At 38.4% G+C, this 72,089-nt stretch overlaps 2 protein-coding genes and 2 long non-coding RNA genes across 4 annotated transcripts; 2 read left to right on the top strand and 2 right to left on the bottom strand.

Annotated features, from left to right (window-relative positions):
• Positions 1-19,541: 19,541 nt before the first annotated feature.
• On the bottom strand, positions 19,542-21,835 carry LOC104226471 (uncharacterized). Its single transcript, XM_009778485.2, has 4 exons — positions 21,644-21,835; positions 21,091-21,532; positions 19,985-20,115; positions 19,542-19,847 (listed from the first exon to the last, which is right to left on the bottom strand). The coding sequence occupies exons 2-4, from the start codon at positions 21,337-21,339 to the stop codon at positions 19,709-19,711; spliced, it is 519 nt and encodes a 172-aa protein (XP_009776787.1). The 5' UTR covers positions 21,340-21,532; positions 21,644-21,835; the 3' UTR covers positions 19,542-19,708.
• Positions 21,836-24,610: 2,775 nt separating this feature from the next.
• On the top strand, positions 24,611-26,605 carry LOC138886337 (uncharacterized). Its single transcript, XR_011405020.1, has 4 exons — positions 24,611-25,241; positions 25,331-25,515; positions 25,629-25,987; positions 26,066-26,605. It is a non-coding gene; the product is annotated as an uncharacterized lncRNA (long non-coding RNA).
• A 438-nt stretch (positions 26,606-27,043) lies between these two features.
• Positions 27,044-27,528, top strand: LOC138886336 (uncharacterized). Its single transcript, XR_011405019.1, has 3 exons — positions 27,044-27,163; positions 27,248-27,301; positions 27,370-27,528. It is a non-coding gene; the product is annotated as an uncharacterized lncRNA (long non-coding RNA).
• A 19,083-nt stretch (positions 27,529-46,611) lies between these two features.
• On the bottom strand, positions 46,612-48,124 carry LOC138885079 (uncharacterized). Its single transcript, XM_070165975.1, has 3 exons — positions 48,053-48,124; positions 47,903-47,953; positions 46,612-47,847 (listed from the first exon to the last, which is right to left on the bottom strand). The coding sequence occupies exons 1-3, from the start codon at positions 48,122-48,124 to the stop codon at positions 46,612-46,614; spliced, it is 1,359 nt and encodes a 452-aa protein (XP_070022076.1).
• Between the last annotated feature and the right edge of the window lie 23,965 nt (positions 48,125-72,089).

The following is a 72,089-nucleotide window of genomic DNA, read 5'->3' as shown; positions in this document are numbered from 1 at the left end:
GTAACTAAAAACTTTGTTGTGGTGCTAAAGCTTAAATCAGGACATACCAGTTTTAAAGAAACAAATAGAGAAAGCAATAGGTCTTTTAAATAGGCCACAGTGCAGACAATAAGAGAGAATACTATTGCGTGTAAGTGTAAGTTCAGAAAGACTATGAGTGATGGGTGTGTTAATGAAAGAGTCGTGTATTTATAGTGTGAAAAACATGCAGAAATAAGGTAAGAAAACAATTAAGGAATTGGATGTCAATTAAGAATCAATCAACACAAGACTTCCTTTAATTAAGGAATTCGGACTCAAAAAGTAAAACTATTTAAGGAAAGAAATCAAATAAACATCTTGTGCAAAGTAGGCAATTTGGGGTAAATACATAAGTTTATTTTAGGGGCAGAGCTTTGAAATACACGGTTGCATAAATAAGGTAAGAGAAATCAATTAGTAGCCAGTAAATCAAAGATCAGAGATTTTGTAATCACTGGTCCATGAATGAACCATGTCAGAAAAGTTGAGAAAAGTTTTTAACTTAAGTCGAGTAACAGGGCAGTCAACAAACAAGGAAAGAAATCAATCAAACTTATACAAAAGAAAGTCTGAAATTAATCAAAAATTGAAAGCCCTTTTAGAGGGAAGTTCAGCATATATAAAGAGCACACAAGTAAAAGGCATGTGAAAAGGGTTCAAGTAAAAGGTCTTATAGAGTTTAGCAAAAGTCAGAATCATATGAAGAAACAAAATTGAAACAATGATTTTGAAACTTAATGAAGCAGTAGATGAAACAACTCCAGGAACTCAAATAGGTCCAAAAGATTAGAGTTTTTGAAATCAGGCAAGTTCAGAGATGAAGCACAAGCAAATCACATAGCCAAAGGTCTCAAAACTCATATGAACCCCCAAATTCTAAGGTTTTTAGCATCAAACGAGTGCAGAGGTGAGAGGACAAGCAATCAAGGAAAAGATACTAATCGAAACAGGTTCAGAGGTCTCAGAAAGAAACTGAGACCCTCAGTATGCTCTTTCAGTAGTAGAAACTCATGAGAAGCATAGTAAAAGAACAACATGCGAGACACAATAAAAGAAACATAGTAGAAGAAGCTAATGAGAAACATAATAGAAGAAACTGATTAAGAACACAGTAGCAGGAACTTAAAAACACAATAGAGGAAACTGATAAGAACATGGTAGCAGAAACTTAATGATAACACAGTAGAAGAAATGTAGTAGAAGAAATACAAAGAACACAGTAGAAGAAACATAATAGAAGAAGCACACAAAAGAAAAAGAAAAATCAGAGAAACATCTAAAAACCCTAGATCGGAAAATAAAGGCTTTGAAAGCATAACTTTTGAAAGAAATATCATAAAATCGTTTAAAATCTTAGGGAAAACATGGATCTGGAACAGATCTACAGAGATCGGAAAAACCTCAAAAACTAAGGTTTCAGAGAAACCCAAACGGTGAGAAAGGCTTGGATCTAAGTAGGAGAAGTCGAGGCTAGGCTCGAAATAGACATGGATTGCCGGAGCAAGGCCGGAGATGGCCGTGAAACTTGAATCAACAAGGGTCTGAACCCAGCTCTTCGTGGTCAAGTCATGAAACTTCAGTAACTAAGCGTGAGGAGCCATAGAAGGCTGGTGGGTGGTGAAACTACCATGGATTCAGGCCAAGAGGTGGCCGTGAAAGATGGATGGAACTCATCTGAGATGAGGGGAAGGGGAAAAGTTCTAGAGAGAACTAGATATAGAGAGATAGAGAGAGAGTCGGTTGAGTGAAGAATGAGAGGGGTCTTGGGGGGTCGTTTGGTTTAATTTGGTAAGGGCGGATTTGGACCGTTGATCAAAAATGATCAACGGCCAGAATTTATTTCGGGTTGGGTCGGGTAGATTTAGGATTGGGCTTGTGTATTGGGTTGGTTTAATTTGGGTTGGGTATTGGGTTTAATCAGGCCAAATTAAAAGGCCAAATGTGGCTATAAGTTAAATAGCCCCTTTTTCCCATTTAATTTAAAAAACAAATAATAAACAAATTTTTGGAAACAAATTAAAAGCACTAAAATGACTTATAACATATAATTATCAATTTAAAAATACATAATCCCATTTTATAAACATGATACGGATTTAAACATAAAAATGGCTAATATTGCAATTATGCAATTTTATCCTTAAAAAATGCCAAATAAATTTGTAAAAATGTGTGAAAAAATATATTAGCTATATTTTAATATAAACATGAGAATCCAATAAATAAATCACTAAAATGATAATTTGGGGATAATTATTGGGTTTTTCTTGATAAAATAAGGCAGTAAATTGATTTGAAAATCTTTGAAAAATTAAGAAAAATAATGTAACCTTGGGATATACTTATATATGCATATACATGCTATTTTGAAAGGTGTTTTGCATATAAAAAATACAAAAAGAAATTGGGTATCAATAGCTGCCCCTCTTTACCCGGGAAGGATGAAAGAGTTGTCGGGTAAAGATATAATGGCCAATTTTTGACCGAACAAAATGGTTTGAAGAGGTTGGACGTGCTCTGGCTCCTGAGCTGCCTACATATTCCTGGTCTTACCGGAATCAGGTCTTATGTAGTTCAGGATCCATCGGCGGAGTATGCCGATGGAGACCTTTTCAAGAACGGGCGCAATATTCATGTCGGAATGAATGGTTAATGTCTAATAGGGTTGTGAAACTGGAGTGAGATCGCTCCTGCCGAGATAGTCGTTGCTCGCCGGTTTACCTACAAATAAGCAATACAAACATATATTGTGCGTAAATTTAAACATGATGCAAGTTCCCGTCGGACCATGAGTGTTGTCTTTGGGCGGTTAGGATGACGTCCTCAGACCATGATGTCCTGGGCCATGAAGCGTATAATAAAGGATTCACAGGCCATGAAATGATGCTCTCGGGCTATAAGAATGATACCTCCGAACTATGACGCCTTTGAATAATGATATGCAAAAGATTAAAGGAGATCCTCAGGACATGGCATGGCGTTCTCGGGCTATGAAAATGGTACCTCCGAACAATGACGCCTTTGGATAATTTGGCGGTCTTTCAGCCCATAAGATGCGGTATTTGGTGATCTTTCAGCCCATGCAATGCAGAAAGCAGCGATATTTTAGCCATGCAAGTGTAAAATAAAGCGGCCAAAATAAAGCGGCGATCTTTCAGCCATAAAAGTGTAAAATAAAGCGACGATCTTTCAGCCATGCAAGTGTAAAATAAAGAGGTGATCTTTCAGCCATGCAAGTGTAAAATAAAGCGGCGATCTTTCAGCCATACAAGTGCAGATGGAGGTAGAGCTTAACCTCAGAAAGCAGAATGGTAGCCTTACGCAATGCAGAAAATGCAAATGGAGACAGTGCTTAGTCTCGGAAGGCAGAATTCTAGCCTTATGAAATGCAGGAAATGCAGATGGAGACAGCGCTTAGTCTCGGAAGGCAGAATGGTAGCCTTATGCAATGTAGGAAATGCAGATGGAGATAGTACTTAGTCTCGGAAGGTAGAATGGTAGACTTATGCAATGCAGGAAATGCAGATGGAGACAGTGCTTAGTCTCAGAAGGCAGAATGGTAGCCTTATGCAATGTAGGAAATGCAGATGGAGATAGTGCTTAGTTTCGGAAGGCAGAATGGTAGCCTTGTGTAATGCAAAAATAAAAATAAATGGGCAAATGGTAATAGAGTTTCTTAGCTGATAGCAGGTTGCGACATTATGACTGCTGGGGACGTTGCGATATAGGGAATATCGCAGCGTGCGTGGATTGCAAATGCTAGTAAACGTGAACAATTCTGAGAGTTGTATTCCTGAACACTATTTATCTCGTGAATGTATATCATGTCGGATGCTTTTGCAATCCAAATTTCTGCATCCAAAGAAAAATCGTGAGTTTTGTAGAGGGGAGGTTAGTTCGTATCCCTGTTGGCTTTGCTTGACCTTCTCGACTCTAATTTGGTGATACTATACGTATCATTGGGGTAGTGTTGCTAAACAGAGCAATTTTGGTAACAAACATGCATGATTTAGTAAAAAATATAACATAAATACATAATCTAGAATAGTTTTCTTTAGATGAACCGACGACTGCGACGTGGTTCAAGACATTGCGACCTTTCTTGTTATAGAATTTTGAGGGTCCTCCTCAAAATTTTACCCCAGTTTACTGGGTTGATGCTTCTGACGGCTGCTTGCGATGACTAGCTAAAATTGCTTTGGAATTTTGAGGGTCCTCCTCAAAATTCTGCCCCAGTTTCCAATTATGTGGGGAAATGAAAATTTTATTGAATTGTGACCGAACCCATAGTGTTGCCTACGTATCCTCTCTTAAACAGGAATCAGGTCAGGCGTAGTTCAAATTACATCATATGAGGAAAGCATAAAGATTACACATAGTAACACTTGACTGCATCTGAATTGATCGGCTTCGGACAGACTTCTTCGTCCATTTCTGCGAGTATGAGGGCTCCTCCTGTCAGAACCCGGTGAACCATGTACGGACCCTACCAGTTGGAAGAGAATTTCCCCTTGGCTTCATCTTGATGCGAAAAATTTTTCTTTAATACTAGCTGCCTCGGTGTGAACTATCTCGGCTTGACTCTTTTGTTGAAGGCTCTGGACATTCTGTTTTGATAAAGTTGACCATGGCAAACTGCATTCATTCTCTTTCCATCGATAAGAGCCAGCTGCTCGTAACTACTCTTCACCCACTCTGCATTGTCGAGCCCAACTTCATGTATGATCCTTAGGGAGGGAATTTCTACCTCAGCGGGAATGATGGCCTCTGTACCGTAAACTAGCATATAGGGGGTTGCCTCGATTGATGTGCAAAACGTGGTGCGATATCCCAATAAAGCAAATGATAGCTTCTCGTGCTACTGCTTATGCTTCTCTATCATTTTCCTTAGTATCTTCTTGATATTCTTATTGGCGGCTTCTACGGCTCCATTCATCTGAGGTCTGTAGGCTATAGAATTCTTGTGTTTGATCTTGAAGGTTTTACACATGGCTTTCATCAGGTCATTGTTGAGATTGGAACCATTATCAGTGATGATTGACTTCGGAATCCCGAACCGACAAACGATACGGTCACGGACGAAGTCTGCCACGACTTTCTTAGTCACTGCTTTGTATGATGTTGCCTCGACCCATTTAGTGAAATAGTCGATTGCTACTAGGATAAACATGTGCCCGTTGGAGGCGGAAGGCTCTATTAGTCCAATAACATCCATTCCCCAGGCAGCAAACGGCCACGGTGAGCTTGTTGCAGTAAGCTTATTTGGGGGTACCTTGACCATGTCTGCATGTATCTGGCAGCGGTGGCATTTTCGGACATACTGGATGTAGTCTGTCTCCATAGTCATCCAAAAGTAACCAGCCCGGAGTATCTTCTTGGCTAGGACAAAACCATTCATATGTGGACCGCAGGTCCCAGCATGGATTTCTTCTAGTAGTTTAGATGCTTCCTTCGCGTCGACACACCTTAGTAATCCCAAATCTGGAGTCCTCCTATACAGGATTCCTCCGCTGTGAAAGAAATTGTGAGACAACCTTCGAAGTGTGTGCTTCTGAGTAGTGTTCGCAAGTTCTGGGTATTCTCCTTTTGCCAAATATTCCTTGATATCATGAAGCCAAGGCTTTTCATCGACTTCTTCTTCAACATGAGCACAGTAAGCTGGCTGATCATAGATCTTTACCGGAATGGGATCAATGAAGTTCTTGTCTGGATGCTGTATCATGGATGATAGGGTAGCCAATGCATTGGCAAACTCATTCTGGACTCTGGGAACATGCTGGAACTCTGTCTTTGTGAACCTCTTTCTCAACTCTTGTACATGATGCAGATAAGGGAGTATCTTGGAATTCTTGGTCGCTCATTCTTCTCGAACCTGATATATAAGCAAGTCTAAATCCCCAATTACTAGCAACTCTTGAATGTTTATGTCAATGGCCATCTTGAGCCCTAAGATGCAGGCTTCGTACTCGGTCATGTTGTTGGTGCAAGAAAACCTGAGTTTGGCAGACACCGGATAATGTTGGCCGGTTTCTAATACTAGGACTGCTCCTATGCTGACTCCTTTGAAATTTGCTGCTCCATCGAAAAACATTCTCCAACCTTCATAGGATTCTTCAATATCTTCTCCTATGAATGATACCTCTTCGTCAGGAAAATACGTTTTTAGGGGTTCGTATTCTTCGTCCACGGGATTCTCGGCAAGGTGATCTGCTAGTGCCTATCCTTTAATCACTTTCTGAGTTACGTAGACAATGTTAAATTCACTCAACAAGATTTGCCACTTGGCTAGCTTGCCGGTAGGCATGAGCTTCTGAAAGATGTACTTCAAAGGATCCATCCTTGATATGAGATATGTAGTGTAGGCACAGAAGTAGTTCCTCAACCTCTGAGCTACCCAAGTTAAAGCATAACAGGTGCGCTCTAACAGAGAATACCGGGCCTCGTACGGGGTAAAATTCTTACTGAGGTAATAGATGGAATGTTCCTTCCTCCCCGTTTCATCATGTTGCACCAGAACACAACCGAACGCTCCATCCAATACTGCGAGGTAGAGTAATAGAGGTCTACCTGGCTCGGGCAGGACCAAAACTGGTGGTTTTGACAGGTACTCCTTGATTCTGTTGAAGGCCTTTTGGCAGTCATCAGTCCATTTGGTAGCGGCATCCCTCTTCAACATCTTAAAGATTGGCTCACAGATAACTGTAGATTGTGCTATGAACCGGTTGATATAGTTAAGTCTCCCCAAGAAACTCATCACATACTTCTTGTTCTTTGGCGGTGGCAACTCTTGAATAGCTTTGACCTTTGATGGATCCAGTTCTATTCCTCGGCGAATTACAATGAACCCAAGTAGTTTTCCGGCAGGAACCCCAAATGTGCACTTCGCGGGATTCAGTTTTAGGTTGTACCTTCTCAGTCTATTGAGGAACTTCCTTAAATCTTCTATGTGATCAGTCGCTTTCTTGGACTTGATGATAACATCGTCTACATATACTTTGATCTCCTTGTGTATCATATAATGGAAATGGTGGTCATGGCCCTCATGTAGGTGGCCCCAGCATTCTTTAATCCCAACGGCATCATCTTGTAACAGTACATCCCCCACGGCGTAATGAAAATTGTTTTCTCAACATCTTTTTCATCCATCCAGATCTGATGATACCCCGCAAAACAATCTACAAATGACTGCAACTCATGCTTGGCGCAATTGTCGATCAGGATGTGTATGTTCGGCAAGGGTAAGTCATCTTTTGGACTGGCCCGGTTGAGATCCCGGTAGTCGACACAGACTCTGACCTTCCCGTCCTTCTTTGGTACCGGCACAATGTTGGCTAACCACATCGGATATTCTACTACCCTGAGAACCTTGGCTTTGACCTACTTAGTGACTTCTTCTTTGATTTTCAAACTCATATCAGGCTTGAACTTTCTGAGTTTTTGCTTTACCGGTGGACATGTCAGATCAGTTGGCAGTTTGTGTACCACAATAGATGTACTCAGACCAGTCATGTCATCATACGACCAGGCGAATATGTCCTCATATTCCCTTAGAAATTCTATGTACTCTTCCTTTTTTGACGGTGACAAATGAATGTTGATTCGTGTTTCTTTGACGTTCTCTGCATCTCTCAAGCTAACAATCTCAGTCTCGTCCAGGTTGGACTTAGGTCTGTTCTCAAAATTCTCGACTTCTTTAACAATCTCTTCGGGTATGTCATCTTCCTCTGAATCTATGTCTGTTTGTTGCGTTGTCTCGTTACATGTCACAATCATTGGTTTATCAAGATAAGTAATAGTAATGATGTATAAGTAAAGTAATGGGAGAAAATAATAAGAGTAAGATTTATAGGGAAAATCAAAATACTTTGATAAATTCCATAACTGTTTTGAACATTGAAGATCTTATTGCGAAATTTTAAAATGCGGAAGGAAAGTCAACTAGTAAAAATAAAGGATAGTACATGATGCCTGTTCAGCCTTGCTACCCCGAGGCTTTTCGGGTTCTGGTGGTTCTGATGGTCCAGTTATTGAGGCATGCTCCTCTGCTTACTGCTTGTATGGAAGGTCCTTCCTCCCTCTCCTCCTCTAGAACAACATAACAATCCATGTCATTGTTTCTAACAGGACTAAGAGGGGGAGTGGGTGGAGGGCCCCTGGATCTCGTGGAATAAGATAATGTTGCCAGAGTGCACGAACTAACCTTTGGGGAGAGGGGAATAATAAACAAAAGGTAAAAAACAAAAAGGTAACAAGTTAGTGAGGTTTATAAAAAGCATTGCAATATTTAAACACATAGTGCAAGAATGTAAATCGTGTCCTAATTTGGGGACCTCTTTGTGCCGAAGGTAGGCCTAGCGACAAATTGATTTGGAGAACTTAGAGTGCTAAATGCCTCATTTTATTGATAAAAAGTAGACGAACCCCAAAACGACACTAAATAACAGGAAATTAAAATGTCACTAGTGGCTGTTGGCCTTATTACATTTCTTAAAGCAAAAGAAAAACTCCTATCTATTTGGTCCCAGAAGGACCTTCCTCATGATGAATGCTCTCGTTGATCAAATCCTCCAGTTCGCGTAGGTTCACCAGTAAAAATGCCTTTACCAGGTGTTCTCCTTCGTTTCCCTCGGCGTTCTGGCAGTCGGTGACTCTCTTTCTCACTTTCCCTTCCAATTCCAGCAGACTGTACACCAGATATTCCAACTTTTCGCTAGCTTTGGCGGCCCTCTCTTTCCACTCGTTGATTTGGTCATTTGATGGAAGACTCCTCCACCAGTCTAGCAAGAGTGGGGGCATGCTAATCATACCAAAACTGGGGACCTCGTGCCTCATTTTCTGCAAAACAAAAGGGTTAGGCCCTTACCCCCACCAGACTCGACTATTTAATATCAACAATTAGCATAAACGCATTTAGTTCTCCAAATAAATGCACATAACATGATGATGTCCGTTTGGGTTTTAGGGAAACCCAATGGACTTTGGACAAGGCTATCTTAAAGGATCATTATACGGACAACATAACTGACCCGACTAGGTTTGACCATAATGCATGCATAATTAAACACAGTAAGGTTTTTATGGGGTTTTAGACAGGTACCCTTGAGCGGACAACTCAAGGGGGAAAGGCACGGAACCGTCGACTACACCATTGATCGACTGGTTTTATCGCAAATATGCCTTTTCCGTATTTAGAGGGTGATAATATCGAAAGAGCGCAACCACTCATTATAAGCGTTGTTATGGTATTTGTTTGGCACGAGTGGAATATGATGTTGAGCATGATTATGAAATAATTAAAGTAGGTTGTCATGTATTTGCACGTTAGGAAAGCAGTAAATACAACAGTTTTTCATAATTTAAAGCGGTAGAAAAGGAAAGTAATAAAGTAAAGAAAAAAAAAAGACAAGTCAGTTTTGTAATCGAAAAGAAAATTGAATGCTTGAAAGAAATAAACAGATAGTTGCGCATAAAGAAGCATAAATTCACAATAATAGTCTGAAATGGTAAAAGCCTAAAACTCCCCAGCGGAGTCGCCATGCTGTCGCGCCCCCTTTTTCTCGTAAAATCGGGTTTATGACACTTGGGAGGACAACTCGTTCCCATTTTGGGAATTTGGGTTTGAATTGAAGAGTCGCCTCATAATGATTAAGGTGCATTAGGACACCAAGAAGGTTTGATATGAGTAACCAGAGATTGGGTAAGGGCTTGAAATTATCCCAAGGGGAAGGTGTTAGGCACCCCTCAGGATCCACTAGTGTGGTTCCCGGCCAGACTATTATTCTGAATTAAGGTGCAAATAATATGTAGGCAAATAAAACTTCAAATAAGAGGGGATTTTCACATATTGATTACAAACAAAATTGGAAAGAATTAAAAGGAAGCTGATTTTCTTAAAAGAAATAGTTTGAAATCTATAGAAGAAACAAAGAAACAAAGGGAAAAAGGGGGGGCCTAGGTTTATTAATAATATGGATCACCCACACAATATCCGGTAATCACTCCTCAGTGAGGGGCTACACGAGACGTTATCGCGTGGTTATCATATTCATATCTACCATTTCCTACCCCGTTAAGGTATTAAAGCGCGGAATAGTCTCGTTTTCTTATTGCATACTATTACCCCTCCCAATCCTATCAGTCCCGGAGGCATTTAGGACTACTAATCCTAAGGGGGAGGGATATTAGGCTTATTTGTAGTTTCAAAGGCAAAATTCTAAGGCGACATACAAAAAATATGTATAGCAAGTTGGGGGGAAGCACATAACAAGTAAAAGGCTTAGATATACCTCCTTGAACAAAGAAAGCACATAATTAGCATGAATTTCACATACTGTTTATGGTTTGATTAAAAACTTAATAGTTGAGGCAGACTGATTTATTACATAATTCAGATAAGAAGCCCGAATCAGGCCTGCCAGCTGGTTGTGGTTAATAGCACAGATTCAGTTTATAACTTCGCCCGAAGGCTTGCCTAAGTGTTGGACAAGGATCCTATAGGCATGGTATCTACTGAATTCAGAAAACAATAATAATAAATTGAATACGTACTGGTTAAAAAGGTTGTCAGATTATTAAAGAAAGCAAGTTTTTTTTACGAAGGTCATGAGTTCTGCAAATGATGATCCTTGTTATTACTGGTTTAGCTCTAGACGTGAATGAAGCGATTCAGATTCGATTAATAATTCCTATAGACATGCTTTCTACGCGTAGTTGGTCAGAAGCCTTATAGACATGGTAAAAGTGCAGAAACCTTGTAGGTATGATATCTAGGTGCTAAAGACGGGTTTTAACCTCTAAACATGGTATCTAACTAGCAGAATTTGTTTTAAGATACGAACATAATATCTATATGCAGTTGATTGTTTAAGACCTATGAACATGATTTCTAGATAAAAATGGATATACAAAATTCAGAAGGACCTATAGGCATATTTTCTATATACATATGCAGAATTCAGAATGACTTATAGGCATTATTTCTATATGAGAGTTGCAGAATACCATGCAAAGGGCATGGTATCTACCCTTTGCATACATAGTTACCCGCCCTTTTCACTAGCCATCCCCAAGAGTTTATTACAAATTATTACAGCCCAGAATAAAGTAAAATACATCAGAAAAATGTAAATAAAAGTACAACCAAAGGAGATCCTGATTCAGACTTCAAAGGAGATCCTGATTCAGACTTCATGTTTGAAATATGAGGTAAACCAACTCCATAAGATCAAGATCCAAAGCCTTTCTCCCATTCGAGTGTGTCAAAGTTCCCTAAGAGCCTAAAAAAGGACTCCGGGCAATGCTCACACCTAAATTTATTATCATATTAGGACAAGTGCAATATGGAAGGGTCAGCCCTCAAGTGTCCAAGTTCAGAGGGAGCTCAAAGGGTCCCAAGGCAAGGCTCACAAGAGAGGGGCGGAACTTAAAGACTAAGAGAGTGTGCAAGTGCAGAAACAGAATTCTAAAAGGGGTAAAGGAGAGGGAAAGAACTACAAATAAGTACACATAAGGGGTTCAGGGGGAATAGGGAAATTGAAAGAGGCAAGGGCAGGTTGTGGGTATGCCCAACAATGGAGAATGCCAGCATACATATAAGCCTGTTAGAACACACTATTTAGAGGCTAGGATCCCAAGGGATAAAATTTAATTCATAGACAATAATTTGCATATTGTCATGCCTTAAACCATAGCTCAAACACATAGGGGGCAGGGTTTTGGGATTCAGAATAGAATAGGCAGAAAGAAATGAGCATGCTAAAGTAAGTGTTGAACTATACAGAAACAGTGAGTAGACATAGATACGAAAGCAGTAACTAAACACTTTGTTGTGGTGCTAAAGCTTAAATCAGTGATGGGTGTGCTAATGAAAGAGTCGTGTATTTATAGTGTGAAAAACAGGCAGAAATAAGGAAAGAAAATAATTAAGGAACTGGATGTCAATTAAGAATCAATCAACACAAGATTTCCTTTAATTAAGGAATTCAGACTCAAAAGGTAAAACTATTTAAGGAAAGAATTCAAATAAACATCTTGTGCAAAGTAGGCAATTAGGGGTAAATACATAGAAGTTTATTTTAGGGGCAGAGCTTTGAAATACACGGTTGCATAAATAAGGTAAGAGAAATCAATTAGTAGCCAGTAAATCAACGATCAGATATTTTGTAATCACTGGTCCATGAATGAACCAAGTTAGAAATGCTGAGAAAGGTTTTTAACTTAAGTCGAGTAACAGGGCAGTCAGCAAACAAGGAAAAAAATCAATCAAACTTATACAAAAGGAAGTCTGAAATTAATCAAAAATTGAAATCCCTTTTAGAGGGAAGTTCAGCACATATAAAGAGCACACAAGTATTAGGCATGCGAAAAGGGGTCAAGTAAAAGTTCTTATAGAGTTAAGCAAAAGTCGGAATCATATGAATAAACAAAATTGAAACAATGATTTTGAAACTTAATGAAGCAGTAAATGAAACAACTCTAGGAACTCAAATAGGTACAAAAGATTAGGGTTTTTGAAATCAGGCAAGTTCACAGATGAAGCACAAGCAAATCACATAACCAATGGTCTCAAAACTTAGATGAACCCCCAAATTCTAGGGTTTTTACCATCAATCGAGTGTAGAGGTGAGAGGACAAGCAATCAAGGAAAAGATACTAATCGAAATAGGTTCAGAGGTCTCAGAAAGAAACTGAGACCCTCAGCATGCTCTTTCAGTAGTAGAAACTTATGAGAAGCATAGTAAAAGAACAACATGCGAGACACAGTAAAAGAAACATAGTAGAAGAAGCTAATGAGAAACATAGTAGAAGAAACTAATTAAGAACACAGTAGCAGAAACTTAAAAAAACATAGTAGAGGAAACTGATAAGAAAATGGTAGTAGAAACTTAATGATAACACAGTAGAAGAAACGTAGTAGAAGAAACACAAAGAACACAGTAGAAGAAACATAGTAGAAGAAGCACACAAAAGAAAAAGAAAAATCAGAGAAACATCTAAAAATCCTAGATCGGAAAATAAAGGCTTTGAAAGCATAAATTTTGAAAGAAATATCATAAAATTGTTTAAAAGCTTAGGGAAAACATGGATCTAGAACAGATCTACAGAGATCAGAAAAACCTCAAAAGCTAGGGTTTCAGAGAAACTCAAACGGTGAGAAAGGCTTGGATCTAAGCAGGAGAAGTCGAGGCCAGGCTCGAAACAGACATGGATTGCCGGAGCAAGGCCGGAGATGGCCGTGAAACTTGAATCAACAAGGGTCTGGGCCCAACTCTTCGTGTTCAAGTCATGAAACTTCAGTAACCAAGCATGAAGAGCCATAGAAGGCTAGTGGGTGGTGAAACCACCATGGATTCAGGCCAGGAGGTGGCCGTAAAAGATGGATGGAACTCATCGGAGAGGAGGGGAAGGGGGAAGGTTCTAGAGAGAACTAGAGATAGAGAGAGAGTCGGTTGAGTGAAGAATGAGAGGGGTCTTGGAGGGTCGTTTGGTTTAATTGTTAAGGGCGGACTGGACCGTTGATCAAAAATGATCAACGGCCAGGATTTAAACTGGGTTGGGTCGGGTAGATTTAGGATTAGGCTTGGGTCTTGGGTTGGTTTAATTTGGGTTGGGAATTTGGTTTAATCAGACCAAATGTGGCTATAAGTTAAATAGCCCCTTTTCCCCTTTTATTTAAAAAAATAATAAACAAATTTCTGAAAACAAATTAAAAGCACTAAAATGACTTATAAAGTATATTTATCAATTTAAAAATACAAAATCCCATTTTATAAACATGAGATGGATTTAAACATAAAAATGGCTAATATTGCAATTATGCAATTTTATTCTTAAAAATGCCAAATAAATTTGTAAAAATGTGTGAAAAAATATATTATCTATATTTTAATATAAACATGAGAATCCAATAAATAAATCAGCAAAATGATAATTTGGGGATAATTATTGGGTTTTTATTGATAAAATAAGGCAGTAAATTGATTTGAAAATCTTTAAAAAATTAAGAAAATAATGTAACCTTGGGATATACTTATAAATGCATATACATGCTATTTTGAAAGGTGTTTTGCATATAAAAAATACAGGAAAAATTGGGTATCAACAAGGGGTTGTTGCAGAGTGTCAATATCTTCAGGGGAAACTGAGGTCGATACAGTCTGAGATAGATCAGAATCTTATCAGGGTCAAGGCGATGAGCGTGGAGTGGATAGGGAAATTGGACGAGTTGGAGAGAAAGGTTGTTGGGTTGGAGAACATCGAGAGTGCCTGGTCATCGGCTTCGGCTAGGGCGGCAGCTCTGGAGAACACTATCTGTGTCCTCTGATCTGAGCAGGAATCGGAGAGGGCGACGACCACGCTAAGGGAGGTGAGGCTCGAGGAACGTATTGGAGAGATTGACCGGGAGGCATCGACCTTAAGGGACCGGGTCGCTGCTCTTGAGGCCGAAAAGGAGCAATTATTGGCTCAAGTCGAATCTTCCTCCACTGTTGTTCCCCGTAATTTGCACGAGCTTTGGGTTCATGCTGAAGCCCAGTGGGACATATATAAGAGTTTGTGGAAGGCGGGCAATGTTACTGAGGCCGCATATAAAGGAGCACACGCGAAGGCACGAGAGGCTCATGTTAACTGTGGATATGACTCTGTGACGCCGAAAGCTGATAAGGGCGCGGATGATGAGGGAGGATTTCCTGGAGATGGTGGTGAAGAGGGTGGTAGTGATGGTGCCGAGTGAAAGAATTGTTGTCTTTGTCTCTCTCCTTTTTGATTGTTTTTTTTCTTGGACTCCGTTGGTTTTAGTCGTATGTAATCTACGGCTGTTTGCGTAGTAGCTTTGTATAAAGAGGAATTTTCCATTGTCATATGCCTCCTGTACTTCTTTTCTTGTTTTCTCTTCATAACTTTGGTGCAAAGAAGTAGATTTCCGCGTGGTGAGTTCCCGACTCTTAGGGAATTTAATGTCACACGGGTTGAGTAGAACCTTGATGACGGCTTTGGATGATGGGACGGTGCTTTCGAACTTGTGTCGAGGTGCTGTCCCATCATAGTGCGAATGGTATCAAACTTTTTTTCTAATAGAGACCTTAGCCGTAGGGATGTTACTTTCGAGCTTATATCGAAGTATTATCCCGTCGTGAGTCCCAGTTTTCTTTCCCTCTCTCTTCCTTTTTTTTTGGATGGCCCCTGGCCTCTAGGATCTTCGAACCTTTTCTTCGGCAATGTCCTTTGACCTTAAGGGTGTTATTTCGAACATTCGTCGAAATATTAACCCGTCGTTGTTCGATCGAGGTTATACTCTTCTTTTTGGTGAAGGCCTTTGGCCTTAAGGGTGTTATTTCGAACTTTCGTCGAAATATTAACCCGTCGTTGTTCGATCGAAGTCGAACTCTTCCTTTTGGCAAAGGCTCTTGGCCTTAAGGGTGTTATTTCGAACTTTCGTCGAAATATTAACCTGTCGTTGTTCGATCGAGGTCGAACTCTTCTTTTTGGCGAAGGCCTTTGGCCTTAAGGGTGTTATTTCGAACTTTTGCCAAAATATTAACATGTCGTTGTTCGATCAAGGTCGAACTCTTCTTTTTGGCGAAGGCCTTTGGCCTTAAGGGTGTTATTTTTAACTTTCGTCGAAATATTAACCCGTCGTTGTTCGATTGAGGTCGAACTCTTATTTTTGGCGAAGTCCTTTGGCCTTAAGGGTGCTATTTCGAACTTTCATCGAAATATTAACCTGCCGTTGTTCGATCGAGGTCGAACTCTTCTTTTTGGCGAAGGCCTTTGGCCTTAAAGGCGTTATTTTAAACTTTCGTCGAAATATTAACCTTTCATTGTTCAATCAAGGTCAAACTCTTCTTTTTGGCGAAGGCCTTTGGCTTTAAGGGTGTTATTTCGAACTTTCGTCGAAATATTAACCCGTCGTTGTTCGATCGAGGTCAAACTCTTCTTTTTGGCGAAGGCCTTCGGCCTTAAGGGTGTTATTTAGAACTTTTGTCGAAATATTAACCCGTTGTTGTTCGATCGAGGTCGAACTCTTCTTTTTGGCGAAGGCCTTTGGCCTTAAGGGTATTATTTCAAACTTTCATCAAAATATTAACCCGTCGTTAGTCCCGATTTTTTAAAGAGTTGGGTATCTTCTAGGGGAGTCCCAGTTCGCCTGATTTTATTTGCATCGGGGCGTGTGATGTCGGAGAGCAAAAAACGTTGTTGTTTTGCTCACATTCATTTCACGCACATATTGGAGTTTCCCTGTCTCACATTTTCGCTTTCCGGTCTGGAGATGTCAATGGTGGGTAGGACGATGGATTACACTTTGACCTCAGGGATTTCCCCTCGCCGGCCCGGTCTTTAAGTCCCCGGGAAGGCTCTCTTGGGACACCTTCTTGGTGAGGGAGAGGGTGTATCACTTAAGGGGTGTCATTTCCCAGAAGTTGGGTTTGTCTGGTGGACGATATTTCGGTTGTTTTGTAATAATTTCCCATTCTTCAGTTGGGATGTTTCCTTGCTCGCTCGCCGCGCGGTGCATGCGTTCTTGTTTGAGCAAACAACAGAAGGTATGCCAGGATGATATTCTCCTTATCCCGATCCGAAGAGTTGGTGAATGAAGGTGGATCTGTGGTGTTGCTCGCTTTGCATGGCATTTCAATGGTTGATAGGGGTGATGTTTTCTGAATTTGATAACCGTATTCAGCTCTTTTTCCCTCCATTTTTTGTGCTTTTGTCCTGTGCAAGCTAGGCTCATTTTGGCTGGTTCATGGGATGTCCGGCGTGCGTGGGAGGATGTTGGTCTGCTTGTGTATAGCATCATGATCTAGGTTGGCGTGTGAGGTTCACTTACCGTTCTTTTCGGTGGGTGATCATGTTTCTGATTTTTGATCTGGAGAAGACTAAGAAGTTTTCACTAAGAAATCTCCACAGATAGCGCCAAATTGTTTGACCAAAATATATCGAAACCTTTTTTATTAAATCAATTAATGAAGATAAAGAGGTAAATCTTAGTCAAACATAATAAACTTCAGATCCATAAACAAGTCAGAAAATAATGCATAAGATGAAATAGAGGCGATCAATCTTATTGAGGTTTTTCATTTCTTCTCTTACAAATCGATAGAGATGACTGTTTTACATAATCAATGGAAGATTGCTTTGTCTTCTTTTTTCTAAGAAGATTACAGGGGAGAGGAAAGAGAGAGGGCCCAAAAAGCCCCCTTCCATGGAAGGTTCCCTCTCTATATATAGTTTTGGAATCCTTACTATGTTCTTGGGTCAATGCACTTTCATACCACGTCCGCTTTCGTCGTTCCCTGAGTATTGTTCTTTGACTTGGCGGGTATTGTGAGTACGGGGTTTGGAGCAAACCATGTCGTCTTCCACTATCTCGCCGCTTGGACGGGATCTCGGTCGGGTCGACCGCAGTTTTGACCAATACAGGTAGACCACTACATTTGCTATTTACAGGTCTCATATTATGTATTGTGTTTCTCTTTTACACGCCCTTTAAGAAATAATTAATTAGGAAATGGATTGGACTATTCTATCCTTATTTATGTCTTAGATATAATCTCTATTCATTGAATATTTATTCTATTTATGTCTTATCCCATCTTCAAGAACAATTATTACTAAGAGTAAAAAAGGAAAAAAATAATTAATTTTGTCTTGAACTTCTAAAATAATAAATAATTTGAGATAACTATTTTTAGTAACCACGACTGTTAATATAAGACGGAGGGAGTAGCATCACTTCTTTTTTTGGCTTTTCGAATACTTAAAACCTTTTTAGTAGATGAAATTACGCTCCCATTTGGACATAGATTTTCTTTACTTTTTTCAACAACAAAAAAAGTAAAATTTTATTTGTTCATGAAATTTAATCTTTTTTTTTAATTGAAGAACAATTTACAAGTTCCAAAAACTGATTTGGGCCAGTTTTAGGGCATGTCCAAACACAACTTCAACTTTCAAAAATATTTTTCAATACAACTTAAAAAACAATTTCAAGTTTCAGCCAAATCTAGTCCTAGCACGATAGCACCTACTCAATTAGGTGGCTAACAGGCATAAATCAGAAAGGATTAGGGTTCCCTTAACCTTACACATGCTGGTGTGGAAACATTCCATGTTATAGATCTTACCATCTTGATGTATAGTTACCCAACTCATGCCCTGCTAACAAAAATGGCAATTTGCTTATTGAATGAGCGTGAAAATGAATCGTACTTTGAGAGTATTAACAGACACATCTTCTTCTTTTTCCTTCTAAACTTGAAGATTCTCTTTTGTGCGGATGATTGTGTTTTGTAGCTATGTTTGTAGATATCCATTAGTCTTTACAGCATATAGTTTGTGATTATCATTTTGCATCTCCGCTATTTTAATTTCAAAGATTCTCTCAAACACTTCCTTAATTTCTAGTAGCATTTTCAACATGAATTTTCCCTCTTTTAATTATATTTGGTTGGAGTAAACCAATAAGAGAAAATTAGTTGATCCCTTAAACTCTTCCATACTTGAGATTTTACTGGCTATAGCTCTTTTTAACTCTTATCCTTAACTCAGAAGTAGGCGTAATTTGCATAGAATATTAAATAATTTTTTATCTCTAATAGTAAGTTGCATTGCAGAATTAAGGACGATTTATAGTTGTCAAATACTTGGCTGGACATAACGGACAAATCGTGGTTTTTATGTTTATCAAACAAAATTTGCATGGCATAGTAGTGTTTTCTGATCGATGACTATTTCTTATTTAAAGTCAACGGTATTACGTCGAAACTAGGAGATAAGCTGATCGTAGGTACCACGCCGGAATCATTATCTAATAACTGCATATCAAACTAAAAGTAAGACCAATTTCCTTTTCTCAATATCTGATGTAATTATTCTGTAGAAAATCCACGCTCAAATACCATCTTCAGCCTAACTAGTTTGAAAAGTATTAGTCCCTGCTCAAGGATAGAGGTCCCAAGCTGGATTTAATTGACTACCAGGTTAAGGTAAGACTCGTGCATAGTTTTTTTTTTTTTTTTTTTTGGCTAAACTTGTGCATAGTCATGCTAATAAAAGACTCTTAAATTAGTGGATTTGTGTCTTTTGGACATTATATAGCCGCACTCAAAATAACAACCGAAAATATATATATATATATATATATATATATATTGTATGTTATATACAAAAATTATATAAATTTTATACACTTTTTCAACTACCGAACGTAAATAGTGTCTGGCGCGGGGTAAAAGTGAAAAAAGCTCGTCATTGGTTACCAACATGCTACATTTGTCACTCTTTATAATTGCAGTACACAGAAAAATAAATATACACCAATTCAGCTTAGTTACCTTTATTAGATATGTGTCTATCTTCCGTATCTACAGTATCAAGACGCCCAATTTTTTTTATATAGAAGTGGGTAAGAGGTCGCAACCACAACCTCCTAATTACTTATGAGCAAAATGATCATATGTTAAAAAAGGCAGCAGAGATCTAATGGTTCTACACAAACTTGATGAATTGAAAGCTGAAATTGATTGAGCATCCAACAATAAACCATTATTTATTGACATTGATTTACAAAAGCAACAGAGTAGTGCATAAAACCAATACAACCATTTCAATCATACACATAGCAAACAATGATATACACTTAAGCACAATACAAATATATGGTATATGACTGTACGTAGATTGAATTGCCTTAGAATATGCCGAAAGTGCTTGTAACTGGTGGAGGAGGAGCCTTGTAGCAATATAGTTGTGGAATATAAGTGGAACCTTGGCGTTCCATGGACTTCACAGCAGGTTGGTTTAGATATGCATACTTGCTCTTTGTCCACCTGCAAATCTCAGAAATATATATATATACTATAAAAAAATGCTTTTGCTTTAAAACAAATGAAAGACAATGATATCATATAGCAGATCAAATCCTAACATAATGATCTAAAATGTGTTAAAAGTCTCTAGCACTTACCAGTCTTTTATACCGACTCTCTTCTCCTTTATGTTGTCATCAATTTTGGAGATGTTCTCAGTTGCCATTTCATTCTCCTTGTCTTCATCATCCTGCTTTAAGGAATCCACAAACTGTTTGTAGTCCTCCTCCTTAATACAACAGACAATACGGAAGCAAGTTAATTAGAAATACTGGAGTCTAAATCAAATACTAATTAGGACGCTGCTAATTTATGAGGAAGCCCGGTGCACAAAACATCTCGTATTCACCACGAGGGTGTGATGTAGGGAGCTGATAAGTATAGATGACAGGCAAGATATAGTGTGTTGTCAATTGACCGGTCAAAATCTACTCTTCCAAATTCATCTTGACAGTTTCCATGGAAATAGTGCAGAGATTGGGACAAGGGAAAAAAAATGGTAATAAAAGTCAGGTCATTGACATTAGCTATACATATCACAAAGTGCAGCTTACGCATCTCATTAAAGATTCAAGAGGTGGGGAATGGTATCTTTTCTTAACTTATTTTATATTCCTATATATATTAGACAGAAAACAACAGTAGATATTCATCCAAAACATTTTTAATCATTCAATCTTGTAGTGGCCTACTGGGCCCATAAGAAGAATCCAAGTGTAGTGTTATATAGTGTATATAATAATGCAACGTAATAACCATTGCTTGTGGACATCGTCCTTCAATTAACTATTATTATTGGCCCTTCGGATGAATATGACTTCTAAGGAATCTTATTGATAGGAAAACACGCAAAGAAAATGGAGCACTCAATATTTCTTACGTACTATTTATCTAGTCTTGAGTATGAAAAATTAGCGAAGTCATCTATTGTGTGATTTGACATGTCTCCTACTTTCTAATACCATATTTGGCCAAATTTTTTTGGGCCAAAATCAGTTTTCAAAAGCTTGATCAAACACTTCAAAAGTATTATCAAAATCCTTGCAATGAGAAAAAATAAACTTTAACCAAGTAAATAAATCAAAACCCTGAATTCTAAAACAATAAGGTTGTTTCCTATAGTTCTGATTCATCTGTCAAAAACTGTAGGAATTTACACGTTTTAACTCATCACTATTTTAATGGAATTGATATGAAACATTACCGAGAAATTGCGTGCCCTGATACGGGCTGCAGCCTTAATAGCATCAAGGAAATGATCTTCTTCAGTTTTGCGCTTCTGCTTCCAATACTTAGCAATCTCCTGTTTGGTCAGGCTTGGTGCTGCCATCGGCTTAAATAGCAGTTTCCTGCTACAAATGAACCTCCATGCTGGTAGTGGCGGCGGTGGTGGTGGAGACGTCTTCTTCATCTCTTTTCCATCAGCTACACTTTTACCTTCCCTTTGCTTCATTTCAACAACTATTATCCAATGGATCTTCTTGCCGGATTTAGAAGTTTGAGCTTTCAAGACTATGAGAAGATGATCAAAATATATGCTGAAGCTGAATAACTGGAGATAGCTATTGTTCAAACCAAACCTTCAATATGACTGTAAGTTCCAGCTAGCAGGAACTTGTTTTTCTTCTGTAGGGACTGAGTTTAGACTAGTCGGTCCACCGTATCAAGAAACAAAATTAGACTAGTAGTTAGAATCACAAATATTTCAGTAAGGTACAAGAATAGACTTATTTGGGACCAGATGTTGAAGGACTTACAGGTTTGATGTTCAATAGAGTCGTCTGACAAATAACATGGATTAGCCAGAGAGCTATACTGAAGAAATTGCTGATAGTTGAGATAGATGCCTTACAACTTAATTTGAACGAGTCTTTAAGCTTGATTTTAGCAAACTTGCGGATATATATTTATTTACAATAAATAAATAAATGTCAATAGAATACGACTCCGATCGAAGACTTCTGAACCACTTGCTTATTTAACTAATAAAACGGCTTTTCATTATCCTTATCTCAGCAATTTGGTATGACGTTATCAGTTACCCACCATTGCTTTTGTTTTGTTTTTTTGTGTGTCATGCTGCAAATTTCTTCTAAAAAGCAACATTATTGTTTCCATTGGAAGTAGAATTTTTGACTGTTGCGATGGACAATATGCAGAGTCCCTCCTATCAAGAAACCTTTTCTGTTTGGGTTTATATCCATATTGGGGTTCGACTAAATTCGAGTTTGCGCTGGAAACTCCTGCATTTGGAGGTAAAGCACTTCCTATTTAGGATTTGAACCCAAGATCATTGGATAAGGATAAAGGAGTACATACCACTCCACAAAAATACCTATTGGCCAGATCAAGAAACTTTAGTGCTGCTTGCCTTCTGACCACCTCTCCAACCCCACTCCTCATAAAAGAAGTAGAATAGAAGAACTACTTCAGCATCGATTTTATCCTATCACATTAACTCTAGTTTTCTTAGTCAGCATAATTTTACCAGAATTATTAAAAACGACCTTGGACAAGATTAGGCGGTGATTTTAGTGAAAATTAGAGATATGCATCACCTAACTGACATTCTGATGAGTGATTAATTGGATACCAACCACTTATGATTAGGTATAGTCCAGGTTTAATTTATTGTACTTTCAGTTTAATTGGTACCCATTGGCTGGTTCTTGATAGATCAACATTAGAACCATATGCACCAATCGTGTCCGCGTAAAAGTCAGTGATAAACCCAGTTTTCTTTCTCAATACATTATGTAATTGTTTGCAGAATTTTAGCTTCAACTACCATAGTACTCAGCCAATTCAGATTGGAAATTATAAGGCACAACTGATTGCTGCTCAATGATATCGGTTCCACGCCTGGATAACAGTTGACTGGTGGCCTTTTAGATGTGAGTAAATGTAAAAGGAACATCTACAGTATCTCCGTTTTAGAATTGGGTAAAATCTTGCTATCACAACGTCTGACATACAAAGTAAAATAATCATATGCCGTCTACTCAAGATGGTTTAATAATGCAGGTTAAGGAAGAGTACCGTCGGATTAATATGGACCGCAAATTCAACTGAGTCTGGAACCAAAATGTGGTTCTCTTGGACTCAAACTACATAAATAGGTGGTAAAAAAAAATTATATTTTTATATATAGCGCCATAATAACCTGGCGCTATACAGTAACAGTAACGACACTGTTAATGTATAGCGTCAGGTATTGTGACGCTATACTGTAAAATCTGACACGCCCAGGTATAGCGCCACAATACCTGGCGCTATACATACATCATTAATGTATAGCGCCAGGTATAGTGGCGCTATACATACATATTTTATATCCCCTTCGTCTTCTTCGTCGATTCATCCTCCATTATTTTAACTCCCCTCTCTTCTTGGTCCCCCACCCCATACCCGTTTCTGCCCTTATTTTAAAATAAAAATATTTTTTGGGTCCCCCCGACACATAAAACTCGAAGAACGTAGGTCCCACATTCGAGTAGAGCTTCGTGTTATTGTTGATTCACACGGAGTCAAAATTTCAATCTTTTTGCTTTCCGAAAATTCTAAATCGAGGAATTCAATTTATTTTAAGTTGAAACATTTATAATAATGCATATTATTTGATTTGTATGTGTTCTATTTCGGTTTGTATTTTTTTTTCCGAAACTAGCATGTTAAATTTATCCGGATTTAATATTAGTGTTTTCTAAAAAAATATAAATTAGTAAAATAAATTTATCTGTTAATATCCTGATTTATATATATGTGTTTTCATGCCGTTTTGTATTTTATTTGCAATTAAATTTATTTGTTGTTTATGGTTAGTTTAGATTATTTTTTAGCGTAGTAAAATCTAGACCTTTTTAGCGTAGTAAAACGTAGACCCTTATAGCGTAGTAAAATTTAGAGCCTTGTAGTGTAGTAATGTATAGTATTTTAGCTTAAAATTCCTTTTGTTTAAGTATGTTATACTGGTTGTTGAAAATGCAAACTTTGTACAATTAAGTTAATAATTGTATAAAAATCCATATATATATATATATATAATTTGTACAATTAAGTTATTAAAAAAATATGAATTTAAATTATAATAAAAATACATATATATATATATATATATATATATATATATATATATATAATTTGTACAATTAAGTTATTAAAAAATATGAATTTAAATTATAATAAAAACACATAATTATATATATATATATATATATATATATATATATATATATATATATAATTTGTACAATTAAGTTATTAAAAATATGAATTTAAATTATAATAAAAACACACACACACACACACATATATATATATATATATAAAATTTGTACAATTAAGTTATTAAAATATGAATTTAAATTATAATAAAAACACATAATTATATATATATAATTTGTACAATTAAGTTATTAAAAATATGAATTTAAATTATAATAAAAACACATAATTATTAATGATAGTTTGGTGTCACTAGTCCTCAAAATATCGAACCCTGATATATATATATATATATATATATATATATATTGTACAATTAAGTTATTAAAAATATGAATTTACAGTTGACGATATGGACGCGACTATACATCCCGGCCCTCGGATCTATTAGCCCTACAGCCCCAGCATAGATTCGAGTATATATGGGACGGACAGTTGCTTACGCAGACTTTCCGGGCTAGGAGAGTGGATCTATTGTGGGAGTTTTTGAGTCCTCCCCGCGTTCTATATCCTCGCGTGGTCCATTACCTGGAGGAGATGGGATTATATAGGATTATTAGGATTGGCCGGATACAACTCGACTATATTTTGATCACGGCCTTGATTGAGCGGTGGTGACCGGAGACGCACACTTTTCATTTGCCCATCGGCGAGGCCACCATCACACTCCAGGACGCTGAGATTTTATATGGCATGTCCGTTGATGGCTTGTCAGGTTTACTGCCTGCGACCGTGAGATATTATTCGCGGCAGGCATATTGGGATATGCTGCACATGCTCACGGGTTTCATGCCGGAGGACGAGGCGGTAGCGTCTGGGTCCAGTCGTATACAGTTGGTCCCCATTAGAGACCACCTAGTGCAGATCAACCATATTATCGCCGACGAGTCAGCGGAGCTGGATGTACAGCGATATACGAGGCTGTTGTTGCTCCTTCTATTTGGGGGGGTCTTGTTCCCGAACACTTCGGGGAACCTAGTGAACCTCCGTTTTCTGCATCATATTGCCCGGTTCGAGGATACAGCCCTCTACAGCTGGGGTGGTGATGTCATCTCATATCTGTACAGGCAGATGTGTCGGGCTTGCATCGGCACACAGAGAGACGTTGGCGGCTTTCTTCCACTTCTACAGGTGACAACATATTCAAATAATATGCTCATTAGTTACAATTCTACCTAGTTATAGTTAATCTTATACTTTACGTCAACTTTGTATGTTAGGTTTGGGTCTGGGAGCGATTTCTGCAGTTTCATCCACCTCTACCACAGCTACCGACTAATGTAGAAATTCTCAACTCCCTCTAGCCTGTAGGTGGGTTATGCGTCGTACTCTTGCACGAGAGTATGATGCCCATCATAATCTCCCCCTCTGCAGAGATGTGTTGGATTTGCTGGAGGACGCATAGGTGAATATCTAACTAAACTTACTTGTTATAGATTAACTTAGTGTTGTGCATACTAACGGTTTGTGTTCTTATTTGATAATTCATCTGGACGGCGTACATCGATGAGGTGATAGGTACTCTGCCAGCGTATTGCACGTTCGGCCGACATATTTGGAGGGATTCTGTCCCGCTCATATGCCTCGATATTGTCGAGAACCATGCCTCCGAACGGGTATTTCGTCAGTTTGGCCTGCCGCAATCTATACCGACTCCGCCTGCATGGCATGCTTTACATTATGAGAGGGATGATCGGTCCAGGGCGGACGACACATTTATGGCATGGCTTAACGAGCAGTTGGGTACTTGGGACAGGCGAGGGGATATTCAACGTTATATGGCATGGTACCGCACTGTTTCCCGACTTTTTATCGGGAACCCAGTTCATCAGGCACACGGTCGGTACGTCCCATACGCCGGGAGACACGAGGCCCTGGTATGTTTTCTATTATTATTAGTTATATACATGTAATTTAGTGCCAAATATGTAGTTTATATTTTTTACTTTGTGCAGGCGATTGGATTGCATACCGTCTATCATATGGGGCAGCAGATGCAGAGTTATGTCCACGATCGTGTGGCCATACAGGAGTATAGTCGTCGATTCATGGATGTGGCTGCCCAGACACTGCAGCGAGCCCGATCGGATTAGCGTTTAGCACACGAGGCTGATTATATGGACCCAGCGTAGTACCATCAAGGTCGTGGTATCCCACGAGCTGGTGGTGGCCGACGAGCTGGTGGTGCCGGACGACGTGGTCATAGGCGGAGAGGAGGTGGTCCCCAACAAGGGGGCGTTGAGGCTCCTGTTGATGATGTTGCTGCTAGGGATGTACATGGACCTGGTTGGTTCGGTTTTTATCAAAACCAAACCAAACCAACTATATCGGTTTGGATTGGTTCGGTTTTGTCGGGTTTTGTCGGGTTTTCAAGTTTTTTTGTTACGTGAATATTATTTCAATCTTACTTTGTTAAAATTATAGATAAAGTTTTGATAAGTGAATATATGTTTAGTAAATATGAAAAAATATTGACAAACATATGATCTATTAAAATATTCTAATGGGAGAATTTTTTTAATAACACATGATAGTTATTTTCTTAGTCGTCTAACAATAATTTTTCGTTAATTTACCCTTTCAAGGTTAATACATGAGAGGATCCCAAATATTTCTACATTTTCTAAAGAAAATTCGCATAAAATCTTAAAAATATAAATAAAATTTATATATTTATATGTCGGTTTGGTTCGGGTTTTTTTACTCAATACCAAACCAAGTCAAACCAAACCTAGTCGGGTTTTTTAATCGGTTTGGTTTGGTTTTTCGGTTTGGTGCGGTTTTCCGGTTCGGTTTGAACACCCCTAGTTGCTGCTGATATGGCAGGTGGCATGCATGAGACGGACATGCCGTCTTACATCCTTGTAATTTATCGCACTCCAGTGCCATCACATGTGACCCCATCGGGTCAATTATTGATCACGGGCTCGGATATTCAAGGAGTAGATTGGGGTAGATACTTCCCAGGCCCGTCTACCACTGTTGAGGATCGACCGACCCGAGATTTTTATAGTGGGCGCCGACTGAGTTATGGCTCCACATCACATGCGCAGGTATGAGTTTATTAGTATTGAATTTGAATTTGTTTTAACTGTAACTTATTTATTTTCTTTAACTTTATTAATTTTCTTTTTAAGGCTTCATGAGATGCAGCGACAGATGACTACATTCAAGATCTAGAGACGATGATGGTAAGACAATATAAATTGTTGTGAATTGTTATGTAGTTTTCTATACTAAGTTTCATATTATTATGTAGCCTTCTACTGGAGCTAACAACACCACCGATACATGTCATCCTGCGTCGCATCCGGCTATAAGGAGACAACTTGATGATGATGATCTTGATAGCGTACCTGGGCCGGAGGGGATGCGCCTCAGGCCAGCGGCTGCATTGAGACACACCGGGTGCGGGACACATTGACATGGTGTAAATAATATTTTTGTATACATTAACAACAATATTTAATCGAATATGCGCATTACTTTTTTTAGTTCTCCATTCGTTTGACAGTTTCATAAAATAAAATTTAGTACAACGCAAGCACTTAAACTTAACTTCCACTTCAATTAAAATAAAACGTAGTACAACACAAACACTTAAACTTAACTTCTACTTCAATTAAAATAAAATTTAGTACAACACAAGCACTTAAACTTAACTTCTACTTCAATTAAAATAAAATTTAGTACAACAAACAAGGAAAACATTACTGCAGCACAAACACAAGCACAAACACAAACATAGCAGGCCAACATAATCAAAATACATGAAATATGAAAAATACACTAAACACATACATGGCAATGTTTAGCCCCGGTTGCTATTTATTCTCCGCTCCAACCACTTAAATCGTTCTTCTAGTTGTTCTTTTTCTTCTTCTACCTCTTTCAGTTTCGCCTTCACCTCCGCAAGTTCCAGTTTATATTTTTTTTATGTTCCTTTTGTGCTTCACAATTCAATCGTGTTTTCCATTTTTCTTCTCCCACCTCCTTCAGTTTCGCCCTCAAGTCTGCAATAATACTATTGCTTTCTTTTTCATGTTCCCGTTGTCTTAAACACATATTATAAAGAAACTGCAGTTGTTCTCTGTAACATTCCTGATAACATGGTTCATCAATCCATTCCTCAAAATCACAAATAGGTTCGCCGGGAACCTTGTAAAACTGGTTCATACAGTGCCAGTAGCGGTGTCCAACTTCATCACCGTCCCAACAATTTTGCATCAAGCATGTTTTTCCACAGTTGCACTTTGGTGGACGAAGAGTTTGAGCCATTTGTGAAATATTTGCTTTTACTAAAAAAAACCTTACTTTTAATGAAATATTTGCTTTTAATAAATTTTGAGCACACAAAATAATTACAATGAGCCCGTTATTTATAGGCGAGACAACACACACATAACGTACTATCTAATGGCGCTATACTTTGCGTATTAAATATCATGATGTTGACAAGACCACTTTATGTCAGCTGGTCAGCTTTTTCAGTTCGACAAGACAACACACACATAACGTACTATCTAATGGCGCTATACTTTGCGTGTTAAATATCATGATGTTGACAAGACAACTTTATGTCAGCTGGTCAGCTTTTTCAGTTCGACAAGACAACACACACATAACGTACTATCTAATGGCGCTATATTTTGCGTGTTAAATATCATGATGTTGACAAGACAACTTTATGTCAGCTGGTCAGCTTTTTCAGTTCGACAAGACAACACACACATAACGTACTATCTAATGGTGATATACTTTGCGTGTTAAATATCATGATGTTGACAAGACAACTTTATGTTAATTGGTCAGCTTTTTCAGTTCGACAAGACAACACACACATAACGTACTATCTAATGGTGCTATACTTTGCGTATTAAATATCATGATGTTGACAAGACAACTTTATGTCAGCTGGTCAGCTTTTTCAGTTCGACAAAACAACACACACATAATAAATTATCTAATGGCGCTATACTTTGCGTGTTAAATATCATGATGTTGACAAGACAACTTTATGTCAGCTGGTCAGCTTTTTCAGTTCGACAAGACAACGCACACAAAATAAATATACAGATAATTTTATTAAATTATTATTTAAATAGGTAAAATGAGAAAGTACAAATCATAGTTAACAACCATAATTTTATTTCATAAATCTTGCAACATAGACATAACAACTAATTATTACAACATCAACTCATAGGTAGTTAGGTACACTAGAAGAACACCCACCACGAGCTTGATTAGTTTTGCCACCCAAACCAGCTGAAGGACATTTACGACGATTGTGTCCTGTTTGCGAGCATATACCACATTTGCGCACATAAATGGTGTCACTAACATCCATTTGGTTCTGTATACGTGTTCTCTTGTGCACCTGTCTTTTACGCAAATAGGACTTGTTACATACCATTTTAAATGGTTCCGGAGGTCAATAATGCTCAGCACCCACTGGCTGCAACTGACCACTATATGTGTTTAGGTACTTGGAAACACTATATTGTTGATCAACATAGTTGGTCTCCGCATAACCAACACGTTGAAAATACTTGATGGAATGTGAGCAAGGCATGTGATAGATGGACCATTTCCCACAGGAGCATAACCTTGCAGATTCATTTACAGTATGTACATTATTACCCCAATTATTATGGATAGCGGTGCGAACTTCAAAAATACCTCTTTCGTTATCATACTGCAAAAATGAATGTCAATGTGCTCGCCGTCTGTATTTATCAAATATCTTCATAGGCACTGGCATAAATTCAACACCCCTCTCCATCAATTCCGTTGCAGCTGCAAACCGTTCAACAAACCTCTCCGCCATCTGCTTGAACAACATCCGAACCATGGCTGTGACGGGCAATCCTCTTGCCAACTTCAATAACCCATTGAAGGACTCTGACACGTTTGTAGTAAAAATTCTCCATCGTCTGCCACCATCCGCATGCAACGTCCACTTTTCAGGGTCATGTCATATTAACCAACGATAGGCTGCCTCGTCTTCTTGCCTGATAGAATCCATATGCCTCCGGAATTTATGTTGTTGGTGGTCTGTTGCTGCCATCCACATCAAATCATGTAGATCCTTATTGGGATGTGCCTTCTGGAAATTGGCCTTAAAATGCCTCACACAGTAACGGTGGTATGCATAAGGTTCTTGCCATACATGCAAATTCTCCACAGAACTTGATATACCACCGTGCCGATCAGATATTAGACAAATACTTGAACGCTGTTTGACAACGTGCTCTTTCAGGTGGTTCAAAAACAGTGTCCACGTCTCTGTGCTTTCATTGGCACAAATAGCAAAAGCTAGAGGAAATATCTGTCCATTAGCATCCACTGCCACGGCTATCAATAGCTTGATATCGTACTTTCCATAGACATGAGTTCCGTCTATGAATATTACGGGCCGGCAATGCGAAAAACCATCAATTGCTGGCTTAAACGCCTAGAACACGTAATTGAATATGTATTCTTGTGTTCTCGGACTCTGCTCAAGCTTCCATTCAACAACTATTCCGGGGTTAAAGTGTTGCAGTGCGGCCATGTACTTTGGCAGAGATGCAAATGACTTATCCCAATTACCATAGACAATTTCAAACGCTCGTTTGCGCCCGAGAAATGCCTTTCTTTTCGTAATGGTATGGCCATATTCCTGGTGGACTGATGTAATGCACTCTTTGATTGTATACCTTATGGACGCTTCGATGTGCGGAATAAGTACAAGAGAAATCAAGTCAATATCCAAGTTGAAGTGATTCCCGTTGAATGTGTCCATTTCGCATGTGTGGGTGGGAATGTATTTACCCACTTTCCACATACCTGTCTTCTTCTTGGTCGCACGCAACATCCAATTACATGGCCAAAACCACCTGCGGCAAACAACCTTGTATACCATCGGACTTGACTCTCATACCTGCATCTCATGACACTCTTTTACATTGTGCATTTTATAAGCCTTGCTTAAGCGCGTTTTATCAGGAAAAAGCATCCCCTTTGCAAGCACCATTGGTCTAGACTCATCCCACATTGTTGTCCGGATTTCATCAAAATCCCTTGTGAGAGCTTCCACATCCGGCACGGTTGGCAAGTTATCAATGTAAGGAATCTCCCTTGAATGAAACGACACTTCGGACTCGTACACTCTTCGTCTAGGGGGTCTCTCTTCAAATCAGGTCCTTCCTCCTCATCCTGCTCATCACCATCCTCACGAAAAAGGGTGTCTCGTTTCCGGATTCATCGGCATTGTTATTGTAATCACTGTTCTGTTCCTCACTCTGTGCATCTGCCAGATCCCGATGTAATACGTTGTTTTCGGTCAATTGAGTGAGTACGGGTGGTTCAACTTGCTCGTTTTCACTGCACAGCCAACAAAAATATAAGCTACTGAATTAATAAATGATTTTCATATGGCTATATCACTTCACTTACAAGTCGTAATGTAATGAAATTTCATGATGGACGTTTTCAATTAAGTGATGACTACCGGATGGGCCACTTGTAAAATTCATATTCGGTCGGTACCCCCTATTAAATATATGAGCGTTAATACAAATTCAATACGCCAAAAATATACATAATTAACACAAATGAAAATTGAAGTTTACCACTCGTCTTGTGAATTATGGAAAGCAGGGTATAAATTATTTTCTCGCTGCTCATTCGCCGGCGGTGATAAGTTTAAATCAAGGAAAACTCTTTCATCTGGAACCTTTCCGGCAAAAACTGCTCCAGAATAACCACCCGATGACTGGAGGTTATCTCTGCTACGCACAACCTCGTTTTTTGGAACGTCTTTGACCTTCACGTACATCTCCAACATTGTGATTACAAGAAATTCCCGACATTCGTCCGGAGTCCTCAGAAAATCACTCAAAGTTTCATCATCGTCGATGTTAAACTCCGATTAAAAAGCAACCCCTTGCGGAGTGACGGAATACGGATATCTTCCGGTTACTTTAAGTATCACTGAACGTTTCCTCACACTCAGTTTTTTGCATAACAACGATATCAATTTATCGTACTCTATTGTAAGTGGCAATTTAACATGACACTGAGCAGGTAAATTGTAGCCCACGGAGTTATTCTCCATCACAACCTCAACCCCCCCCCCCTCAATATAATAAAACTTTTATTCTACGTTCTTCAGACATAATGAAAAAATGCTGGAGAATTTAAGAACAATAAACGTTTCAACAAGAGTTAAAAAAATTTTTGAATGAATTTCTATACAATCCTAACCTCTTTATATAGGAAATGGCTAGCCGGGAATTTTTTTTTATATAGGTATAGCGCCCAAAAAGTTGGCACTATACGCTTTTGAATTATTGAAGTCAGAAATTATTGGTGGGGCCAGGAAAAAGAAGTATAGCGCCACTATACCTGACCCTATACATTAATGATGTATGTATAGCGCCAGGTATTGTGGCGTTATACTTGGGCGTGTCAGATTTTATAGTATAGCACCACAATACCTGGCGCTATACATTAACAGTGTCGTTACTGTTACTGTATAGCGCCAGGTATTATGGCGCTATCTATAAAAATGTATTTTTTTTTTTACCACCTATTTGTGTAGTTTGAGTTCAAAAGAACCACATTTTAATTCCGGACTCGATTCAACTAGAAGTATTGTGGAGAACAATGATGAGCTGAAAGCTGAAATAGATCAAATATATATCCAGCAACATAACCGTTATTAGTTGCACAGTTTTCATAAAAGCACAGATTAATTCATAAACTTGAAACAACCATTTCAATCATAAGACACTTGCTTTGAGGATCACTATCCCACAAGAAAACCTTTAGAAGCAAAATAGCAAATGAACGAAATATGACTGTAACAAGTCTTGGCATTCAGATGCCTATGTTCAGTAGCGAAGCCAAAAAATTCAATAAGGGTATTCAAAGAACACCCTTTGCTAGTGGGTTATGCAAGGTGTTCAAAGTCTATTTTTAATCAATAACAAGTAATATTTTACCTTATACGTAATATAATTTTTCGGCGAAGGGTGGTCGGCCAACATAGCTTTGCCCCTGCCTGTGTTCACTACAGGAGGTTTATGCTTGCACTTTTACTCTTTAACATGTCAACTGTATTTTTTGGATTTGTCCTGTTACTGAGAAATTACTAGGACTAACCAGTCCTTTATACATACCAACTCTAGTTTCCTTCTTGTTCTCAACAATTTTGGTGCTGGTCTTAGTCACCACATCATTCTCGTTAATCGTCATCTTCCGTCAACAAGTTAATTTGAAGTACCGGGGTGAAAATCAAATCTTAGGACACCTCTATTTCATGTACTTACTGCTTTTGATAATAAATACAAATACCAATACCACAAAAAGATAACAAATTCTCCTGTTCACAAGAAGGAGATCTATTGTATACAAGTTGCCAGTAGAGATGATGACAAGATAACTATGTTCCAATGTAAAGATGGGAGCTTGTCCACCCTTAGCTTGTTCTAAGAAAGTATAGGCAAATGTTGTTAACCTCCTCCCTTCGTAACTTTTGCTTTACCTGTTTTCAATGAACTGGAAGGAGACAGAGCCTGTCCACCTTCTTATGTGGATTCTGAAGAGAAGAAAGAGAAACTGTGTTCCGATTATCTTTCTGTCTGATCTCCTCTGTAATCGTAGATATTCTTCATTCACCTTAACAGTTCCATCAGAAATAGTACTGAGATTGGGAAAACGAGGATGAGATAGGAACAATAGTTGTATCATACTCATAGTGAAGCTAAGTTGCGGCAATAGTAGGCTGAGAATTTCTATTGTGCACCATTTCTCAATAGAGAGAGGGAAAAAATGGACATTTATCCATGAACATGACTGATAAGGAATCTAATCGGGAGGAGGTTACATAAGCAAGTGGAGTACCAGAATTTCTTGGATGGTCCACCATTTGCATAAACAAGAAAATGAAACGGACAATTTGACTGGTGGATACTAGCAAAAAGGTGTTGACTTTCATAATATGTTGGGCCAGATGCTGGAGGATTTGCAGGTTTGATGTTCAAAAGACTCCGTAGATAACAAGGATTAGCCAAAGAGTCATACTGCAGAAGCTAGCAAAAATTTTGAACTAGATGGTCCTTGAAGGAGTCTTTGAATAAGATTCTGGCAAACTTTAGGTATCTTCTTTTTTATAATAAATGTCAATAGAATAGCATCGACGCCACACTTCTAAACCACTAGCCTACACTTATGTAGTTAGTTAATAACATCTAGTAAGGGGAGGAACTACACACCCAGTACCTTAAGGACTGGATGCCTAGTTCGTCTAGGGAAGGGAAGTACATAATAGATCTTCAACCTCCACAAATTGGTGCAAAATTGCATCTCCCAGAAGAAACTCGAATAAGTTGTCAGAAAATTTGGCAAGGCCAATGGTCAGGAATTCTAAGAACAGTAATTTGTTTATCTTTCTATAACAGCCATGGCTCCCGCGGAGAAGGTAGTCTACAGTCACCTAAACTAGATAATGCTGAAAAAGCATGTTAAGTGAAAAAGTCTGCAGTTGTTTCATTCACGAAATTTTGGAGCAAGATCGGCTTTCTTTTTTGCCTACTACATTACCACAGTAGTTATCCTTTTATATAGCTAGAAGAGAAACCAGAGAGGTTCAAAGATAAGTTTCTACAGCCTATAGGAAAGCCATTGAAGTGGATAATCGGAAAACGCATCACCAAACATTCTGAATATTAGTTCAACAGAGGTAACATTCTGAATAACAGGATACCATAAAGGAGCATGCAAGTAAGCACGTATGTGTGCACACATACGCTTGATCTCAACAAGGAAATCTTGGACAAACATCCAATTTTGCCATGCTATAATGACCCTGAATGCCATCTACCAGTAATCAGACAAATAACTGTATTTGGTATTTGTGAGGACAAATCATCAGAATGGTGCCAAGAGATCTTGCCGGGAAGGTCTCACCACGAAACTGCTAATGAGGAAGGACAAGGACCAAATTATTGAAATGCAGGGAAGAAAAAGGAAAAACTACAGAGCAAAAACTTATGCATGGCTTTAACACTGGCTCCTATTGATTACAATATCAAATATGCAAAATCATTGCAAATGACCTCAAAATGGGTCGACAAACTATTCATTGCTAGCTTTCTTAGTACTAAGCCTATAACTGTCTGCAGAGTAAGAAACTCTATGCATCAAATTACTCATTGGCAAACTAACATGCTATTGCTATTCAGACATCTTATACAAGCAAAACAGGAAACAGTTCAAAGCATTCCCAAGTTCACTAATTTTAAGATGACTAATAGCCATTCAAAATTCTGATATCAGCTAAGTTTCATCCGTTTATTTCTTTTTGAGACGGAATTTAAATACAACTGATAAAATAGTTGGAGAGAAAGGCTAAAAAACGAAATCTTTTTATTCAGCCAGCATGAGTATTTACACGAAAGAGAACAAATCACAAAAAGGGAATACGTAAAGAAAAATCTCATATACACAAGCATCATACATCTCTCGAAATTCGTATACAAATCCCTGCATCTAAAAATTTTGACTAAAAAACTGAAGAACAAGTCAAGTCTCAGAAGTAATGTTCAAAGCCTTGTTCTTTATCCTATACCTCGGGGCTCTAGGAATAACCTGACTTGGGCCAAAGTGAAACTGACCCGGACTATCAGTCATGGGTGCCCCATCATCATACACATACCCGACAAGCTTCCCACAGTTCATGCACATCATTTTGGTCCTTTTCCTTTGGATACCCCAGTAATTGATGGTCTCAAAAAAAGGTCTGATTTTATCTTCTTTTTCGAACTTGAATTTGGTGGAATCAACGGCGGAGAAAGATAGAGTACCTTTATTGCCTGCTTCGAAGTAAAAATCGGGTGGGTAAAGGTAGGTGGTGTGGAGGTTGAAGTTTGTACCGCATTCTTTACAACTGTAGATCGACGCCATTGTTGATTGTGAGAGGGTTCAGAGGAGGAAAAGGGGTTTTTATTTAGGGGAAATTTGGGGACGATGATCTGGGTTTGCAGAGTTTCAAAACCGCGTTCCCATGGATTTGGATAGGCGTTGAAAAGTCTGGTAATCTAGAAGCTAGGCGGCAAGAAAGTTTTTCCCTTTTTTTTTTTTTTTTTTTGGGATTTTAGGGGTGGTTTGGTTACATGGACAAGGATATTAATCCTGGTATAATGTTTTGAGCTTACAGTTATTTCATGTTTAATTGTGAGTATTTCTTTTTAATTTTTTCTGGGTAATTTCTATTATGAGTATTAATTATGCAAACTAGCCAACATTGCACATGCCGATGCAAATTCGCAAAGTCAAGAGGTTGAATTAATACAATTTTTTTTTTATACTGGATTTCTAGACAGATTTGTTGCATACTTATTTATGGTACCGCTACAAATTGACTAGCATATATAGCTAATTTGACTTTTAATACTGATCATTATTTATAACTTTCAAAAATTATACTGATAATTATATATAAGCAACGTTGTTTAGAGTTTAGACGTAATAATTACATTGAAAACTAATAAGATACTTTATTTGTAAAAAAAAACATTAAACAGAAACTGACCAACTCATGTTATTTCTACGATTTGAATTTAGCAAAAGGAGTAATTAAGCTCCAACAGAAATTAAGACTGAAACACACATTGGCCTTATGGCAATTAATTTTACTGGGGTTTACTAAAAGTAGAATCTACCAAATTGTTTCTTCCTTTCGTGTAGGCCACGCCATTATCAACTTTGTCCAGAGATTTATCCCATTCTCAAGTTTGTCAACACACTGGTATATCCAAATTTCATAGCATTTTTTATTCGTAGACTAGTAACATATGATTACATTACATAATTGATATGTGAAAAATATAACCCGAACATTTTATAATAGTACAATCTATCTATATTTATATCTATATTTATATTCATTCATATCTATATTATTATAAAAGCACGAATGCTAAACACTAAATGTTAAATGACAAAAATATCCCTAAACTATTAACTTACTTTTATGCCCTTAAAAAGATAAGTTATTTCTTCAAAGAGATACTTCATATTGGATAAAATTGTAATAATAATTAGCTTTGCCTAATATTTAGAATTTTGAATACTATTGAAATTGTCCACTCGACTTTCCGTCATGAATTCGAAATCATGTTCAATTCAAATTGAGTATGAGAAGACTTCTAACAAAGGCATTAGTACTCTTATGTTAACTATAATTAATATCCATCAATGGTTCATCTTCAATATTGTATTTATGGTTTCTTCTTCTTCTTCTTCTTCTTTTTTCACGGGAAAATTGCTTCTCTACATTGAAAAGGAAAAGCTTGATATAAAGGAAAATATGAGAGCGAGATTTCTAACTGGGTTTGATACTTTTCAAGGTAATTTGATTTCTAATGAAATCTGGTATGAAGTTAGTTTCTTTCAATGCAAGATTACTGCAGAAGCAATAAGATTTAATTTTGTATAAACATGCAGTCAGAATATTCTATTCTTTAAAGTTAACATGGTTAAAGTTGGATTCTTGCGAATGATGTTTTAATATCACAGTACTCCTTTTGATTAGATTTCTGTTATATTTTATTTTTTTTATTAAGCTTTCTTGATAACCAAGATAATCCTTTTTCTTTAAACATGTTCCGCAGTAGCATATAGTTGATCTACAATTCTTGACTATTTAGAGATTGGATTGCTTAGGATTGGAGCTGAATGATTTTCTAGCAGTAACACAAGATTTCTTATAGTAATATCTATGTGCCAAAGGCAAAAAAAAATCACTTATTATGGACCAAAGGAAATAATAACTAACATAAGATGATGTGCAGTACAACAGGCAATGACATTTTATCTCAGTTTTTCCCTTATCTATCTATGTATCTTTATCAAAAGAAATATGACTTTCATATATAGTTTCTTCATTTTTTGTTTTAACCGATTATGAAATCACACATATTTAGTAGTGACAAGTAGTTGTAGAATATATACGCAAGTGAAAGTTTATTACTCTTGATACAGTTTATTAATGTTTGACACGAAATTTTTCGTGTATGGCACGAACATAGAAACTAGTTAATTATATTAAAAGCACGAAAGCCCTTATTGAAATATCGTTCGTTTTTTTATACCCTTTAAAAATGGAGCTCACACTAAACAAAATATTCATTTAATTATTCTCCTAATATTTAGTTTTTTGTAAGCGATTGAAATTTTGGTTATTAAATTTTTTCCCATTTGAACTAGGCAAAAAATCTTAAAATTTAGGACTTTAAAATCAATTAAAATTTTACCTTACTTAAATCTTTTCCTTATTAGAACTATATATATATATATATTACATAATTATAATTCTAACATGTTACTTTTCATGGGTACATATTCTATGGGGAAAAAAAGTGAATTAATGTGTGTCTTAAATGAAATTAAAGTAACTAATTGATCCAACAATTTTATGTCTAATATTTAAGGGCACGTAAGATATAGTGCACGTAAGTCATAGTTTTGATTTTTAAAAAAATTAGAAACATTAATGATAATTCATATTGAGATGACATGATTTTAGGCTTTAAAAAGCAATTGGGACGTTCTATTTTCTTTTAATAATAAGGACGAAGATTTTGAAGTATATTAAAAAAAATTATCCATTTTTATTGTCAAAATATTAAGAAATGATCAAATGATAATCTTTTTTTTTTTTTGGCAATAAAAGTGAAATATTATCATAAACAAAATAAAGAATACACCTAAAGAGCACCATATACTTTGACCACCTTCGAGGAAGAGTGTCAATAGTATAAGGCCTCCCAGCAACAGAATCTAGTTACAAATTCTCTATATGAACAACCTACATCTATGTGCCCTATGTGCTCCTTGTAACATATCTATTCTTTCCCTAATTTCCTCTTTAATCGGTTGTATAACAAACTCCTTATTCACAAGAATGTCTTTGAAGATTTTCCAATTCCTCGTTGTCCAGGTATGATAAACAGTAGCCCCTAGTGCAACTGTGAGGACCTCCTTTTGAAATAGCTTCCAATGATTTCTCCTAATTCTCACAATGCTTTGCATTACTTCCCCTCGTAGAATGCCTAGCCCAATCTAGCTTGATATATCTTCCCAGATAGTAGTAGCCCATGGACAAGCCCCAAACAGATCTTGTGTTGTTTCCAGTTCACCAGTGTCACATAAACAGCAAGTGGAGTCTTCACATGCAATCCCCATCTTAATCATTCTCTCCCCGGTGGCGGTAAGCATTTGTTGTTGTCCTGCTAACCACAACATAAAATTATGCTTTGTCCTCTATACTCTACTCCATATCAACTCTAATCCTACCATGATAGGTCATACACCTAGCAGAGTGTCTTCTAAAGATAAAGCGGTCGCTGCAAATATAATCTGGTTTTAAGTCCGGAGTCGAATTCTCAGGGAACTAACCTATTTATTACACTCTTCGGCAATGTTATTATCAACTCAACCAATTTCTAGATGCAAGATTTTTGATCAATAAAGATTGGGTTTTTGTTTAACTATTTCAAATACTATTAAAAATAACAATAAGCTAAAGCAAAGATAATTCAATGGTAAAAAGGTCTAGGGCAGTGATTTCCCCAATTGCTAGTTTAGGTCTTGACTCTTTCGCTATAATCTCGTCGTAATACTCTATGAGGATTAAGAGTTATGGGTTATTGTAATTATCTCTCGATCAACTATAATAATTTACTAGAGCATTCTCTCGAACTACTCTAGCTGACAATATGTGTGCAACTCTAAATTATCCCACCAAAGTTTTGTTATCTCTAAACCCACTTTTAAGTTCAAGTAATGAATCTCTTCAATTACCCAAAAGTGGTGTTGTTCAACAGCTGTCTGACCTAATATTCTTTCTCAAGCAATATGAGGTAATTAGACATGATTAATCAAGGGCCCATTCAATTAATCACCATACAAAATATAGTTGAACAATCATATAATAATTCCGGCTCGATTATAATAAATTGAGTCAAAACTTCAACCAACAATTGGTTCCATCAACCCTAGATAATTGTTTAGCTACTCATAACAAAATAAGAAAAAACTACTAGATTGTTCATAATGTAAAATTGCAAGAATTAAAAGGAGACAGAAAAAACTCTAATGTTTGGTTGATCTTCTCACACTTGTTCTTCCTCCAAAAGTAGTCTAAAACAAGCTTAAAAACAATCTTAGGCGAGTTTCTAAAGCTTATAAGGGTTTTACAAAAGTTTCCCCGAAATTACACTTTGGTCCCCAAACTTCCAGCAGCGTGAACAGTGCACCGCAATCGCGGCAGACCGCGGTCGACCGTGGTGAGAGCTGACCTTTCTGCCTCACTTTTTTTTAATCTGTCACGGTGGACTTCTTGCCCAGACCATTTTCTGCTTCTTCGTGCTCGGGTACTTCTCGAGTGGGCGTTTTCTTCATATTATCGCCTCCAAAATACTCCATGTTGCTTCCTCACATATAATATTCCCTGCGAAACAAAAGAACACTATTTAGAGCATTTTGTTGGCAATTTACCTTTAAAAAAACAACAAAGCATGGTCATATTAATGTGTAAATATCAACTATATAGCCTACTATCAACACCCCACACTTAAATCATTGCTAGTCCTCGAGCAATCCACCACACTCCATCAAAATTACTTCCCTAAGGTTTTCCCTTAACGACTCATACCATGAACATTTTACAAAAGTTGCACCTAATAGTGAACAACCTTTACCTCAAGAGTCAAACCTTTCGTGCCATGCAACATTCGCACTTACTCAAACCACTCTATACAAGAGTCAAGACTTACCTTTCCTTTATAAATCACATGCCCTCGCATCACACAAGAGAGTAGTTCCACATGTAATGATAATTAGAACAATTAGGAACTAAGATAGACTAAATTCGCTCACTCTCAAAAAGAACATTCACATGCCACAAAGATGCACCATAGGCTTGCCCGTAGTGTAATACTCTACTAAGTGAGCCCACTCAGTCTAAGATCAATAGGACTTACTTGGTTGTAATGTAGGCTAAGGGACGGGTAGGATATATTTGGATATAGTGACTAACCTCCCTAAGCACTTTTAATACAATTACATTAAACTTAAAGATCATAGTTGTGCCAACCAGACACTCCACCACATTTATTTAAAACATCCTCATCCATTAGGTGCAATTTGTACAAGCTACCACTTATCAACCACTATAATTATTTATAACTTTTTTTTTTGTGGTGCTTCTTCGTTTATGCTTCAGAATTCAGCATCTTTTCTCTATCTCAATGGTTCCACTCAAAAAATAAACCACCACCCCACACTTTTGCTTTTGCATATTTTCAATACAATTCAAGTGCTTATTGGGAGGTAAAAGGGTTCAAACAACAGGCTATTCAAACAATTGGGTAAGGTTCGCAATGTGGTTGCCAAATAAACAGGCTTATAGGCTCAACGGGGTTAACTAAGTTGTATTGCATTCAGGTGGGTTTACTTTATATGTCTGGCTCAACAAAGAAATGCCTATATCACTTCTAAACTGAATGAAACTACAATTTCGCTTTGCAAACACACAGGGCAAGTTCTAGGCATCAAATGTGAATCATGGAATATAGTAAAAACTCACACACACATGGCACATGACTCACTCCGGATTGGTTTATCAAGACATTCTCTTTTGAGTGTTCAAGTTAGATTCAAACATACAATTTTAAGGCACTTTAACAGGATTCAACCAATGAAGCTAAGCGTTACACTCTAGTGTCTATTGTGTTCAAGTGTATAAACGCTAAGGTTTTTTTTTCGAATTTAGCTCGTAGCCCATTAGTCCTAATCTAAAAACTAAAAGGAACAAAAATAAACAAAAACTACTTATACCCGGTTCAAGTTAAACCCTTGGAAAAGAACCGTGGCCCAAAGAAAAACCAAGGGGGAGTTACTACACTACCTAAAAAAAATAAAAAAATCTTTTTTGGTCTTTTCTCTAGACTAACTTCCCTCAAGAAAATTTTCTAAAGGATCAGTCATCAGGAAGAGTCTCCATATTCCATTTTTTTTTCTCGACTTAGTCCCTCAAGAACCCCGCCGAAAAAGATTCGTCGTCGGGACACGTCACTTACTATTTTAACTTTCCTAATGAACTATTACTCTAACATCAAAAGAATCAAAGCAAGACAAAACAAACAAAATCAAACAGTCAATTGTTACAATTACAAATATACAATGAAGTATCCCCCACCTCACACTTAAAATGAATATATGTCCCCATGGCTTAAAAATTTAAAGAACGGTGAGGTTGAGGAACTTCCCTGAAGCTCACTCCTGATCGGAGACGGTTCCTGGGTTCACGTTGCAAGCACGTCCCAGAGCTCTCAACCAGCCCAAGAATTTCTTCTCCGACTTCACCTGCCTATCAGCCACCACATCAATACGGGCACCCAAATCAGTGACTACGGTACGCAACCCATCCATCTCCTGTTCCAAAGCTGTCATACGGGTGCTCCGGCGTGGCTGTGATAGGCCTGCCACATCAACTCTCGGAGGAGGAGGAACCTCAGCTATCTCCGCGTCATCATCATCATCAGCTGAATCATCGTTAGAGTCATCAACATTCACCACCGGCTCTCATCCAATTCCAATTTTTTTCGCCTGGAATAGGGCTTTCAGTGGTAATCTCCCATCAACCCGAGGGTCTTTAGGGACTCTAGCAATATGGCACAGCCCGATGATCAGCGAAGGGAAGTAGTGGCCCTTGATTAGCTCAGGTGATCTGATGAACATCTCTTCATGGATGAGTCAGGCCACATCAAAATCACTGTGGGACATGAAACAGTGGATTGCGGACGCCCGTGGTAGATTGATATCTGTCGTGTTGTTGGATGGCAACAATCGACTGTTGACAATGGTGAGCCAACACTTAACCTCCCAATTCAGACAGTGGGAGTTAAGTGTAATTCTGTGCGTGATCCATAGGCGTTCTCCATTCGGCACACAGATAGTATCAAGAAGAGTTCCCCACAAGGCCCGTATAGCGCTGAAAGTCCGATAAGGATCAACTTCTCCCCTGAACACTGGAAGCCTGTGTACCTTGCGGATGGTGTTGAGAGATGCATTTATCGGGGTATTGCGCACTGTCACAATCCCATTCTCATGTTCTAGCAAGTTCGCATAGAACTCCCTTACTAGCTGAACATTAGCCTCCTCTGGTACCTCGAAGAAGATGTCCAACTAACACCACCTCAGCTCATTAAAAATATTGGGGCATTCCACCTCCAAAGCCGTTCGATCAATGTGCACCTCATGTTGCAACTTCTTAGCTGCTTTCTAGTTGTACCTATCCTCCGCTGATTTGGATACAAACCGAGTGCTATAGAACTGAGGTGAACTGGCTTGGCTCATAGCTCGTGAGGAGCCTCCCGGTCCACTAGCGGAGGGCCCGGTGTTTCGTCTCTTCCTGGAAGAACTCATTGTACCTGTCATACAACGAAACACCTATTAGTGAGTAAGTGAGTGAAGTGTGTGACTATGGGTGGTTACTCAGACTTCACCACAACCATGTCACATTAGCTCCTTATAACTCTATTGGAGTAATTCCCCAAACACCTTGTGGGAAAGACAAATATCTTCATATACACAGCCCATGTGACTCTAGCAAAACTTCCCCAAATCAAATATGCTACTACACCCATACACCCCATACTTTCTTTATTCAATCACCCACCAACAACACCGTTCCACCACATTAAATAAACAACCCCTTTACCAATCATGGTCAAAAACAAAATTTAAATAGAAAAACAAGAAGAAACTACAAAAATCTACCAACAATTACAACACCATATCAACATAAAACTACATAAGCTATAACACAATACAACACAAAACCATAGAAAAGAGAGAGGAGAGGTAAGTACATACCTTAGTTGAAGAATGGGTGAGAGGAATGGAGGTGGGGGATGTTAGTATGAGTGAAGAAGAAGGAGAAGAAGAAGGGATTTGGGGGTTAGGGTTGTGAAGAAAGGGAGATGAAAAATTAGAATGAGGAGGGATGTCAGTTGTTTTGATATTTGGGGAAGGGGTTTTTTGTTATAATAGGGGGGTTATTAAATTAAAAAAAAGAGGAAAAGAATAAGAAAAACGGAAAAGAAAAAAAAAATACCTGGTACCCCGCGGTCCACCGCGGCCACGGTGGGTTTAAAAAAAAGAGGCAGAATGTTCACGCCTCACCGCGGTCGCGGTGGAATGTAAAATCTGAGGCAGAATGTTTGCCTTCCACCACGGTTTGCCGCGGTTGCGGTGCTGGCATTTTTTATTTTATGAAGTTACATGAACACACTAACAACAACACTCGTGGGTTGCCTCCCACGCAGCGCCTGATTTAACGTCGCGGCATGATGTAAGCATTTGATCATCACTCCTCATTCGCATACTGGGGCTCTTCCAAAGTGATTACCACTTTATCCCTTTTTTCTTCAGCCATTCTAAGGTAATGTTTCAGCCTTTTCCCATTTACTGTGAACTTATTTGTCCCATCTTCTGATTCAATCTCAACAGCTCCACTTAAGAACATTTGCACCACTCTGAAGGGTCCTGACCATCGAGACTTTAACTTACCCGGAAACAATCTCAATCTCGAGTTGTATAACAACACTAGATCTCTGGGTTTGAAGTTTCGATCCAAGATGTGCTTATCATGCATTAATTTCATCCTTTCTTTGTATAATCTAGCACTCTCAAAAGCCTGGAACCTGAATTCCTCGAGCTCATGTAATCCAGTGACTCTATTAGTACCTGTTGTCTCCATGTCTAAGTTCAACTGCCGCAATGCCCAAAGTGCTTTATGCTCTAGCTCAATTGGGAGGTGGCATGCCTTTCCAAACACCAACTTGTACGGTGACATACCAATTAGGGTTTTGAAGGTTGTGCGGTACGCCCACAATGCATCATCCAGCTTCTTTGCCTAGTCAGTCCTTGTTGCATTCACTATTTTTGTAAGGACACTTTTAATCTCCCTGTTGGACACTTCAACTTGCTCGTTCGATTGTAGGTGGTACGGGGTGGTCACTTTATGACGAACTCCATATTTTTCCAACAGTCGTGCAAATGCTCTATTGCAGAAATAGGTTCCGCCATCACTGAGTATAGCTCTTGGAGTACCAAAACGTGTGAAAATGTTCTTCTTTAGAAATTCTATTACCCCTTTAGCATCATTGGTCGGGAGAGCCACTGCTTCGACCCACTTGGAGACGTAGTCAATTGCTACCAATATGTACTTGTTACCATACGAGCTGACAAATGGCCCTATGAAGTCAATCCCCCACATGTCAAAAATCTCTACCTCTTGAATTGTGGTCATTGGCATCTCGTGTCTACGAGATATGTTGCCAGTCCTTTGGCATTCATCGCAGTTTTTAACCCAAGCATGGGCATCCTTGAACAGAGTAGGCCAGTACAAGCCCGACTCCAACACCTTAGCTGCCGTCCGAATTCCTCCAAAGTGTCCACCATATGGTGAAGCATGGCAAGCCTGCAAAACAGAATATTGATCTTTCTCGAGGATACACCGCCGGATCATGTTATCTACACATATTTTAAACAATAGAGGTTCATCCCAATAATAATACCGACAATCACGAAAGAACTTTTTCTTTTGAATTGAGGAGAGTTCATAAGGTACAATACCACTTGCTAAATAATTAGCAATATCAGCATACCATGGTGCCTCATCCATTGTCATTGCTAGTAATTGTTCATCCGGGAATGTCTCTGTTATATCCTCAACCTCTACCTTCTTTTCAGCTCCTTCCAACCTTGAGAAATGGTCAGCTACTTGGTTCTCTGTCCTTTTTCTGTCACGTATCTCCAGATTGAATTCTTGTAACAGAAGAACCCAGCGAATCAAGCGTGGCTTTGACTCCTTCTTTTCAATCAGGTACCTAATTGCTGCATGGTCAGCGTAAACAATAACTTTCGATCCAATCAAGTATGACCTGAATTTGTCGAATGCAAAAACAACAGCTAACATCTCCTTTTCCGTCACGGTGTAATTGAGTTTTGCACCGCGTAGCGTTCTGCTTGCATAGTAAATCGGGTGCATCAACTTATCCTTTCGCTGCCCCAAGATTGCTACTATGGCATATCACTTGCGTCGCACATGAGCTCAAACGGTTGCTCCCAATTGGGAGCAATAATGATGGGTGTAGTCATTAATCTCTTCTTCAACTCCTCAAATGCCAACCTGCAATCATTAGAAAACACAAAGGGGTGATCCTTTTCAAGGAGTTTGCATAATGGGTTAACAATTTTGGAGAAATTTTTTATGAATCGCTTGTAGAACCCGGCGTGCCCAAGGAAACTTCTCACCGCCTTGACTGAAGTACGCGGTGGTAGCTTTTCAATCACGTCAACCTTAGCATGGTCAACCTCAATTCCCTTACTGGACACTCGATGCCAGGACTATCCCTTCCTGTACCATAAAATGGCACTTCTCCTAGTTCAGCACTAAATTTGTCTCCACAAATCTTTTGAGCACTCTTCTTAAGTTGTGAAGACAGTCCTCGAATGAATCTACCACCACAGAGAAATCATCCATAAAGACCTCCATAATATCCTCCACCATGTCTGTGAAAATGGCTAACATGTACCATTGAAATGTCGTCGGTGCATTGCAAAGCCCAAAAGGCATTCTCCGAAAGGCGAAGATGCCATACAGACAAGTGAAGGATGTTTTCTCTCTATCTTCAGGGGCTATTGATAGATTGTACCTCGAATATCCATCCAAGAAACAGAAGTGTGATCGCTCGGTCAGCCTGTCCAACATTTGGTCAATGAATGGCAGGGGGAAGTGGTCCTTCCGGGTGGCTGTGTTCAATTTCCGGTAATCCTTGCATATCCGCCATCCCGTGACTGTATGAATTGAGATCAACTCATTGTTCTCCTTTTGTACAACAGTCATTCCTCCCTTTTTCGGCACACATTGGATAGGGCTGACCCAATTGCTATCAGAGATGGGGAAGAGGATTCCCGCATCTAACCATTTGATCACTTCCTTATTCACTACCTCTTTCATGTTCGGGTTCAGCCTTCGTTGATGTTCTCTGGAAGGTTTGTGCCCTTCTTCCAAGAGAATCTTGTGCATACAGAAGGATGGGCTGATACCCTTTATGTCTGCCATGGTCCAGCCAATGGCAGTCTTACTTTCCTGCAGTACCTGTAAGAGCAGTTCTACCTGCACATCTAGCAAACCGGATGATATAATGACAGGCAAAGTAGAATCAGGGCCTAAGAAAACGTACCTGAGGTGAGCTGGGAGTGGTTTCAGCTCCAGCTTGGGTGGTTTCTCTACTGATGGCTTTGCTGGAGGTGTAGCTTTTTTTTCTAACTCAAGGGACTCGAACTGAGGTTCCCTTTTCCAAAATCCTTGGCCTTCAAGTGCCATGACCCACTCAGCTAACCCTTCACTATCCATCTCTTCTAAATTTGTCTGGCATGCCTCCAATGGATCTTTAGCAGTCAGGGTCACATCATCTTTTTGCAGGATCGCATCCACTGCCTCCACTAGGGAGTAATTAGCATATTCACTAGGTCTCCTCATGGATTGCTGAACATTGAATATGACTTCTTCATCGTTCAATCTCATTTTTAATTCCCCAGTCTCACAATTGATCAGTGCTCTCCCAGTGGCCAAAAATGGCCTACCTAAAATGATAGGTATCTCTTCATCTACCTGACAGTACAGAATAACAAAGTCTGCAGGGAACACCGAACTTCCCCACTTGTACCAACACATCATCAGGAATCCCAGTTGGCCTTTTAACCGTGCCGTTAGCCAGCTGCAGTAACATTGAAATCCGTCTAGCTCTGCCAATGCCCAGTTTGGTGTATACAACCAGAGGCATCAAATTTATGCTGGCTCCCAAATCACATAATACCTTTGCAAAGGCATAACTCCCAATCGTGCATGAAATAGTGAAGCTACTTGGGTCGGACATATTTTGGGCCATCGGTCTTATCACTACTGCACCGCAGATATGCGTTAGAGTCACTGTAGATAAGTCCTAAAAATCAAACTTCCGTGACATGAGGTCCTTCATCATCTTCGCATAACCTGGCATCTCCCTCAAGGCATCCATCAAAGGAATATTCAACTGAATTTGACGCAGCATCTCCATGAATTTCTTGTATTGATCTTCCTTCTTTTGTTTTACCAGTCTATGAGGGAATAGTGCCGGTATCACCCTTTGTGCACTGCTTGCTGGCTTCTCTCTGTTGGGGTTTTGTGGCACAAGAGGCACCACCTGTTCTGCAGCTTGTTCATTTACCTTAGCCTTACCTTTTTCATCTTGACCATGTTCAACCACCACTTCAGTAAGGTCTGTTGGTTCATTTACCTCTACTGGAATTGGAGTGGCTGGCGTAGTCTCTTTGCTGGCTTGTGCAACTTCCTGCGCTTTGTCTAAATCTCTCTCATTCTGGAGACTTACTGCCATCTGCTGATTTGGGTTTTGCTACTTGGGGTTAATATTTGTGTCCGTTGGCAATGTTCCCTGGGGGCAGTTGTTTAAAGCCATAGACAACTGCCGCAACTGAGTTTCAATGTTCTTTATAGCTGAATCATGAACTGCCAACTTTTCCTGCATTTTACCATTTGTCCCAATGAGTTGCTGAAGCATAACCCTAATCTCCACCATGTTGTTGTCTTGCTGCTGAGAAGGTGGTTGATATGTTAATTGTTGCTGATTTTGCTGTGGATAGCCCTGCTGTCTCTGATATGGAAATGGCACCATTTGGCCTTGAGGTTGCATACCCCCAGGCTGTGGCATATTTGGTTTGTATTGCTGATTTTGTACCGGTCTCCACTGTTGTCCTCCTTGTTGACCCCCAAAGTTGTTAACATAATTCATATCTTCTCTTTCCCCTTGAATTTCACCTTCTCCACTCCATGAACACACATATGACTGATTAACACAAGGTGTACACAATCCTCCATTTATTGTGTCAACAATGTGCACATGTTTTGTACCCATCTCATCAATATTCTTTGTCAATATGCTCATCTGAGTCATGAGTATGGTCATGTTCTCTACATGCAAATTATTTGGGTCAAGATGAACTGAATGCACTATGGGTGCCAGTATTGTACCTCTAGTCATCCACCTCGAATTCTGTGACATCTTTTCAAAAAGGACTTTGCACTCGGTGAATGTCTTACTCAAAAATGCACCTCCAGCTGAAGCATCCACATTTGCTTTTTGATTGTCAGCTAACCCCATGTAGAACCTCTGGCCGAGCATCTGGTCTAGAATGCCATGGTGAGGACATTTCACTAGCATCCCTTTAAATCTTTCCCAAGTTTTCTGCAAGGTCTCAGTCGGCTGCTGCCTGTACTGCAATATTTCATCAATCTGTCTTGCAGTCTTGTTGGGTGGGTAGAACTTATTCAGGAACTGCTTGACTAATTCCTCCCAGGTGACAATAGAATTGATAGGGAGCAAAGTTAGCCAAGTCTGAGCTTCCCCGATCACAGAGAACGGGAACAGTAACAGCTTGATAGCTTCCGGGGTAACATTCGGCTGCCTTTGGGTCTCACAAATCGACAAAAAAAAAATCAAGTATTGCTGAGGGTCTTCAATTTGTGCTCCGGAAAACAATCCTTTATTCTGCAGAAGATGCAGCATATTATTGGTTATCTGAAAGGTCTCCGCTTGAATTGCTGGCACAGCTATGGCAGTAGCCAGGTTGTTAGCTATGGGTTGTGCCCAATCATAAAGTGCAGCTTTTGGCACAAGAGGTGCCACTACTCTAACATTTGGGATAGCTGGCGGATCTCCGACGTTTCCATTGACGTTTTCTGCATCACCCATGTCAAATTCGAACTGGTGTGGTTGTTGTGATTGTTGGATTCTCTTGTTGGCACGGTTCAATGCCCTGAATGTTTTCTCGGGGTCTGAGAGTCCTTCTAGAATTTCTCCAAACCTCAAAGAATTTCTAGGCATACACCTAAATTCCACAAGAGTTCAAACGTGAGAATTTCAATGAAAAGATTGTTTAACACCTTCGAAAACTGATCTAAACTAATAATTCTAAAACTACTTCTAAGTTGTAATAAATAACACCGTTAGCTCCCCGGCAACGACGCCAAAATTTGGTCACGCCCAACTATGTCTTCTAAAAGACAAAGCGGTCGCTGCAAATATAATCCGGTTTTAATTCCGGAGTCGAATCCTCAGGGAACTAACCTATCTATTACACTCTTCGGCAATGTTATTATCAACTCAACTAATTTCTAGATGCAAGATTTTTAATCAATAAAGATTGGGTTTTTGTTAAACTACTTCAAATACTATTAAAAACAACAATAAGCTAAAGCAAAGATAATTCAATGTTAAAAGGTTTAGGGCAGTGATTTCCCCAATTGCTAGTTTAGGTCTTGACTCTTTCGCTATAATCTCGCTGTAATACTCTATGAGGATTAAGAGTTATGGGTTGTTATAATTATCTCTCAATCAACTATAATAATTTACTAGAGCATTCTCTCGAACTACTCTAGCTGACAATATGTGTGCAACTCTAAATTATCCCATCAAAGTTTTGTTATCTCTAAACCCACTTTTAAGTTCAAGTAATGAATCTCTTCAATTACCCAAAAGTGGTGTTGTTCAACAGCTGTCTAACCTAATATTCTTTCTCAAGCAATATGAGGTAATTAGACACGATTAATCAAGGGCCCATTCAATTAATCACCATACAAAACATAGTTGAACAATCATATAATAATTCTGGCTCGATTATAACAAATTGAGTCAAAACTTCAACCAACAATTGGTTCTATCAACCCTAGATAATTGTTTTGCTACTCATAACAAAATAAGAGAAAATTACTAGATTAATCATAATGTAAAATTGCAAGAATTAAAAGGAGATAGAAAAAACTCTAATGTTTGGTTGATCTTCTCACACTTGTTCTTCCTCCAAAAGTAGTCTAAAACAAGCTTAAAAACAATCTTGGGAGAGTTTCTAAAGCTTTATAAGGGTTTTACAAAAGTTTTCCCGAAATTACACTTTGGTCCCCAAACTTCCAGCAGCGTGAACAGTGCATCCGCGGTCGACCGCGGTGAGAGCTGACCTTTCTGCCTCACTTTTTTTTAATCTGCCGCGGTTCACCGCGGTCACGGTGGACTTCTTGCCCATGCCATTTTCTGCTTCTTCGTGCTCGGGTACTTCTCGAGTGCGCGTTTTCTTCACATTATCGCCTCCAAAACACTCCATGTTGCTTCCTCACATATAATATTTCCTGCGAAACAAAAGAACATTATTTAGAGTATTTTATTGGCAATTTACCTATAAAAAATAACAAAGCATGGTCATATTAATGTGTAAATATCAACTATATAGCCTACTATCACCTGACAAAGAATATTTTCCATTTATTTACCAATGTGCCATTCCTCACTTGATTGTATTCAACTTTTTCCAATACTAACTTCATTCAGCAGGAGTGTATTCCCAGATATCTAGATCATTTTTCATATCAATCCCATGTACTTACTTAACCCATAGCATATCTTTTTTCCCAGCCAACAACCATAGTAACTTTCCTATTGATGCCAGATTCCACAACCTGTTCACATTTAGGCCACCATATTTGTTAAGCAAACCCATTTGTTTTCATGTCACTAGGAAAACTTTCTTCTTGTCATATGTACTGCCCCACAAGTACTTGCTACATTGTTTATCCATCTGCTTCAGCATACTCTGTGGTAAGATAAACACTGATCCCCAAAAGTTGTGGAGGGAGAACAATATTAGATTGATAACTTGCAGCCGACCATCATGTGATAGATGTCTAGCAGAGGCAGACTTGATTTTAGCAGTGATTTTATCAATTCACTGCAAGCAGTTCAGTTTATTCCATTTCTTTGTAGAGAGTGGGAGTCCCAAATATCTCATTGGAAACACTTATGCTAAAAAGTCAGTTCTTGCAATCAGTTTGTCCCTGATCTCCTCATCTACACCTGCAATGAAGATGTTAGATTTGTCCAAGTTAGCAAAAAGACCAGTTGTGATATGAAATGTTGAAGTGCCGCCATGACTTTGTTAAATAGAAGATTCATTTCCTTTATAAAAGATCATTAGATCATCTGCAAAAATTAGGTGTGTCAGCCCCAAACGTTTGCACATCTGGAAGCTGGAACATTCAGTTCACACCCTTAAGAAATATTCCATAACCATGAAAAATAATAGAGGATACGTGGGTCTCCTGGCCTCAAACCTCTTCTTCCTTCAAAAATATCCATACCCCTCCCCATTTACCTTCACTGAAAACTTTGTAGAAGTCACACAATTCATAACTAATTTAACAAATCTTCTAGGAAATCCAAAACCTTGTAGCATTTCTTCAATAAATTCTCATCTAACTATATCATATACCTTTCGTAGGTCAATTTTCATCATACACATGGGTGAAGTTTTCCTCTTATAATGTCATAGCAAGTCATGTATATTAATACATTATGAATCATTGACCTTCCTTGAACAAAAGCAGCTTGTTCCGTCACCACCAATGGCAGAACACCATATAACCTCTTGCATAACACCTTAGAGATATACTTGTAAACCACATTACAACACGAGACTGGCCTGAATTGGCTAGCCTCCATTGGTCTATCAACTTTAGGAATCAATGTTATTGTTGCATTAATCTATTTCCAGAACTTTCCATATTGAAAAAAACTCTAACACTACTTCTGTGACTTCATTACCAATAATGATCCATGCAACTCTGAAAAAACCACTCCCATACCCATCCGGACCTAAACTTTTGTTGATACAGATTCTGAACATAGCTTTCTTGACTTCCTTCTCAATAAAAGCTTTCATTAGATTCAATTGTTGTTCTACTTCAAGAATGGGGCCATTTCCCATGAATCCTGTATAAGCAGGACTTCATGCTCCTCCCACCTCACCTAGTAAGTTTTTGATAAAATTTAACAAAAACACATGCTATCACATTAGGATCTGTTTGAGTGATCCCAAATTCATATTGTATTTATGTAACCGACTGCTGCAATTTCCTTTGTTTGATCACTGAATGAAAACACTCGGTGTTATCATCACCAAATCTAATCCAAGTAGCCTTACTCTTTTGTAGAAGAAACTTTTCTGCTAGAATAGAGGCTTCCTTGTACCTCAAATATGATGTTTTCTCCTCTGTCTGAAGACTATGATTCTATGGTTCCAGTTGTAGTTTGGCCTAGACATCTAGTAATAAGGTTTTTGTCATTTGGACATCTTTAAGGATGTTGCTAAAATGCTACTTATTTATCTGTTTCAGCTCTACTTTAGTGTTTCAATTATTTTATCACCTTAAAGATTGTGTACCCTTGAACCTGTTCATTCCAGCTCTCTCTAACAATCTCAAAAAAAAGTGAATTTGTGCTCCAAACATTACAATATTTGAAAGTTTTCCTTACAGGCTGATCTTGTATGATTGAGACTCTAATTGGACAATGATCACTACACCCTGGTAGGATGTTGACTATGCACCCTGGCATTACATTTACCCATTCACTGTTGACAAATACTCAATCTATCTTGGAAAATACCTTGTCCACTTCTTGCCTACTACTCCAGGTGTACTGACCATAAGCGCTAGGCAACTCTGATAACCCACAACTATATATACAGTTTGCAAGATCCACCACTTCAGCATACATTACTGGATTACCCCTATCATATCCCCCGTATGGAGGATTGCATTAAAGTCACATAACACTATCTAAAGAATATTACTATCTCGGCCAATGGAGCAAAGGTAATCCCATAATTCTTTCCTATCTCATTTTATATTACAGGCATACACAAATGTTATCATAAAAGTTAACTGTATAGGAAAAAATGTAGCTTGGCAAGTGATAGTATGAGTTGTGCTCCCTTTGACAGTCACATTATAGAGGTCTGGTTTCCATACCACCCAAACTCTACCATTGTAATGAAATTCATAATTTGTAAAAAAATTGTCATCCTGAAAATATTGTTCTTGCTATCTCTGGTACTCTATTAATCTTTATTTTAGTCTCTAATAGACCAATCAACCCTATATTATTCTCATTGCAGAGGAGTTTCACCTCCTTTTGCTTATTGAGCCTATTCATGCCCCTCGTATTCCAACTTAGTATATTAACCATTTTCAGTAATTGGAAATAATTTATCCCCTCTTTGAGACTCCACAAATTTCTACATTCCTGAAGTTGATGTGTCTTTTTTGCCCAATGCTTGAAATAAGTTGGATACAACCACTACTTCCTTTCCTATTATAGGTGACTTCCCAAGCTTAGAAGATTGAACCCGCCCTCCATCTTTCTGAGCACCATCCACTTGTACTCTAAATTCTTCCCCATGTGTCTTGTAACGTGCAATCCTTGATTCAAAATTATCACTACCCTTATTTCTATCAGCTTTATTAGTCTCTACTAGTAGTCGTACCTACGAGATGCGCGGTGAATATTAAAAAAAAATTAATTAAATTAAATTATGATCGGGCTTGTTTGATCTTATTAGATCGTATTGCTTTAATAAATTTTAATTATCATCTTGTTTGTCAATACGATATACCCAATAATGAAATCACTATTAAATTAAAGGTCCTTATATAGTCAGTGAATAACTTTATTGTTCTATAATTTTCTTTATTATATTAGCCAATGTTGAGTATTATTACATTGTTAATAATGTTTTTTATTAGTATATTACTTTGTTTACTATTTTTGGTAGCGCAAAGAATAACTATTTTGTTATATATTTTTCTTTATTATATCATTCAATATTTAGTATTAGACATTGTTAATAGAAATTTTTATTAAAATATTACTTTATTTAATATTTTTCTTTGTTACTTTGTATTTGTAATATAATAGAAGATATATATTTCATTACTCTTGAAATAATTTTTATTTAAAATTTTATTTTATTGTTCTAAAAAATATTGTCTGAATTTTAATGAATAAATTCTCGATTAAATAAAAGTGACTTATGTAGTCATCGAATAACTTTTTGTTATTTATTTATCTTTATTATATCACCCATATTTGAATAGTTAATTTTAGGTATTTAATTTTGTTGTGTCTTTTTTATCATTTTTTTGTAAATAATTTTTGAATCTCCAAATGTGTTGGAGCTTTGTCCTAAAATTTGTCACTTTGTTAATTTTTTGATGTTACATTTGAAATTATCACAATGATTTGTTTCTCCTATTCTATATAAACAGAATTGATATTATCTGAATTTTATTGAATAAAATCTCTATTAAATTAAAGGGACTTATATAGTCATCAAATAAATTTTTTGTTATGTATTTTTGTTTATTATATTATCCAATGTTTAGTATTATTATATTTTTAATAGAAATTATTAGCATATTACTTGTTTATTATTTTTGTCTGCTAATTTTTTTGTAATATAATAGAAGATATATATTTTATTACTCTTGAAAATATTTTTTTATTTTAAATTTTATTATATTTTTTTCAATAATATTGTTTGAATTTTAATAAATAAATATATTTTTTATTTCAAAAAAGATAAACGAAAATGATTTTAGAAAATGAAATAAAGAAATTAACTAACCTAAACCAACCCTCACCCATCTTTGAGTAGTTAATTTAGATAGTTAATTTCTTTGTTAATTTTTAATAGATAATTTCTTTGTTATTAATCAATTATGCCATGTGTCTTTTTTCTAGGCTACTACTTAGATTAATGTGGTGCCCTTTTCTTTGGCTTTTAATAATATATAGATATAGATATGGATTTGAATTAGTAAGTTTTTATTATTTTATTTCGATTTTTATTATAAAATAATTTTAAAGTTCCAATTTTGTTGGAGCTTTGTCCTAAAATTTACATTTGTTGTCTTATGGTTATACCACTTGGCATCATATAATTATTTACTTCTCTTTAAATATATATATATATATATATATATATATATATATATAGACACACACACTATACTATTAGAAAGAAACTACTCCACAATTTGAATCAAAATTTTTTTATTTCTTTATTTTCGTTTTTTTAATTTTAAAATAATTGTAAATCTCCAACTTGAAACTACTCCCCAATTTGAATTGATAATTTTTTATTTTTTAATTTTAAACTCCAACATGAAACTACTCCCCGATTTGAATGGGTAGTTTTTCTTCTCTTTTTTCATTATAGATAATTTTATTTTTCTTTTTTTTTTCTTTTTTTATTTTAAAATAAATTTAAAACTCCAATTTGAATACTCGGTCATCGACCAGTTGAACAAAACAACAGCGCAAATCTCCATACTTGCTTTGCTACAAAATTCTGAGGCACACGAGAATGCCCTGCTAAGGGTGCTGAGTGAAGCATACGTGCTAAGCAACATCACTGGTGGGGAAATGGCTAACATGGTAGGACAAGTATTAGTAAGTCATAAAATTACTTTTCATAAAGATGAGCTGCCACCTGAAGGGTTGGGTCACAACAAAGCACTACACATCATCGTGCAATGTGAAGACTATTTCATCACCGGGATTATGATCGACGGGAGTTCCAGTCTCAACATTTGTCCACTAGTAATACTCAAGAAGTTGGGAAAAGGACTGCACGAGATAAAGGACGGAGCCATCAACATAAAAGCCTTCGACGGTTCACAAAGGTCCACCATTGGGGAGATTAGTCTGTGTCTGCAAATGGGGCCAACGTGGTTTGATGTTGATTTCCAAGTGATAGACGTGCCAGCATCTTACAATCTGCTGTTGGGATGGCCGTGGATTCATGTTGCTGGGGCCGTAGCATCAACACTGCATCAGGCAGTAAAGTTTGAATGGAATCACCAGGAGGCGATCATTCACGGCGACGGTAGCAACCCTATATACAGTCGCCAGACCATCCCATCAATCGAAGGAAGAAGGAAGCTGGGTGGAGAGACTTACCATCATATTGAACGGGTAAATGTTGTTGACAAAAATAAATAGTGGGATAACAAGATCGAGAGTATACTGAATTGGAGTGGGTACGAACCTGGCAAGGGGCTCAGCAAGAACCTCCAAGGAATCACTAAGCCCATAAAACTCAAGAAATATGGCACCACTTTCGGTCTGGGATACGAGTAGACCTAAGAAGAATTAAACAAATGGTCGCCACCATGGCGCAGTCCCTACTATCCGCTGGAGCAGCCAATACCATATTTGGAGCAGACTTTCCAACCGACCGATATTATCTATGGGTCTGATGAGGAGGAAGCCCTGACAGCGGTTAAGAACTTGTTCCTAGAAGACAATGATATGGACTGTTGTATTATTCTTGAGGAGGAGGGGGAGTAAGGCCCTTCCATACAGGCTGTAAGCAGAGGAGCACGCCTCAATAACTGTACCATCAGGACAACCAGAGCCCGACGAGCCTCGGGGTAGCAAGGCTAAAACAAGCATCATGCACTGTCTTTATTTTCACTAAATGATTTTATTTTCGCATTTTAATTCCCGAAATAAGATCTCCAATGTTCCAAAACAGTTATGCAATTCATCAAAGCATTTTGACTTTTCTTATGAATCAACGCTCATTATTATTTTTCTCTCATTACTTTACTTATATAATATTACTATTACTTATCTTGATGAGCCAATTATTGTGACATACAATGAGACAACACAACAAACGGACATAAATTCAGAGGAAGATGACATACCAGAGGAGATTATTAAAGAAGTTGAGAATTTTAAAAACAGACCTAAGTCCAACCTGGACGAGACATAAGTTGTTAACCTGGGAGATGCAGAAAACGTCAAAGAAACACGAATCAACGTCCACTTATCACCATCAGAAAAGAAGGAATACACAGATTTTCTAAGAGAATATGAGGACATATTCGCCTAGTCGTATGATGATATGACTGGCCTGAGTACGTCTATTGTGGCTCACAAACTGCCAACCGATACATGTCCGCCGTTAAAGCAAAAGCTCAGAAAGTCAAGCCTGATATGAGTCTGAAAATCAAGAAAGAAGTCACTAAGCAGGTCAATGCTAAGGTTCTCAAGGTAGTAGAATACCCGATATGGTTAGCCAACATCGTACCGGTACCAAAGAAAGACGGGAAGGTCCGAGTCTATGTCGACTATCAGTATCTCAATCGGGCCAGTCCGAAAGATGACTTCCCTTTGCCGAACATACACATCCAGATTGATAATTGCCCAAGCATGAGCTGTAGTCATTTGTAGATTGCTTCGCTAGCTATCATCAGATCTGTATGGATGAAGAAGATGCTGAGAAAACGGCTTTCATTACGCCATGGGGAATGTACTGTTACAAGATAATGCCGTTCGGGGTGAAGAATGCAGGGGCCACCTACATGAGGGCCATGACCACCATTTTCCATGATATGATACACAAGGAGATAGAGGTATATGTGGGTGACGTTATCATCAAGTCCAAGAAAGTTACTGACCACGTGGGAGATTTGAGGAAGTTCTTCAATAGATGCGGAGGTACAACCTGAAACTGAATCCCACGAAGTGCGTATTTGGGGTTCCTACTGGAAAATTACTTGGGTTTATTATGAGTCGCCGAGGAATAGAACTGGATCCATCAAAAGTCAAAGCTATTCAAGAATTGCCACCACCAAGGAACAAGAAGGACATGATGAGTTTCTTGGGGAGGCTCAACTACATCAGCCGATTCACAGCACAGTCTATGGTTATCTGTGAGCCAATCTTTAAGATGTTGAAGAAGGACGCCGCTGCCAAATGGACTGGTGACTGCCAGAAGGCCTTCGACAGAATCAAGGAGTACTTGTCAACACCACTAGTCCTGGTCCCACCTGAGCCAGGTAGACCCTTATTACTCTACCTTACAGTATTAGATGGAGCTTTCGGTTGCGTTCTGGGGCATCATGATGAAAAGGGGAGGAAGGAGCAGGCCATCCATTACCTCAGTAAGAAGTTTACCTCTTACGAGGCCCGGTATTCTCTATTAGAGCGCACCTGCTGTGCTTTGACTTGGGTAGCTGTCACGACCCAAAATCCCAACCCGGTCGTGATGGCGCCTCTCGTGAGGACAAGGCCAGTCAATCAACAAAACAGTACATCTCTTTATAATTACTTAGCAGGAATAAGTCTAAATCATGGGCAATATAATCTTAAATGCAAAATAAACGTGATAGAATAAGGAAAACCATCCCAACTCAGCCCGAAATCGGGGTGTTGCAAGTCATGAGCTACTATAGAGTTTACTAATATTTTACAAAGTCTGGAATTATCATAAATAACAAAGATAAGGGAGAAAACGGGGCTGCGGACGTCAACAACTACCTCGTTACTCCTAGTCACCGCCTGGCCTGGAAAGAATCAGCGCTCAGGAGCGAACTCAGCTCTGCCTGTATCTGCACACATGGTGCATGGAGTAATAGTACTCCGACCCAGTGAGTAATAAAAATAAATAACGACTGAAAACATGAAATCTCATAACGGCACAATATAGCGCTATCCCAAGCAGTAAAATCAGTTATACAGTAAAATAGTGAGTATCAGATAATTCTTCTTTTAAAACAGTAAAGACAAATAATTTCCACAGTAAGGATAAATCAAAAGCTTGCCCCTCGGGCTCAATATGTAAATCTCAGTATAGTATCAGCCCCTCGGGCTCACTCCCAACTCACCAGCACACAACATCAGCCCCTCGGGCTCACTCCCAACTCACCACACACAAGCAACGGCCTCTCGGGCCCACTCCCAACTCACCTGGGTACCCTGCGCTCACTGGGGGTGTGTACAGACTCCGGAGGGGCTCCTACAGCCCAAGCGCAATATCAATAGGCCTGAAAGCCTTCACACATCACACACGAGGCCTGAAAGCCTCCTCATATAACACTCGAGGCCTGAAAGCCTCCTCACATCACTCAACATATCCTCACGTATGGCCCTCGGCCTCAATCAGTCCAGAAAATAATCATAAGCCTCTTGGGCATCAGTAAAACAATAGTGCTCAGCTCAACAGCATTATAAATATCATTAAATCTCGAGTTGAGTATAAATGTAGTTGAGTTCACAAAATAATATAATTCAATTGGACTGAGTTCAAATAATATTTCAATTCGTGAGGAAAATAGTGATGTAAATTCACAAAAGATTTTAGATAATTGGCACGAAGCCCAAATATGGCAATAAGCCCCAATCATAGTGAAAAACAATAAATCTTTATCAATTACGCGGTAAAAATATCAACTGGGATGGACCAAGTCACAATCCCCAATAGTAAATGACCCCGCGCTCGTCATACAACGCGTGTCTCATCTCAACATAGCAGTATGTTGTGCAATCCGGGGTTTCAAACCCTCAGTGCATCATTTAAAATCATTACTCACCTCGAACCGGTGAAATCTATAGCTTGCGACGCCTTTGCCCCTCAAATCGGCCTCCACGCGCGTCGAATCTAACCAAAATCAGAGTGAATACATCACAATATGCTAAGTGAACAATACACAATCGAAAATACTCCAAAAACGCTAAAAATTACGAAGTTGGTAAAACCCGAGCCCCGGGCTCACTTCTCAAAAAATTATGAAAGTCATATCACCGGATTCCTTGTCTCACCACGAGTCCGTACATATAAAATTTACCAAAATCGGAGTTCAAATGACCCCTCAAATCTTCAAATCCCTAGGTCCAAAATCCCTAATTTACACCTCAAAAACATGTAATCTAGTCGGATTATTCGATGATAATTCAATATTATGGAGTAGAAATAATCACAAGTGACTTACCTCAAGATTTCTCATGATTTCTTGCTCAAAAATCGCCCCAAACCGTGTTATTTCGCAAGAAAATAGGTAAAAAAAACGAGCAGAAACGCAGCACCTTTTAATAAGCAAATCTGGTCGCTAAAGACCCAAATCTGGTCGCTAAAGGTGCTAATTTGGTCGTTAAAAGTGCCACACCAGACCTGATGCACCAGCACTCTTTAATTTCACTAAAAAGGCTCTAACTCCTTCATACAAACTCGAAATTAGACTATTCTTGTTCCTATGAGTCAAAAATAATAATATGAACACAACTCTTCAATCGAAACTCAATTCGGAGCTCATTTGCCCAGTGCGATATCCATTTCGTTCGTTAAACAATTACTCATGCTTTGCGTCAAAAACCCAATCGTGACTTGATGAAATTAGACCAAAATTTTCAGATCAGTCCTATAATTCATTATCAAAATTTCAGAAGTCTCGGAATCAAATTTGGATCTCTAGAACTAAAAATGAACCTTTAGATCATTACATTTATGCTCAAAACGACAAAAATCTTCCAAAAACTCTTCCAAAATTTGTCTGAGCCTCATGGGATCCCAATAAAGTATACTAACAAGTCCCATAATATGACACAAACTTAGTTGTTTCTTCGAATCACCAAAAACAACGCAAAAATACTAAATTCACCTCGGATTCAAGCCTATGAACTTTGAAACTTCTAATTTTCACATCTGATGTCGAAACACGTCAAACCTAGTCCGAATGATCTCAAATTTTACAGACAAGTCCAAAATGACATAACGAAGCTACAACAACTCTCGAAATTCCATTCCGAGCCTCGGATCAAAATCTTAACCTATCAACCGGAATTCGCCAAAATACTAACTTTGCCGATTCAAGCTTAATTCTACACCGGTCATCACAAAAATATTCCAGACACACTCCTAAGTCCCAAATCACCTAACAAAGCTATCCGAACCATAAAATTTGCATTTCGAGTGCTCTAACACATAAGTCAATATCCGGTTGACTTTTCCAACTTAAGCTTTCTTAAAAGAGACTAAGTGTCTCAAACCTTACCAAAATCATTCAGGAATGACTTCAAATTTTGCACACAAGTCACATTCGACATTACGAACTTGCCCCAACTTTCGGAATCACATTCCGACCCCGATATCAAAATTTTCACTTCCGGTCGAATTTTCTCAAAAACCTTCAAATTTCTATATTTAGCCAAACAACTCCAAAATGACCTACGGACCTCCGAATTCACTTCTGATCGCGCTCCCAAATCCAGAATCACCACACGGAGCTAATCCCAGTCTCGGAATTCCAAACGGACATCAATAACACTGAAATGCATTTTAAGCCAAACTGATGCAATTTCTTCTAAAATGCTATCTTCCACAATAGGCGCCAAAACGCTCTCGGGTTATCCAAAACCCGATCCGGGCATACGTCCAAGTCCGAAATCATCATACGAACCTGCTAGAACCTTCGGATCCCAATTCCGAGGTCGTTTACTCAAAATTCCAATCCTAGTTCATTTCTTCAATTTTAAGCTTTCAAAATGAGAATTTCCATTTAGATTTGACTCCAAACTTCCTGAATTTTAATTCTGACCATACACACAAGTCAATATACCTGAGATGAAGCTGCTCATGGCCTCAAACTGCTGAATGACGCACCGGAGCTCAAAACGACCGATCGGGTCGTTACAGTAGCTCAGAAGCTGAGGCATTACTTCTTTTCCTATACCACGTATCTCATATCAAGGATAGATCCTTTGAAGTACATCTTTCAGAAGCCCATGCCCACTGGCAAGCTAGCCAAGTGGCAAATCCTGTTGAGTGAATTTGACATTGTCTACGTAACTTAGAAGGCAATCAAGGGACAAGCACTAGCATATCAACTTAGTGAAAACCCTGTGGATGGAGAATACGAACCCCTAAAAATGTATTTTCCTGACGAGGAGGTATCATTCATATGAGAAAATATTGCAGAATCCTATAATGATTGGAGAATGTTTTTCGACGGAGCAGCAAACTTCAAAGGAGTTGGCATAGGAGTAGTCCTAGTATCGAGAACCGGTCAACATTATCTGGTGTCTGCCAAACTCAAGTTCTCGTGCACCAACAACATGGCCGAGTACGAAGCTTGCATCCTTGGGCTCAAGATGGCCATTGACATGAACATTCAAGAGTTGTTAGTGATCGAAGATTCAGACCTACTCATACATTAGGTCCGAGAAGAATGGGGGACCAAGAACTCCAAGATTCTCCTGTATCTGCATCATGTACAGGAATTGAGGAAGAGGTTCACGAAAACGGAGTTCCAACATGTTCCTAGAGTCCAGAATGAGTTCACTGATGCATTGGCTACCCTATCATCCATGATACAACATCCAGACAAAAACTTCGTTGATCCCATTCCAGTGAAAATCGATGATCAGCCGGCTTATTGTGCCCATGTTGAAGAAGAAGTAGACGGAAAGACTTGGTTTCATAATATTAAGGAATATTTGGCAAAAAGAGAGTACCCAGAGCTTGCAAATCCTACTCAGAAATGCACGCTTCAGAGGTTGTCCAATAATTTCTTTCACGGCAGAGGAATCCTGATTTGGGATTACTAAGGTGTGTCGACGCAAAAGAAGCATCCAGGTTACTAGAGGAAATTCACGTCGGGGCCTGTGGTCCACATATGAACGGCTTTGTCTTAGCAAAGAAGATACTCCGAGCTGGTTACTTTTAGATGACTATGGAAACGGACTGCATCCAGTATGTCCGGAAATGCCACAGTTGTCAAATACATGCAGACAAGATAAAGGTGCCGCCAAACGAGCTTAATGCAATAAGCTCACCATGGTTGTTCGCCGCTTGGGGAATGGATGTTATTGGACCAATCGAGCCTGCTGCTTCCAACGGGCATAGATTTATCCTGGTAGCAATTGACTATTTCACCAAATGGGTTGAAGCAACATCTTATAGAGCAGTGACTAAGAAAGTCGTGGCAGACTTTATCCGCGACCGTTTTGTTTGTCGATTCGGGATTCCAGAGTCAATCGTTACTGATAATGGATCCAACCTCAACAATGACTTGATCAAAGCTATGTGTGGAACTTTCAAGATCAAACACAAGAATTCTACAGCCTACAGACCTCAGATGAATGGAGCTGTAGAAGCCGCCAACAAGAATATCAAGAAGATATTGAGGAAAATGGTAGAGAAGCATAAATAGTGGCACGATAAGTTATCATTTGCTTTATTGAGGTATCGCACCACAGTCCGCACATCAACCGGGGCAACCCCCTATATGCTGGTTTATGGTACAGAAGCTGTCATTCCCGCCGAAGTAGAAATTCCCTCCTTAAGGATCATACGAAGCTGAGCTCGACGATGCAGAATGGGTGAAAAGTCGTTATGAGCAACTAACCCTTATAGACGGAAAGAGAATGAACACAGTTTGCCATGGTCAACTCTATCAGAACAGAATGTCCAGATCCTTCAACAAAAGAGTCAAGCCGAGACAGTTCACACCAGGGCAGCTAGTGTTAAAGAAAATTTTTCCGCATCAAGATGAAGCCAAAGGGAAATTCTCTCTCAACTGGCAGGGTCCATACATGGTTCATCGGGTTCTGATAGGAGGAGCCCTCATACTTGTAGAAATGGACGGAGAAGTCTGGCCAAAACCTATCAACTCAGATGCAGTCAACCGTTACTATGTGTAATCTTTATGCTTCCCTTATATGATGTAAATTGAACTATGTCTGAACTGATTCTCGTTTAAGAGGGGATACGTAGGCATCCCTATGGGTTCGGCCACAACTCAATAAAATTTTCATTTCCCCCTTAAAATTGGAAACTGGGGCAGAATTTTAAGGAGGACCCTCAAAATTCCAAAGTAATTTCAGCCGATCGTCGCATGAGCAACAGTCAGAAACGTCAACCCATCAAACTGGGGCAGATTTTGAGGAGGACCCTCAAAATTCCATAGCAAGAGAGGTTGCAATGTCTCGAACCACGTCACAGTTGTCAGTTCATCTAAAAAACTATCTTAATTATATACCTATATTATATTTTTACAAATCATGCATGTTTATTACTGAAATTGCCTTGTTTAGCAACGCTACCCCAATGATACATATAGTATCACCAAATCGAAGCCGAGCAAGTCAAGCGGAGCTAGTGGGGATACAAACTAACCTTCCCCCTTTTCAAAACTCATAATTTTTTTTGGATGCAGGCACTTGGATTACGAAAGCATCATACATACAATACACTCACGAGAAACATCATTCAGGAATACAACTCTCAGAACTGTCGCACTTACTCACATTTGCCATCCATGCATACCGGGACATTCTATGTGTCACCACGTTCCCAGCAGTCACAATATCACAATCCACTATCATCTAAGAGAGCTTTGTTACCGTTTGCTACTTTATTTCTTGCATAAGGCTACCATTCTGCCTTCCGAGACTAAACGATGTCTCCATCTGCATTTCTGCATTGCATAAGGTTACCATTCTGCCTTCCGAGACTGAACGATTTCTCCATCTGCATTTTTGCATTGCATGAGGCTATCATTCTGCCTTCCGAGACTAAAAGTTGTCTCCATCTGCATTTCTGTATTGCATAAGGCTACCATTCTGCCTTCCGAGACTAAACATTGTCTCCATCTGCATTTCTGCATTGCATAAGGCTCTCATTCTGCCTTCCGAGACTAAACGTTGTCTCCATCTGTATTTCTGCATTGCATAAGGCTACCATTCTGCCTCCTGAGACTAAACGTTGTCTCCATCTACATTTCTGCATTGCATAAGGCTACCATTCTGCCTTCCGAGGTTAAACGCAACCTCCATCTGCATCTGCATGGCTGAAATATCGCCACTCTATCTACACTTGCATGGCTGAAAGATCGCCACCTTATCTACATTTGCATGGCTGAAAGATCGCCACCTCATCTACATTTGCATGGCTGAAAGATCGCCATCTTATCTACGTTTGCATGGCTAAAAGATCGCCATCTCATCTACATTTGCATGGCTGAAATATCGCTGCATTATCTACATTTGCATGGCTGAAAGATCGCCACCTTATCTATATTTGCATAGCTGAAAGATCGCCAAATACTGCATCTTATGGGCTGAAAGATCGCCAAATCATCCGAAGGCATCATTGTTCGGAGGCACCATTTTCATAGCCCGAGAACGCCATGTCATGGCCTGATGACCTTTTTTAATCTTTTGCATATCATTATTCAAAGGTGTCATGGTTCGGAGGCATCATCCTCATAGCCCGAGAGCATCATTTCATGGCATGTGAATCCTTTATTATACGCTTCATGGCCCAGGACATCATGGCCTAAGGACGTCATTCTAACCATCCGAAGACAATCCTTATGGTCCGACGGGAGATTGCATAATGTTTAAATTTATGCACAATATATGCTTGTATTGCTAATTTACAGGTAAACCGGCAAGCAATGGCCATCTTGGCAGGAGCGATCCCGCTCCAGTTCCCGCAGCCATGTCCAATCTTAACCATTCCCCCGTCCTGAATATTGCGTCCATTCTCGAAAGTCTCCATCGGTATACCCCCACCAACGAATCTCGAACTACATATGGCCTGATTCCTGTAAGATCAGGGATATGTAGGCAACTCATAAGCCAAGGTGCGGCCTAATTTCTCAAACCATTTCGCTTGGTCAAAATTGGTCATCATATCTTTACCCTACAACTCTTTCATCCTTCCTGGGTAAAGAGGGGCAGTTGTTGCATATCCAGTTTTTCCCTGTATATTTTTTATATGCAAAATACTTTCAAAATAGTATATATATATATGCATATATAAGTATGTCCCAATGTTTTATTAATTTTCTTAATTTTAAAGATTTTTTAACCAATTTATTCCTCTATTTTATTCATAAAAAACCCAATAATAATTCCCAAAGTTATCAATCTTGGTGATTCATTTATTAGATTCTCATATTTATACTAAAATATAGTCAATATAATTTTTGCATGTTTTTACAAATTTTTTTAGTATTTTTAAAGGTAAATTGCATATAATTGCAATATTAGCCTCTTTTAGATTTAATTGCATTTATATTTATAAAAAATTAAGTCCAGTATTTTTAAATTGATAATTATGTATTACAAATCATTTTAGTACCTTTAATTTATTTTCAGGAATTAATTTACTATTTTTTATAAAATTAAAAATGGAAAAGTAGCTATTGCAATTATAGCCCAAATTGAGTTTCAATTATAACCCAAAACAGGCCCTCAATTTCCCAACCCAATTTCAATTTTAACCCGACACCTGACCCAATCTAAATAACCCAACCCGGCTCCTCTACCTAACCCTTTCAATCCTGGCCGTTGATCATTTAGATCAACGGCCAATATCGGCTTTTTCCATTTTTAACCTCAAACGACCCCTTACCTCACCTCATTTCACACCAAACGCCTCCCTTGAATCCCTTTACCTCTCAACTCTCTCTGCAATCCCTCATGAACCCTAGCTTCTGCCACCTAACCCAACCCTAATACCTCTCAAATCTATGGCTTCCAAGGTCATCGGAGACCTGTATCAACTCCCCATGGCTTCTACGTGTTCGATTCTTATGGTCTCAAGGATAGATCTTGAAAGAGCTTGGTCCAGACCCTGTTCGATTTTAGTTCATGACTGTTCTCCGGTCAGCCATGGCTATTCGAGTCAGACTCTTGACTCTCCCGCTTAGATCGATGGTTTTCAAAGCCTTTCTCATCACTTGGGGTTCTTCTGAAACCCTAACCTCTAAGGTTCTTTCGATTTCTTTTACATCTATTTTAGATCTATGTTTGCTCTGAACTGCTAAGCATTTTTCTCGAAGTTTCTTTTAAAACTCTGCCTTCAAAACCCTTTAACTTTTCCGATTAGGGTTCTTGTTAGGTTATTTCAAAACTTTTCTCTGATTTTTGACATGTTCTGATGTGTTTCCTTATATCTTTCTTCTACTTGAGTTTGCATGTTAAAAGCCCTAATTTCTTATGAATGTTTATTAGACGAATATTTGTTTGCCTGAGTTTCTGTCCGATTTGTTTGTTTATCCTCTTTTAAAAACTCTTCTATTGTTGAAAATCCTATGGTTTTGGATCTGAGGCTGTTCATTTAAGTGCATAACTCGATTTTGAAGTTCTTTATCTCAAAATCTCTTATTTCTCTGTGTGATTCTTCTGACTTTGGTTTTTTATCATCTCTAAAAATCGATTATGCTCGAAACCCTAATTTTCAAGAGGGGTTTTCTTCACCTACTACTGTGAGATCTTCACATGCTTTGATATTCTATATTTTCTTCACTACTTGACCTACTGGGCTATCATGTTTCGAATGTTGCTATCCACTGAATTTTGTGCTACTATTGTATGCTATTTCCTTCTGTCAACAGGCTTGGCCTCGCATGTATAGTGTTTATGCACCCTATTTATATGCTAAGTTTCCTTCTTTGTTTGACCTTCAACCTATGACTGATTTCGAACTTTTCCTTTGTGAAATTTTGATTTCACTCGCCTGTTAGGGTTAATTGATTTTCTTTTCCTATTCTGCCTTGCTGAATTCTTCCCAAAATTAGTGTATCTCTGTACCTAGACTCGATGACCTACTTAATGTTTTACTACTTCTTTTATGACAACTATCAGCCTGCTTATAAATTGATTTCTTTTCTTATTTTTGAACCTGTCACTACCCGTTAAGTAAAGTGATCCCTTAATTAAAGGCAATCACTTGTATAATTGATTCTGAATCATGATTGTTTCCATGTTTGTAGCTTATTACCCTTTCTTACTCGTTTTCAGAAAGCTATAAATACCATGTACTTCTTTTCTTTCAAAAAGATGAACATAAGGCATAAACACTTGAGTTCAAACACACACTCCACCAAATGTCTCTTTTCTCTGTTACTACTATATTCCTGCCTTACCTAGCCGGCTGAAAGCCAAGGCTAGGCTGTGGGAAAACTTGCTTATTTTCTGCATTTGCATTTCTTACTGGCATGTTCTAATTAAGTTTTCTGCACCAACAGCAATATGCTTATTTACTGTTTCTTGCATTCTTGTTTGCCTATTATTTGTAGTTAGCCCAATACCATTGTTTAGCATGCTGTAATTTCCTTTCTCCTGTTCTGAATCAATGTATCATGACCTGTAAATTCTAAATCCCTACCCCAATATGTTTAATACTTGTGGTTGGTTTGAGGCATGACAACATTGGAAATTATTGTGCATGACCCAAACTTGATCCTCTTAGGATCATAACCTCCATGTTTCTCTTATATGTTGTGTGTTCTAGTTGATTTACAGGCATGCCAGTATTTCCTGTTATTGTACATGTCCAAAGTTAACCCATGCCTAAGTGTATAAGCTCCTAGCACTGGATTCCCAATCCCCTGCCTCCTTTGTGTGAAGTTATTGACTCCCTGAAATGTTAATGGTTGTCTCACATCACCCTTTTCCTCTCCTTTATTCCCTTATCTCTTAGAACTCCGTTTCTGCACTTTCACTCTCTTCTTAGACTTAAGTTCTACCTCCCCCCTCATGTGAGCCTTGCCTTGGGACCCATGAGCTCCCTCTAAACTTGGACACATGAGGGTTGGTATTTCCACACTGCACTCATCTCCATTATGGTTATGTAACTTGGGTGTGAGTACTGTCCGGGGTCCTATTGAGGCCCTTATGGAGCTCTGACACACTCAAGTCTGAGAAAGGCTTTGGATCAATGGCATTTTGAGGTGGTTTACTCCATAACTCAGAGAGGAAGTGAAGAATCAGGCTTCCTCTGGTTGTAACTTTTTTTTGTATTTTTCTGATGTGATTCAGTATTCCTGGTTTATAATAATTTGTAATGAACTTTTGGGGCTGGCTAGTGAAAAAGGTTGGGTAATTATGCATGTTCAAGGGTAAAAAATATGCCTATAGGACTGGGTTTTTTTTCTACATGTTCAATTCGCATTTAGAAAACATGTCTATAGGACTGCTTTTAATTCTGCATATTCACATAACATTTAGAAACCATGTCTATAGGACATTAGGACCAACTTGTTCAACTTCACATCTAGATAACCTGCCTATAGGAATTATCTAAAATTCTGCATGTTTGTCACCGTTTAGATATCATGTTTTTTAGGGCCCAATTGGCTATAACCCAGTCGCCTGTTAAAATCAGCATAATAAATAAAAATTATGTTTATAGGAATTCCTAAGTGAAAACTCGCCTGTTTCCATTGTCTACTAGATATTATACTTATAGGGGCTTGACATTATTCAGATACTATGTACGCAAAAGGTTTAATTATGTCTACAAGGGTCTAAATCAGTAATCCTAGATACCATGTTCATAGGAGTAAAAATCAGCGATAGTGGATACTGTCATCTGCAGAAACTGAAACTAGTCTAATTTAAAATTCGTCCATTCTGAATCTTTTTTTTTTAATAATCTGATTCCCTTATTTTAACGAGGTTTGGCAAGCATGCCTATAGGATTTCAAATAATCCGCTTTGAGTTATCACTGTTTCACCACCTTCTGAATTAAGTAGATATCATGTCTATAGGACCCCGTCTAAATACTTAGGCAAACCTTAGAGTAATGACTGTAAAATTGAATCCGCCTTTGTTAATTGTTACAACTAGCAGACAGGCCTGATTCAGACTTCTTGTCTGAGTTATGTAACAAACAAATCTGCTTCAATAATCAAACTCCCCTCGTCTTTAGTATTTTAATCAGACCTAAAAAGTATGTGCAAGTCATGCTAGTTATGTACTTTTGTTCAAGGAGGTATATTTGAGCCTTTATCTGTTTATATGCTTCTCCAACATGCAGTATGTGTTTTTTGTATATCGCCTTAGATTTTTATCCTTTGAAACCAATCAGCCTAATATCCCACCCTTTAAGACTAGTAGTCCTAAGTGCCTCCAGAATTGATAGGAATGGGACGGGTAATAACATGTAATAGTAATCGAGACCAATCCGTGCTTTAATACCTTAACGGGGTGGGAATGGTAGATATGGATATGATGACCGGTGCGCTAATGCCACATGTAACCCCTCTTTTGAGGAGTGATTACCGGGTATTGCATTGACGTGATCCATATTAAATATAAACCTAGGATCCCCTTTCCTTTTATTTGCAAACTCTTTTTTTAATTGTTCTTTCTTTTTTATGTGTTTAAATCCCATAATATTTGAGCCTGTACTTGTATATTTGCTAAATTCAATAACTGTCTGGCCAGGAACCACACTAGTGGATCCTGAGGGGTGCCTAACACCTTCCCCTTGGGATAACTTCAAGCCCTTACCCTATCTCTAGTTATTCAATGACTTAGAATTGAACCTCATTGGTGTCCTAATGCACCTTAAATCATTAGGTGGCGACTCTTCAAATTGCAAAATCCAGTTCCCAAAAGGAACGAGTTGTCCCATACCAAATGTCATAAACCCGATTTCGCGAGAAAAAGGGGGCACGACAAAACCAGCATTTGAAAATTTTAAAATATCAAAATTGTCCCAAATGGAATCCCTCGATTCAATTATCTTACATGTTACCTCATCCTATAATTCTACTTCATCCGCACAAGATTGCTTCCTACTGCTACTTGAGGAGTAGATTATATTTAACCATTCACCCAATTTCTCCTTTGCATGTGTCACAACCTCAACTTGCATGTTAGGTTTCTGCACAGTTGCCGGAGATGCTTCTTTGGAAATGTTAGTTCCTTCGTTAATTTGCTCTTTAACCTACTCCGCTTTGCCAACTCCTCTGATTGTAGTCTTCGCCGCATACTTTTGTGTCGGCAGCGTTGCCTGAGACTGAGTTGAAGGTCGTCCTTTTCTACCTCCCATGGTTGGCGCACATTATGCTAACTTGCACCGGAAAAGAGAAACCATTGAGATATTTTTCTACTAAACAAGATTCAACAGATGATAAGCTTTTTAAAATGCGATCAATATAAATTTTGTACAAAGTTGATCTTTTTTAAATGTGATCAATATATATTTTGTACACAGTTGATCTATATATATTTTGTACAAAGAAATAGGAATAGAAAAAGGATGTATATATGTATGACCGCGAGTAAAGATGGTACTTTAGAAAGAAATTTTAGGTAAAATAAGATAACAATCGAGCAAAAAAATTATAAGAACTGTTAAAAATAATTGAGTTCGGATGC

The sequence above is a fragment of the Nicotiana sylvestris genome, chromosome 2, assembly GCF_000393655.2.
Source record: "Nicotiana sylvestris chromosome 2, ASM39365v2, whole genome shotgun sequence".
NCBI lineage: Eukaryota > Viridiplantae > Streptophyta > Magnoliopsida > Solanales > Solanaceae > Nicotiana > Nicotiana sylvestris.
This window is presented reverse-complemented; position numbering and strand designations above follow the sequence as displayed.

Coding starts and splice junctions, on each gene's coding strand:
- LOC104226471 (XM_009778485.2), bottom strand. CDS start 21,339: ATGAAGCAAAGGGAAGGTAAAAGTGTAGCTGATGGAAAAGAGATGAAG. Junction 20,116..21,090: donor TCAGGGCACGCAATTTCTCG/GTAATGTTTCAT, acceptor TGTTGTATTAAG/GAGGAGGACTACAAACAGTT. Junction 19,848..19,984: donor AGAGTCGGTATAAAAGACTG/GTAAGTGCTAGA, acceptor TGAGATTTGCAG/GTGGACAAAGAGCAAGTATG.
- LOC138885079 (XM_070165975.1), bottom strand. CDS start 48,124: ATGGCCCAAAATATGTCCGACCCAAGTAGCTTCACTATTTCATGCACG. Junction 47,954..48,052: donor GGAGTTATGCCTTTGCAAAG/GTATTATGTGAT, acceptor ATGTTACTGCAG/CTGGCTAACGGCACGGTTAA. Junction 47,848..47,902: donor GGATTCCTGATGATGTGTTG/GTACAAGTGGGG, acceptor CTGTACTGTCAG/GTAGATGAAGAGATACCTAT.